Below are 72,089 nucleotides of genomic sequence, written 5' to 3'. Positions count from 1 at the left end.
TTCTTGTCACCCATCCCACTCATCCACTAAATTTCGTTTGAATCCATCCACAACCTTTTTTTGAGATATCATGCTATATATCGTTTTTGGCCCTGTCACTCAATGGTTAAGAATCATTTAAAGAAATTATTGGATCTGGATCCGGATATTCGCTGGAATTAAATCATTTCTTCCTTGTCACACACCCAACCTGTCCAACAAATTTCGTCTGAATCTGTCCACAACTTTTTGAGATATCCTGCACGCAAACAAACAGACAGACTGGGGTGAAAACATAACGTCCGTCCATCACAGATGGCAGAGTAATTACAGTAGTCTGCAGAGAATGACTGCTTAAAACTAGCGTTAAACCCATATTTGGAACTGTAGTAGAAGGGATGCTATTTTGGTCTGGGCTAAGTTCGAACAAGGTCCTGTTCCCATTGTGTGCTGCCTTTTTGGCTGCTGGTTACATCATTGGTTAGGGGAGCAGCTATGCCGCTGATGCAGTGCCCCTATTACCAGTATACTGGTGCTCATTTCGCCGACCTCGGAAGGATGACGGGCTGAGTCAACCCCCGGTGTTAATTCAGTGGCCAATGGGGCTCAAACTCAGGACCCTGGGATTGCAAGCCACCACCCTAACCGCGAAGCCAACACCAGGCTCAAGGTCCTGTTGATTTCATCCATTATGACAATTGTTTTTAAATAATCGATTGAAGCCTGTCATTAAAGGTATCGTATATACATGCAACGTTACAAAGCAATTTCTTTGAATCTATATACTAGTACCATGTATTTTGAGGGAGCTTTGTTGGCATTTTAAGGTACTTTGTTTGTTGTTTGAATAATTTTAAGGAACCTTTTTGTCAGGATCAGAGAGGGAAGAATTGAAGGTAGATTATAGAAAAAAAAGACAGTTTGTAAATGAGTGCAGGCACAATATACAAAGCTGTCTGCCAGAAGTACAATACTAATTATGAATGGATCAGTTTAAAGCAAAAATGGGTCATTAACTTGTGGAAAAAAATTAAATAATGGTCTCATTCAAATATAAATTGCATATTGTGTTGACATACCAAACTTGTACCTCTTTCCTTCTCCAGCTCAGATGTGTCTGCTGATATTACTCAACCAGCCACACGTGTCTGGGGGCCAGAGGGTCGGACTCACTGTCCATCCCCTACTCGGCCCACAGCCACAACCGCACCACCTACACCCCCTGGTGGTTCTGAATCTGGGTCCCATCCACCATCTGTGCTCGGAGCAGTGAGCCATGGGGAGAACAGGGAGAGGGAAAAGGACGAGGAGATACAGGCAGGGAGGAAGAAACTGGCAGCTGCTCTTTTTGCTGGTGTTGGAAACATACAGGTAAAAAAAACAATACAAATAATACTTTTCTCAAGCACAGTATATGAGGGGTTTTTTGTTTGTTTTTATGCAGTGTCTCAGACACGTAAAGGAGCTTCTACAACACAAAATGCAAGGACATTCGAGAACTTTATATCAATGACAAGAACATTGAAAAGTGATAAATAAATAAATAAACAAACAATAAAGTTTAATGGTAGACAATGGCACTGATGGAAACAACTCGAAGTTTAATATTTTTGAATAAAGAATATTGCTTTGCAGTAATTACAACAATGAAATCTTGAAGGAGAGTGATACAAGGATCTAACGATTGTGTATATAATTGGTTTTGAATCCAGGGACATGGATCATTATCAAGGACAAATCGTGAGCTGTCCCTTGCATCAGAATCCATAAAGGATGTCTCCAGCCAAACGTAAGTAGTGAAGGGAAGTGCTGCGAGCAGCTTGGGGAAATAATACAGTACAATGGTAACTATATGACTAGACATCACACAATTACCTTAAAGTGTATAAACCCATTTCTTCGGACAAAAATTATTGATCTGTCACCAGTGATCATTGTCGTAGCTTGCTGTGAACACTCAGACATGCTCTGCTCTTTATCAATGCTATAATCTCAAAGTCGAATTTTGAGATCGGTACATTTCGAGGCATTGGGGAATTTCCGAATTGATTTTCTGGGTTAAGCACAGAATCAGAGGAAGTATGATTTGACACTTTTTACTGCATAATATTTGGGAGAAAATTAAAAAAGTCGATTCTGGTTCAGATTTAAGACAAACTGATATGTTCTGTAGATTACAGATCGTTCGTCTTGATGGATATTCTCCATTACCGGGATCACCCAATCGTATATTTATAATCACAAGCAAGTTGCCCATGTCCGCAAAGGATTCTATACGGGATAGGGAGGGAGAGGGCAAAAATGCAAATGGTGACTTATGTCATCGAGTTGGCAAGCTGGAAGCAACAATTCACATTTATTGCCACATCTGATGCCATTTAAATGCTCTAATAGCAGCGAGGTGCTACACTGGAAACTGTTTGTTTGATGTATGTAGCTTTTTTGATGCTTCGGAGGAGGAGATTGGGACCATACTCTGTACAGAGCATTGGTGCTGCCTCTGCAGTCTCCTCAGCTATTGGGCACAATCCTGTACCGGTCCCCACTCCGACACAGTATACCAGAAAGCTGGCACTCATTTTGCCGACCTCAGAAGGATGATAGGCCGAGTTAACCCCACCTGGTATTAATTCAACTGCTGAGCGGGATTTGAACTCGGGACCCTCGGATCCAAAGCCCGCCACCCTAACCATTAAGCCAACACCAGGCATGATGCCTCGGGTCTGTAATAAAAATTTGTATTGGTGTCAAAGCCAGTGTCCAATTGCAAATGAATACTCGGATTATTGTTATTCTTATTATTCTTACTATCATGAATTTTTTTTAATTTTTTTTTACAATTTCCATTAATTCATGGATATTTTAATGTATGTGTGTATGTAATGTACATAACGATCGAAGACTCCTTTTAGCTGTTCTGGTGATTCAAATCCGTGTCCCATCACTGCCATTGCTGTGTGAATTCCAATGCACATTTGTTGCCTACTGTGCAAAAAAAACAATGCCTCGATTAAAACCACCAGCCAAAGGTTTAATTTGCAGGAGGGAATGGTGTAAGAAATTGGATGTGCACAGTGCATATCTAATTTTTGTAATATGTATTATACACACCCATGGTAGTAATCCACTCTCTGACAGCCACCATTTGAGCAATTTTCATTCTGTGCTTCAAACATGTGACAGAAAGATGAACGCACCTTGAAGATCTTGGTCTGCTAAGTGGAAACATCCTTTTTATATTCGTGTAGTTTAGGAAAGAAAACATTCTCAGGAAATAATAAAATAAATTCCCTATGGAATTTATCTTTGGCTGTTAAACTGCCTCTGGTAGTGCATCTGCGAGGATGCTTTCTTGGGCCTAAATGCACGGCCTTAAGTCTGCTGTCAGCTGGAAGTGGAGCTTTTATACCATTTGATGGAATAACTTGGACCCTGTTTACATCACTTTGCTGACAGTTTCTCACTTTCTGACAAGAAGCTTCGTGAAAGTTTTATCAGATATTTTGGACAAGCTATGGGTGTGTCATCTCTTCCTGTATGCCATTGTTGCATCCAGATTTCTTCTTCGTCGATGTTTTGTAGGTGTTTGCAGGTGGGGCTTGTGAAAAAAAAAATCTCAGATCTACAAACTGAACTAAATAATTCCAGACATTGAAGATCACAAGAATAAAGACTTTTGTGAAGGAGAACGACAGCATCCAAAATGTATTCACTATGGACGGAATGTTCATATTTCATTTTTACTTCCCAAGGTCTGAGCAACACTGTATGTTGTCTTGAGGAACCATTTTGGGAGACGAACAAAATATTGTTCCTGCAAGGCCTTTCCCCCAAACTTCCTTTTTGATTCCCACTCTCTGCCCTATGCCACCCCTCTCCCTTGCTGAGTCCCACTTCTTCCCTGCCAATTCACTCTTTGTCGTTATTTTTACTCTATCATTGTTACCTCGTGCACACAAAGCAAAAAGCGGGTTTAAGCAATTGGTTCATGTCCCTCTGTGTCTGTCTTATCAGTTTATGATCGAGGAACAATTTATTCAAACTGAATGTTATACGTGTATTTTGAACACTAATCAGAACAAGAATTGGAAGACAAACCTACCGTTGAACAGTATTTTGACTCTGAACTCGTCCCGACCGCACATGTGCAAAGAGGAGTGAGATAATATTTTACTCCGTCTGCTTGCCTGGCAGTCAAACAAAATTGAAAATCATTCCAAACAGGAAACTTCCTGTTTTTAATGACGATATAAAGAACACAAGCAATCAGGCATGAAAAACTAATGCAATGTGTTGGATAGGGTGATGTAATCGACACTGGGTAAAACGGCAGTAAACCCAGAATAAATTTATTTATTTGGCCTTAAACCTATTTAAACTTTTATTTGAAATGAATTATATCTTTGAACACTGTGGAACACAAATTACCTTCATAATACTTCCAAGAACCTCTAGTTTAGCATTACTTGCACATGTTAAACAGGGTAGTGAATAAGGGTCATGTATAAGACTGCTTCAATAGCATTAAACTTCCGGATATACATATATATATATTTTTATTTTTAACGATCGTTAAAATCATTACACTCGCCGAAGGAGAGGGTATTGCGTTTGGGTCCATTTGTCTGCCTGTCTGTCTTTGTTTGTTTCTTTGGCCGCACAGAACTTTTTTGTTTTTCTCCACAACCGCTTGTCGGATTGAGAAGAAATTTTCACCATAGGTGCGACTACTCATGTAGAATGTTTTTAATGATAATTATGACGTCATAGGTCATGTGGTGTGGCAGCCATGTTCGAAAAATGGAAAAATTTGGACCTCTGTATCTCCGAAACTTGGCACATGGCAAGTACTCCTCATGAGGAATGTGCGATTTTTATTATTATTATTATTATTATTATTATTATTATATTATTATTATTATTATTATTTTTAATGACGTCATTGCATATCGAGAGCCACATCTGATCAGTAAGAAAATTTTTGAGGGTCATCTAGGTATAAAATGGTCCACAGAAGAAGAAAAAAATGATGACGTCATCGGTCACGTGATTCGGCAGCCATATTGTTTATTTGTTTTTTTAAACCTTCAAAAATCTTCTCTGAAGTGGCTGAATAGATCGAGGCAAAACTTTACACATATGACCACCTATCCATGAGGAACAAAAGGTTCACACATATGACATCATATGTCACATGGTTTGGCAGCCTTATTGGATTTACCCTAAAACCATTAAAAAACATGTTCTTCAGAACGGCTGGACAAATCAAGGGGAAATGTCACATGTTCCCCAAGCCATGGGTGTACAAGTTTGTTCAGTAATAATTGATCGGTCACATGGTTTGGCAGCCATATTGGATTGAAGAAAAATATGAAATAATGTTTTCTCTGAAACCGCTGAATAAATCGACGTGAAACTTCACATTTATGATCTAGTAGTGATAATGAATACATGTTTTAAATTTCAACTTGATCGGACACATGGTCTGGCAGCCAGAATTATTTAATTTTTTGAGATGAGTTTTTTTTTGTTTGTTTGTTTGTTTTTTGAATAAGGCTCACTTGACTGTGTCTGGGTGGGTTTGAGGGTAGAGGAGGAGCAGCTGAAATGCGAATCCAATCCAGTTTCCTCCTGATGACTTCATCTTTGCTTTTTCTTTTTTTCTTTCCTTCTGATTAAGTGATTCCCGTCCTGCTTACAGGGGAATTCACACATTGTGTTCCTCAAAGCCCTTCCCTTGGTGTACGGCAGTTAGAGGAGAGGGTGATGGGTCTGAAGTGAAGGCCCGCTGGTCCTGTTACATTGAGCGGCTGTACCAGGTTGATCCACCAGCTGTTGAGTTGGATGTCAGGGTTGTTACTCTCCTTATTGCTGACCCTCCAATCAACTCTGATCCACCTTCGATTGTGGAAACACAGGCTGCGGTGAACCGGTTGAAATGGGGTAAAGCTGCTGGGATCAGAGGCATCCATACTGAACTTTTCAAGGCTGGTGGAAATGTTGGACTCATGTTGTTGCATGCAGTTCTGTGTTGTGCCTTGAACACAGGCATCATCCAAACAGATTGGAAGAGGGGCCTTGTTGTCCCTCTCTGGAAAGGGAAGGGTGATCACCAGGACTGCAACAACTTCCGAGGGGTGACGCTGCGCTCATTGCCGGGCAAGGTCTTTGCTCGGATAATTCATGATCGGCTTTGCCACCATCTGCTTGAGCACCAGCGTCCAGAGCAGTCAGGCTTTACACCATAAAGGTCAACGATTGATCGTATCCTTACCCTTCTGGTCCTCACCAAATGCAGACAAGAGTTTTGGCAGGGGCTGCTTGCAGCTTATGTTGATTTCTGTAAAGCGTTCGATTCAGTGAATCTGGATTCTCTCTGGAGAATTATTGGTCTTCGTGGGGTGCCACCAAAACTGATCAATCTGATCTCTGAACTCTACTCTGGTACTGAGATCGTGCTGCGAAATGTGGTGGTACCATCTCTGACTTATTTCCAGTTGTTACTGTGGTTCGTCAGGGGTGTATACTGGCCCCCACACTTTTCAGCGCTTGTACGAAGTTTATTCTGGGGAGGATGTCGGAGAGATCAAGCTGCGGTGCATCGTTTGGGAATGTCAAGATCTCTGAACTTGATTTCGCAGATGTTGCAGTCATCTTTGCAGAGACTCCAGATATCCTTTTGGGGGCCCTCGAGGTCCTGAATGAGGTGTCTGAGCCGATGGAATTATGGGTTTCCTGGGTCAAAACTAAGATCCAGGTTTTCAATGACATATTGGATGCTGCTATCCTGGTCTCTACCTATTTGTGGTGAGGATGTTGAGGTCACAGAGATTTAACTTACCTTGGCAGTGATATTCATGTCTCTGCTGGCTGTGAGTCAGAGGTCAATAGACATCTGGGTCACGCCTAGGGAATCATGGATTCACTGGATCTTGGGCTATGGCGCTGCCGGTACCTGTGCAGGAAGAAGAAAGTACAAGTCTTCAGGTCCTTGGTGCTTCCAGTTTTGCTCTATGGATGTGAGATTTGGACTCTGACCAGGGATCTAAGACAGAAACTTAAATTGATTTGGTACCAGGTCTCTTCAGAGAATATTTGGCTTTTGCTGGTCGGACATTGTGTCCAACGAGCGGTTGCTAAGAGAGACTCAAATGAGATTTGTTACCTGCATAGTCTGTGAGCGTCAGCTGTGGCTGTATGGACATGTGGCTCCTTTTCCTGACGCTAATCGTGCTCACCAGATTCTCTCAGCCAAGGAGCCTCATGAGTGGAGAAGGCCGATAGGCCGACCACATGTCTCATGGTTGCAGCAGGTTGATCGGCATCTCAAGGAGATGGGAATGGGCCAGGCATCTTCCTGGGGGATGGCCAGACAGAGGCCCCTGGAGTCCCGGTGGAAAGTGGACGCTGGGACGCGCTGCTCCGATGCATGCTTCCATACTTGACCTGATGACTCCAATTCAGGACTGGACCTATTTGGTCTTCCATTTGATTTGAATTGAAATTATTTTAATCCCATTTTAAATTCAATTGAATGATTAATAATATTTTTTTTAACGTCATGGGTCAGGGTGAGGTATCCGATGATAGTGGGATTTCATCAAAGTGGGACGTCTTGGTACCCAGTCATCACTGCTTGCAGTTATAAAGTGGCAGTTCTAGTTATGTCTGTTATTGATTATGGAACACACCAGTACACAAACACCACACACAAGAAGCCCTGGTGAGGGTCTGCAATCTGATTGCTCTATTTCTTGTAATTCTATTACAATTGAAGTAACACTGTGCAGGGCATCTTGTTCTGTGAACACTCTAGTTATATTATGTTTTAAATATTTAGTTTATTTTCCCTTCTTCTTTTTTCCACTATATTTGTTTTTGTTTAGGATAGTAGCAGATCGGTAAATAAAGGACAGAGAAAGGTTGTGCTTGAAGGAAGCATGAAGGGGTGCATTTTTGCAATTTTTAAGATTCCCCAACACATGGCTAGAACGAATTTAATGTGTTGCTCACGATGTAACTGCATTGCTCCATCTCTTCATTTTGTGTGGCAGGCACTTCCATGTGGTTGTCTTCATCGTGTGTGAATGATGCCATATTGGAAAAAGATACTTTGTGAAATTTCAGATGAATAACTTGTACATTTACGGTTGTGCTTCATGTTTTGCAGGGCTCTCGCTTTGAGCACAGAAGAGTTTGGAAAATTGTGGACCAGTGCTATTCATGAAACACGATTTGCTGTTTCTCCTCCTGACCCACTTGGCTCACTTAATCAGTTCTCTACTGCACCAGGCAAGGCATGGTTGCCAGACTTTGCCATGCAAGCTTTACGTGCGGTCGGGTTTTGTAATGTCGCCACTGTTGGTAAGCACGGGGAGGGGATTTTAAGTAGTAAACTGATAACAAAAGGCAGCCCAGTAGGTTACACTATGCAGTTTGCAATAAGAAAGCCTTCAAGTTAACTGCTGCAGATCAGTGTTAAAATTTTGAATGCACACTTAATTGTATCTTTTATTCTATTTTTCATCTCGGGAGACTTCGCTTCATGTTTTCAAATGCGATTAATCTTCATTCGCGTTTCTGAGGAACCTTAAGATGGGACTTGAACCTTTGGGGGGGGAATTTATCTCTTGCAGGTGAAGAGTTCCTGTTTGCTGCACAGGATATAAAGACTGGTGCGCCGCTTCTGTTGCATTGTATTGTTCCACTCACTGGAGATATTCGACTATGTGCACGTGCGAAGGCACCTCACCTTGTGCAGCATCTGGCATTATCTGTGCAACGAGCCTTGTCTTCCCCTCCATGGCCAGCCATAAATCAAAAATCGTGATCATCTTCAAACTGGGTGGGCTGATAGGATATCTCGGAGGTTGCATAATCTCCTTTGGGCTGCCCAGTCTGAGTTTGCCGCAAACCTCACTATAAACTGTTGGACCGGTGCTTTGCAGGCAGGACATTGCATTAATGAGTACAGCATCCTTTGGAAAGACATTAAGCTATGGACCTGTCTGCTACCTAGCATTAGCTATTGGATGTTAAATATACCAGGGTGTCTTGCGATGAAGAGTCGGCAAGTTATTACCTCCACCCTGGCCAAATTCCTGTTTGAACCTATAAGGAGCACTGAGTTAGCGGCACAGCTGTTCCCCCGTGACATGATACACCCAGATGATGAAACCAGCGGCCGAATGCTGCACATGCTCAGGTTGAATGTTAAAACCCTCCACCTTTTCTGCACTGCATGATGTAACAAGAGCACCGTTTTGATGGAAGGGGTACTTTGACACGTAGGTGGCAGAAAGTTGTCACTTTGTTGGAAAGAGTAAACATTTACATCCTTGAATTGTGTATACAAGGGTGATGTACAGCAAAACTCGTAATCAATAAAAATAATAATTTTGGTGCCTTCAGCATCAACCTTGAATGAACATGTATGTAAAATGGATATTTGTTCCCAATGTTGTGTTATCTTTCATATCATGTCATGGAGTCTTATTTTTTTGATCAAAATGACCTTTACTTATGCTCTTTCTTTAAAAAATTTTTTTTTTATTTTGCTATGATGCTATTAATGTTTTTGATGTGAAGAAAGATGCCTTCAGAAACACCAATTCATATTTTATGATTTTAAGTCTCAATCACTATAATTCTCTTGCAAATGGTTCATCCTTCCATCCTCTTCATTGTGTCATATTGTTTCCACCTATGAAGTGATTAAAAACCTGGAAAAACAGTTCATGTATGGTACAACTTCAGTGGCTTTTCTCTTTCTAGTCAAACTCGATGATTGCTCGTACTGCACAGGCCAAAATTAAAGAAAGGAACGGAAACATTTTTGATGTTGTACCCATTGACCAGTATGTCATTGCAGCACTTCACGATGGACCACGCTTGCTATCTTTCCGTCCTCAGTCTGCAACAGGTTCCAACAGAATACCGGAAGTGGGGGTATGTCATTGTTGCGGTTCTCGGAACCGCATGCATACAACAGATAATTGGCCTGAGTCAGTTATTCCATTAATATACGTGTCATTAGGTCCCTACCTTTTGTCTAGTGGGAAGACGAGGGAGTTTGTTGCGATGGGCTATTAGTTAGGTTATTAAATCATTTTTCCCTTTTATTTTATTCCCTCCTTTTATTTTCTGAGGTAAATATGCCTCGCTTGCTCCCCTCGTCTCACTTTCAACAGCGTGACGATCCAAGGCCAGACAGGCACGACGTGTCACGTACGTTTTGCACCCAGGTGGGCGGGCTATACCGGCGTCTGGCCGAAACCCAGCCCAGGAAGGCGGACCACGTGAAGGGTCGGAGCCAGTCGGAATGCTTGGACGATGACGTCGGTTCGGACATGGCTCCTCCCCGAACCTCGGGCTCTATAAAGCATGGAGAAATCCTCTGTGTAAAAGAAGGAATAGAGGAGGAATTTAGGAGAATTGTGGAATTGAAGGAGGAGTGAAATGTGTGTTCCTGCTACTTGTCTCTGACCACACGACGTCGACCAAGCGTCCTGCCTATTGCTCCACCCTCGCCCTCTGGTCTCCGCCCTTCTTCACTCAAGCTCCTCCTACAGACACGATCTCGACACGTGCGGCTGTGGCCCAAACTACGCAACCATTGTCGGGTACCGCACCACGGAGCATCCCTTCCCCCGAAACGCTCAGGTACCCAAAAACTATAACCTCCACCCCTTCCCTCCCTGGCTGCAAAAGTCCTTTTCTTTTCATTGGGTTTTCTTTGTCTGAGTGTGTTGGTGCCTGTCTGTCAAGTAAGCCTGTAGATGATCTTTTGTTGTTACTTTGAACAATCTCGCATCAAGTCTGCACCGTGTCTGCTTTGTAAGTTGCTTGTATAATTGCCACACCCCACATCTCTCTCGTCTTTCCCTGTGTTACGCACCCAATAAACCTTTGTTGTGCCACATGCTTTTCCTCACGTATTGTAAATAAATAATTGTTGTAGAAATGTTCCCAGCTCGCCTTTGTTTTTTCTCTCATTGGTCCAGCATGGTTCGGATCTAAGTCTAGCCGGGTCTTTATCCCCAACAATCCGTTCCTTCTCGCCGGTACGTCCTTGGCAGTGCTGCTCGGCTGCATCCGATCTGGAAAGGAGATCCGATCCAGTAGAGTGATCCGGTTCGGACAAGGCGTACCGAGGGCATGGTTCCCCGGTGATTAAACCGCGTGGTTAATTAGGTAACCCGATTCACCCATAGGCGGGAGGACCCTCGGTCACGCGGTTGAGTTATTGGCGTCCATGGTCGGTTAAGTGACCCGCCGCGTCACGGAATTATCTGTGAGCGACGGCCTACAATTCCGGGGAGTCTGGTGGGAATCGATGTAGTTTCCCCCACCTAGTGGTCTTCTCACCCTACCCCGCCGGCCCGCAACAATATCGTGATCAAAGAGCAGTCGGCCAGTTCTTCTTTCAACAACAATTTCAACAATTCCCCCATCCAAGAGCTTTCCAATGAGGTATTGACCACCCTTCCATGTTCCGCAGCTTCAGAGCCAACGTCAGGGGCAGAGATTGAAATTACTTTGATAATTTATCCTTAATCCCTTCAACTGTGTGTTATCAATGCTGCACTTTACTTATTGCTGTGTCCCTCCACTTCTTAATCGACACCTCTTAATTTCGCAAATAGATGCACCAACATTTTTAACCCTTTCAACATTGAAAATTTTGCTCTGCAATCTTGTTTGCACTCGTTTGTCAACATCAAACACTTGTATATCATGATATTCTTCATCTGAGTCTGCCTAAGTGCCAGCACTAATTGTAGATGTAAGACTATTTTTTTTGCATCAACACTCCAGGCTGTGGTTATATAAATCAGTGTAATGTGAATGGAGCACGGATGTGATCAACTGAACACCCTTTCATGCCATCTTGATTTCTCTTCTGTGTTGTATTCAGTGTAATTATCATGTACGTATGTACTTTTCTTTTCTTTTTTCGAATCAAATGTGGTTTTGTGAAGCATCTTGGAATTTAAGTGCTCCATTAAATTTGTAATTTGCTTACGTGGCTTTTTTGATGACGACAATTTCAGTTTGTAACGTATCGCTCAACGTTTCACCGGATTCGTTGTATTTGCCGACGCCAGAAAAACAAAAGGCCAATCTAAAGGTTCCATTTCTCTTAAATAAGTTGCAATGCCTTGCAGTAAGTAATGTATAGGTTTGATGAGAGTGAAAGTATTTTTGCCTTGCTCGGTCAAGAAGTGTGATTGTGTGCGTGCGTGTGTATATTATCTTATTAGAAGTTGTGTCCGTCCACCCACATGCGGATCAACGAAATATTGTGTGGGCTGGGGTTTGGTGGTGATAAACGACCACTATGTGGAGCAGTGGAGTCGTCTTCCACCGAGCACCCGGAATTTAGGTCGTGACTCGGATAAGTCCGAGAGTTCACGGGTCCCTAAGCGGACCGTGGTCGCCAATATTTAGACTGCATGGGGTGGGGTTAATTGCCTAATTTCAATATACCTCAATACCCACGTCGTCCAACTCCAGGGGAAAACTACACCCTCGACCGACTTTGTCCGAATCGAGTCGCGATCACCGACTCGATCCGGCGTAACCGAGCAGAAGTTACCAAAGCCGCGCCGGACCAAATGAACAATTTACAGCACGAACAGCCCTACTAATTCTCAATACTCACCATGCTCGGCCAATGGAGGAAAGCACAGAAAACAGGCTGGTACATTTAACAGGGGTTTATTTATAACAATAATCGGGGAGGGGAAGCACAACAAAGAGCAGAGTTATCACGAATAAAGAAATGTAATGTACAAGCAAAGTAAAGCACTTGCACAACTTCTACTTACAGACGGAGCCCACGGACACACACACACACACACACCCAAAAGAAACGACCCATGGGTCTTTAGTCGGTACAGCCGGGCCGGGGTACCTGTCCCGCCTCGTGCAATCACACCGACCACCATGGTGGGAACCACCGACCACCAAACCACCATGGTGGGACTCAAACCCATGACCCGAAGTCCATGGCCCATGACCCTGGCTGCTTGGTCACCAGACTTGCCCTCCAAAGGACCGCAGACCGCTCCAACCACGACCACGACCATCTGCAGAGCCCTCGTCGACAACCACTCAGCCACGATGACAGACCACTCGGCAATCGCCACGATCTCCTCTCTGCCGAACCCTGGTCCTGACAACCACTCTACTCTTCTGAGGAGGGAGGGGTCTCTTCTCGCCACTCGCCTCCTGATTGGACGATGGGTTGTCGGACGACTCGTGGTCACCTCCCGATTGGCTGGGGCGTGCGTGTCATGCTCGCCCTTCGCTCATTCGCTGGAGGAAACGTCCATGCCCTGCCTTGGGGCGGAGCCTCAATCTGAGGCGATGGAGGCTCTGCCCACGCCATCAGCCAAAAATACGTGGCAATTGAAACCGGGTCGAGTGCGGGACGGTGGCGTTGTTGTAGTGGATGTAATAAACCTAACTAAAAAAATAACTCGTAGCGCACACACGAAATTCCCATTAGACAGAAGGAAGGATTCTAACTATAAACACATACTTATCGAAATAACTTAGCTACGGAGACTCTGGCTGTCTGTGTGCACATGGCTTCCAGATTCGTAACAATATAGTTGATAGGGTCGCCAAGACAAATACTACAGCGAGACTGCATTGTTAAATGCTCTGTTGTTGCATTTAAGAAATACAGTGTCTATATCAATATTCACTGCAGTTGACAATGTATGGAATTGTGAAAAATGAAAAACACCATCTTGAGCATGAGCCAAACGTTCTAAACTTGGGATTTTCTTGTATAGAAGCAGATTTTGCAGAGCAGTGAACATTAATAGCCGTTCCTTGCTGTATGAGCAGCCTCTCCAGTGTCATTGGTGTGGCTCTGGCAAATTCTACATCAGTCATCCCACAGGTTTTATTTTGTTTTTAATTTATCTTCATTTATCACTGCTCGTCAGAGTTGCTCAGTACTTGTGGTGCTTCGTGTACGTGGGTTCGATTGTGATGGCCGTTCAGGGTGTGATTTTCATTTGACTGCCAGGCTTAGCCAGCATGTTTCAGAGAAGTCCTGCACCCTGTACTTATTGAAGTCATGCAGAAAAAAATTACAAATTCGACTCTGACTAAATACTGGGAAGGCAATGCCAAACAATCCAGCATAATCCTTGCATGAAACTGCTTCGGTAGCACCAATGCTGTATAAAAGTATGGTACACTACTACTACTACTACTACTACTACTACTACTACTACACATGCCGAGCTAGCTAAGGGGTGTAGCCAGGGCCGGATTTAGGCATGGGCAAGTTGGGAAGTTGCCCAGGGGGCTCCACATATTTCATGAAAAAAAATTTTCAGGAAAAATGTATTTGTGAGTGCCTGAATGGTAGTTGGTAGTTAATGGAACAGATATAAGATATACATCTATAACAGAGATAAGGCATTCATCTTATCTTATTCTATATTTTATATAGAAGTTCAGATTCTTTGTTCTTAAAAAATATACTTTATGGATGACTGTAAATATGTCTCGTCACCTTTTTAGTATTCTAAGGAAGGGTGGGCCTCCACAACTGAAGGCTGCCCTGGGGCCACCACATGTCTAAATCCGGCCCTGGAAGTGTAGACAATCGGGCTCGAGATGCTGATAAGACGTCTACCTGCAATGTTTGAAGAAGGTGTCACTGACTGAGCAAAAACTACACCTGGGTAACTACCTGAGAAATCCGATACCTGTGTGTAGTTGCTTGCATGCGGATGTGACTTTCGAGAATTACTGTGCCCCGCTGAATTTTATATCGTGCGGAGCAGCACTGCCATTCTGGGCAGAGACCTGGTTGTTGCACTTGACATGCAACTTCTGAATAGTCGCATCACTTCCACCACCCAACGCACTGAAAATCAAACCCCAGTCGCAAACCTTACGGGTGACAGCATGGAGGGCACCCTGGGCTGTGCAAAGGGATTTATTCATCTCGTTAAGATGTGACCCAATGTGACTCCAGTCCAGCAAAAGGTTCACCGTTTACCCTTGTCTGTGAGAGACGCTGTTTCACAGGGTCTGAAAAAGCTCGTTAAACTGGATGTAATTGAGCCAATCGATTCATCAGAGTGGGTTTCACCAATTGTCGTGATGATGAAGAAAAACGGAGGGATTCGTCTGTGTTTGGATTTAACAGAACCTAATAAAGCGATGGTGATTCACGGATATCCTCTTCCGCACATGGAGGAAATGTTTGCGGAGCTGCGAGGAGGCACACTCTTCTCCACATTGGATCTGAAAAGTGTGGACCACCAGGTTGTACTGCATGAGAACAGCAGGGACCTTACTGCCTTCATTACACACGAGGGACTGTTTCACTCCAAACGAATCCCTTATGGGCTTGCCTCAGCACCAAGCTGTTTTCAGAGGATGATGTTTTCCAATTTAAAAAATCAACTCGGATCTCGGTGTTCCCTTGCCGATGTAATCGTTTTGGAGGGACTCCCAAAGCACATGACAAACCCCTCTGAGCGGTGCGACAGCGCATCGATGCAGCTGGACTGAAACTGTACCTTTCAAAATGCCACTTCACACAGACAGAGCTGTCATTTTAAGGACATGTAGTGTCACACACAGGACTGAAATCTGACCCTGCCCATGTCGTTGCGGTGTCAGAAGCACCACCACCAAAAGACGTGCAGAGCTTGCGCTCTTTTCTCAGGCTCAGGTCATGGTATGCGAAGTTCATTCCGAACTCTGCATCGGTCGTTGAACCCCAGAGAGAATTACTGCGGAGACCATCCACCTTCTCCTGGTCAGTCACAGCACAGCAAAGTTTCGATTCGGTTAAAGCACTGATTGTCAGTAATCCAGCTCTCGCTCTCTTTGATCCAGAGTTACACACCATAGTGACAACTGGCGCCTCCAATTGTGGCCTTGGAGCGGTCCTGACGCAAATTCATGTTGACAAAACGGAGAAAACTATCACATTTGCATCCCGAACGCTGACTGAATCGGAAAGAAAATACTCCACGGGGGAAAATGAAGCACTTGGATGTGTGTGAGCGACAGAGAAGTGGAGGACTCATCTCTGGGGTAGACATCTCACTGACCCCAGTCCTCTCACTACACTGCTTTCCACGAAAGGATTGCGAAGAGCTGGAATGTACGTGGCCAGATGGTCCGCTCGGCTTCTGTCATTTAATGATGACATTCAGTACAAGCCTGGCTCTGAAAACGTTACAGCTGATTGCTTGTCTCCCCTTCCACTACCTACTTCAGAGCCCAGTCTGGAGGATGATGTTGAGGTTGTCACTCTCACATTGACCCTCACTGCGGTGATAGTTGAACAATTCAAAACTGCCTGCATTTCCTGCCCCAATCAAACAAAATTGCGTGAATTGCTAACAAAGTGCTGGCCGAAAACGTCAAAAGGCCTGGATCCTGATCTCCTTCCTTCCTTCACATTGCAAACTGAACTGTCACAACAAGAGGACTGTGTGATGAGAGGAACTCACCACCTTCTTGTCCTGGAGGCGTTACAGCCGCATTTCATCAAATTAGTACATGATACACACCAGGGCATAGTGAGGGCGAAGCAGCGGTTAAGAGATCTGTTTTGGTGGCCGGGAATGGACGCGCACGTCGAGTCCGCAATCAAGGCTTGCATCACTTGCCAGCAGCACGACAAGACAGCTATGACACACGCATCACCACTACAGCCGGTTCCTTATCCCGATGCCGCTTGGGAGAAATCGGAAATCGACATTGTGGGGCCCTTCGATTCTGTGCCACTGGATTGTCGTTTCGCTGTCACTCTCATTGATTACTTCAGTAAATGGCCAGAAATTTCCTTCACCTCTCAGGTCACTTCCACTACAGTGATCAAGTTCCTGTCAACTGTCTTCAGCAGAGAAGGAAACTCAAAAGAGTTGATATCTGACAATGGTTCACAATTCACATCTCAGGAATTTGAAACCTTTCTGAAAGACAGACATTATCGACAGGAAGTCAGCAGTGTACAATCCACAAACAAATGGGGGAAATGGAGGGATTCAACAGAAGCTTAAAGGAAAGCTTCCTCACTGCTAACATTGAGGGGAAAGACCATAAAACATTTACAACGGACTTTCTTCTAACATACCGGGAACTCGACAACACAGCGATCACCTGCTGAACTGCTTCATGGGAGAGAGATGCACACCAAGCTACATGTATCTGGTTTGCAGATTCCAAAGCCCAACACACCGTCACACAAATACACGGCAATCGGAGTACAAGAGAAGCAGAACAAGCAAAAGGTGAACACCGACAAACGCCGTGGAGCAAAGGATGTGAACTTTGAATGTGGTTCCTTCGTTCCAAGTGAGGAAACCTGGCATCCTCCGAAAAGGACAATCCAAATTTTCAGCACCTCTCCAAGTTATGGAGCAAAGAGGATCTCACGCATACAAACTGTCCGACGGACGGATCTGGAATGCGTCTCATTTAACATCTGCCTGTCAAAGGAATGCAAGAGACGATGCCGAGCTACCACTCCTTCCTGCCATCACCGCACCACCAGCGCAAAACACATCAGAACATGTGCAGGTCGGTCAGGATGCCAGAATCCGCAGACCTCCAGTCTGGACTCAAGATGATGTGATGAAGTAATGTAAAGTCCTTTGTGAATCAGAAAAGGAAGCTAATTTAAACTGTTGCCATGGTTATTATTACTTGTTTTATGGTTAATCCATGCTGTGGCAATTACTACATTTCAACTTCTTGTTAATTGATATTGTTGTTGTTGTCCACTGAGATGCGGTATGGGTGTGGTTAAAGAAAGGGGGTTATTGTGGTGGTGTGCGTGGACTGGACGCGAGTGGGTGCAACGAGGAGGAAGGAGTTCACGGTGAGAGGTCAGGAGGCACGCAGTGAAAAGCTTGTTACATAACGATACTCGGTTGAATCAAACCGTTGGAGAATATTGGAATTCCTCATTCTTGGAGTATTTTACGACGCAACAACAGATTAAATAGGCTAATGCTGTGTCCGTCTGTCCGTGTGTCTGTCCCAGCTTCAAACGGAAACTCTCCTCGGAGAGAAAACAATATTCAACCAAAGTTCATTTAAATTAATCCAAATTCTCAGGAAAATCATGATGTTTTCAATCTGACCGAAAAAAAAAATTGAACCTGGGAGGTGTATAAGTTATCAGACCGCTGCTTTGATCGCTCCCTAATTTTCTTTAATTAGCTGTTAAGAAATACGCTACGATCTATTTGCCGTTAAGAAATATGATTTTGAAATTTCACAATACTCCACACAGTACGGTATATTTAATTGGCTGATGTTGTCAGTCAGTCTGTCCGCCCCACGCTGGAACCCGGAAATGCTTCTCGGAGACGACATTTTAAATTGTGTAAAAGTCGCTTAAATTTAATCCACACCGGTGAGATTTTTTTTTTTATTATTCCTGGTATTTTTACCACGTGATTCCAGATATTGCCGTATACTTCATTCAGCAAATAATTGACTTGCAAAATTCACCCGAAGTGTGGATAAACAGTAAACTGCCGCGTTTAGCCGTTAATCCGTGAATTCCTCGAGAACCCTTCGTTGTGTAGTCGGTGAGTTATACTGTACGGATAATCCAACGAGTTGTGTTATATTCGACCTGACGTCTTAACACGCCGATGATTAATGAGGCGGTGTATAACAGTTAATACAGAGATCAAATTATTTATTTATGTTTTTTTTTTCTTTTTAATATATTTAATTTCTTTTGGTTAAAAGACGTCATTGAAGTTCACGTGAGGCGGTGAATTCGATGAGAACCTTCGTATTTGATCGGATTCCACTCGTCTTTGACCGAGTGTCGGAGCGTCTTTTACCTCAGGTTTTACTTGGTTAAACTCCCCTAACTAGCGGAACCTTCTAACACACACCACACGTCTGCACACATCGGGTAGCTTACCAATTCCGTAATTACTAACACCCGAGTAAACAAGTCATATAACGTCGTCTCCTTTTAAAATGTACGTCTTTAACTCAAATTCCTCCTTTATTGAGTGTCCTGACATTTCTGGTTTGATTTATTAAAAAAAAAAAAGATCGTTAAAACGTTTTTATTAATGAATTATCTTCATTCACCATAACCTTCAGTTTGAGGCGAAATGTACAAATTATAGTAACTGCTGAATCTGCGAGATCGTCACCGAGTAGTTGTCTCGTCGAGCGCTCGCCAAGCGGCTTAAGCCTAAAAGCAGTCCGATAACTTGATGCTCACCGGCTCCGACGTTTCGACCACCGAGCGTTCTTCCTCTGGGATTGCACAGGTGAGGTTTGCCTGGTGTTGCGTGCACTCCCGGGGGGGGGGGGAGGGGGAGGTATGGCGAAAACTCGTCTGTTTTATTTACAGTCACGTGATCTGCCGCCACCCTCTTTGGAAGAAACAAACGGCAGGCACAAGATAACAGGGTGTGTTCCGTTAGCAAGCAGCTTACGGCTCGCTTCGATTCAAATCGATCGAGGAAGCAGTCTGACGGAACGGAGTGCTCGGCACCGCTGAACGACATGGCGGTCTCCATGGAAATGTTGCGATTGTGGTACTCGGGCAAATGGTCGCCGGGGCAGTGCCCACTATTTTCGTTGTGTCTGTGTGTCTGTCTGTTGGCTGCTCTTAGAGCACCCTTATTATGGACATTTCCATCTGTCTGTCTGTCCGCGAAACTTTGGCCAAGCCTCGGGGCTAAACCACTCAATCGATTCCAATGAAATTTGGTAGGTCGGACCAATATTTCTGGGAATCGTGTGCTTTCGAATATGGGACCCTGGGCCCTAGCAACGGCATAGCAACGGCCCTTTAAAGTGGTCAAAAAATCTAAAAATTAAAAAAAAAACAATCGAAGCTTAGAGTTCTGTGCGCAATCTCTCTCGCTCCCTTCATGCCAATTTGCAGCCCTAACAAAAAATATTTGTCGGAGGAGATAGGATTTGGGCGAGTACATGTCGAACATTTCAGAAACGGTTAATTGTGAATATCTCTAAGAGAAAGAGTCTGATTTTGATGAAACTTGGGTGAAGTGTGTACAATGTGGCGAGCATGTACACATAAATAAATGGTTGCTATGCACACCTCCGTTGCTTAGCAACAGCTAAAATACTTTATCGTACATCGTACACTTATTGTGGACTGTACAAAAAAAATCAATACCTCCGAAACTGGACCTCTGAGGGACCTGTTTTTTTTGTGCCCAAGGAGAATGCCTTACAGCATCATATAAAAAAATAAAATCTTTAGCGAATAGATAAATGGAATTACCAGGACTGACATTTGTTAGAGTCTCTTTGGAAACATGCCTGAAATTTCACAAGGTGGGTTTCTGGGCGCAAACTAAGAGGGCTGTGATAATCATATTTATTGTGCTAAATTGATTGATAGCACGTACATGAATATCGGCTCGTCGCGTCGGCCAGCTTTCCATCTAGAGCGAGCAGCCATGTCGCCTTCCGGCTTGTCTGTCTGTTTGTGACTCTCTCCAGAGCATAGCTCCGTGACGTTTGATGCGATCTTGATGAAACTTGGACACAAGCTAGATATCATGGTGTAGTTGTGTCTTTTTGTATGAGGGGCGTCCCACGCCCCTTGTAGGCGGAGCCCCGCTCACTTGAACTTTTTATTTATTTATATTTTTTCTCGCAATTTCATTTCCTAGAAGCTGTGCGTAATGTCCATAAGTACAAGACATAAAAAAATCCGATTTGATTTGGTCAATTTTGACGGAAGACAGAGGTTTTTATAGGAGGGCTTCCTCAAAAGTTTCCACTAACTCAATTGTACCTATCGTGGCATTGTTCAATAATGTACCGCGAACCATCATCGCCTCCCGGATAGTTTTCAGTTTTACTCGCTCCTCTCTTGTGACAACAACTTCTCAAACGAATTTATTCTGTTCACAGCGGCAGCAGAGTACGAGGAAGAGTAATCGAGAGATAAATAAACGCGGAGCCCCATGCCGAGAGCTCATCAATGGACCTTCCACTCCACATTTTTGGGAGAGGGAACGAGGGGCTTTTCGTTTCGAAGATCGAATCGAAGAATTGGGATGACAAGGCGAAGCGAAACAATAAAAATTTGAAAAGTACATTTCAAAATCATCCTCTGTGACAGGAGAATTGAAGAAATGGCCGCCAATCGTTTTGAATCTGACGACTGCAGCCATTTTGCGAGCATGTGGGTGCATTCCATTAGCATACGGCTTCCTTACCACTTGCCAAGCACCTCCCTTGATCGCTTGCTCCTCTCGCAAAGTGGTTACTGCGGAACGGCTGACTTGGCAAGCATTAACAAGCCACTTGCTAATGGATCATACCCCCTGTTGTACACTGTAGTGATGGGCGATTTGAAGAATTTTAGAATGGATTCGATTCCGAATACTATTTTCTCATAAGATGGAATCGAGTACGAGTCCGAGTACTCCTTTTCCTTTTTATTTGGTTTTAGGTGTTGGGGGAACTATTACATTTCATATGCAACGTGCCACAAACAGCAGCATGCAGATTCCAATCGCTGTCAAGCAAGTGTCTCGTGAGAGTGATGTGCACCTGGGGTTTGGCAACATGCCCAGATGTGTTGTTGTGAGGGCAATGGAAGTAGCAGCACGAATCTTCCGAGCAAGCTCTCACCCGGTTTCTCGATACACTTCAGGAAGCATAGCTTATTTCGCATGATCGAGTAACAAGTTGGGAGGTCTTTGAAAGCAGAGTCTTCAGCAATAGATACAGGCTGTGCATGTCCCTCACGATCATGTTTATCAGCATCTGGTTCATCATGCGATCTTATCGATCAGGGAATCGGCGCCATACTTGGATAATTTAGAGATTTTGCAGAACATGCTTTGAAAGGTTGATTGTGAACTTATTCCCATTCCAGATTTTTGGTTTCTTCGATTTCGCATTTCAACCGTCTGTCGTTACCTCCATCGCCGGAGCTAGATGGAAGTTATGTTTTCACCCCTGTCTTTCTGTCTATCTGTCTGTCTGTGAGCAGGATATCTCAAAAAGTTGCAGACGGATTTGGACGAAATTTGGTGAGCAGGTTGGGTATGTGACAAGGACGAACTGATTAGGTTTTGGTGAAGATCTGGGTCTGGATCCGGCTACGAGAATGTTTTAAGTGATTCTTCACCATTGAGAGATAGCGCCATAAACGATATACAGCATGATAACTCAGAAAGTTGTGGACGGATTCTGACGAAACTAGGTGGATGAATTGGTTAGGTGACAAGAAAAGCTGGTTAGATTTTGGTTAAAGTCTGGATCCATATCCGGCCTTTCAGTGGGATACAAAATGTAAACCGTTCAGCCTGGCAGATTAATTTTATTTATTTGTATGCAGCCTGTGGCTGCTTGGTTGCATCATTTTCTGGGGGCACAGGTATGCTGCTGATGTAATGCCCCTGTTACCAGTACACTCGCACTCATTTTACTGACCTCATAATGACCTCGGAAGAATGACAGACTGAGTCAGCCGTACCTGGTGTTAATTTTGCAGCCTGACAGGGGCGTGAACTCAAGACTAGGATTTCAAGCCAACCACCTAACCATTAAGCCAACACCAGGCCCAGCCTGGCACATGTATGCTTTCTGCTGAGTGCTATTCTATCTCTCCTCTGTTTTCATTCTCTTCCATGGGCCTCGACCTTGTATACAAAAATATCACAAAAGGATAATAAATTGGTGCTGCACAATGAGCTCAAATGATAAATGATAGCAGGGAACGTTAAATACTATGATGAAGCAAACAATAAAACAAAGAAGCGAAATGGAACAAATCTTCCATAAAGATGATTCCCCCCCCCCCCGGGGGCGGAGGCCCCCATCTCCACAAACTAGAAAGGTTCTGGAAAGGAATTTCTGAAGATCAAAAAAAAGATAACAAGGAAGTTGATTGGATTAAAATAAAATATAAAACAAGATATCGAGGAAATGCCTTGAGTTATAGTTAATGAATGATAATCTTAAAACAACGAACAAAAATGCCAGATTTTGTTCTGGTCCAGATAGGGTATTAGCAGATTTCTAGCGACAGCAACTATATGATCGCCACAAGAATTACGTTCAGGTCAGGTATTTCATTAACCTATTCGAGGAGAAAAGGCAATGGACAATGGATAAACCTTCCTAATCTCAAAATCTGAAGAAAGGCAAATGTCTCAGAAATATAAACCCCTAACATGGCAACCGGCAACATACAAGCGTTTAACAGGAATCATCGCAGAAGAGACCATTTAACCATTTAACGGAACAAAAATGCCTGCTGGCAGATCAAAAATGATGGAGGAGAAACTGCTGTGGAACAATCGAAGACCTTGGTAAACCTCTTGGTAAACTCAGCAATCATCAAAAACTATAAAAAGAGACATCAAACTTTCTATGTCTACACCTTGGATTGATTACAAGAAGGCATTCAATAGCATCCCACACTTGTGGATCATACAAGGCATGAAACTGTACGATATGAAGAATTGCCCTCATGATAGAAGCAGGACAATGATGGAGCACAACATTGAAACTAAATCACTTGGAAGGAACAAATCAAATTCGAGATCTTAAAATACATCGATGTATCTTCCAAGGAGATAGTCTAGCTCCACCTGCCCCTTCTCTTCTGTTTAGCTTCAGTCCTTAAACAAGATGATCAATGACCATGAAGCACATTGATACCCTCTAACTTACAACAGAAGAAAAAAAAACAATTTCAAGAGGTACACCACACCCCATTTACTCAGATGACAGAAAACGTTTGAGAACTAAGAGAAGCACTAAATGTGATAACACAGTACTCCAAAGACATTGGAATTGAATTTGGACTCGACGAATGTGCCAAATGTACTTTCAAAGTCGGCAAAGCAGCAAAAATAAACAAGATAAAAATTGATTTAAAAACAAATGAGCTAGAAAATGAAGCCCCATATAAATACCGAGGGGGGAGCTTTGACTCCAACAAATGCACAAGACAATTGCCATGGAACACCTTTGTAGAACGCACATCAGAACACAGATAATCCTGAAACCATATATCTCTCCAACACACAAATTCAAAATTATGAACCAGTGAGAAGTGCCAGTGTTCCAATATAGTTGTCGTACAGTACAATGGCCACAATTGGAAATGAATGAGCTGGATACCAAAACAAGAAAACGGGTTAATATGCATAAAGTGTTATAGAAAACCATTTCACCCTGAGAATCTGCCCACTGAGATGAGAAAGAGGTTGTGGATTCATGGATCTCAATCAGGTGCACAGAACAACGACTCTCGGATTGGCCGCGTAAAAGCTCAACGGATCATTGAACCCAATTTGTGCATGAACACGAAGAATACAAACCAGAAAATCTGTCCATAACTCATATTGCAAAACATTTCCAAGAACGAGTGTAAGAAGATATTCCAACAATGTAAGTTGAAATGAGAACACAGCTCTAACTGGAAGGGCACTCGGTAGAGCACCTACCTCCCCAATGCAATGCCTGATCCAGTAGATAATATCGGGCCCACAAAATGCTGGAAATCTCATGCTATGTACAGTATTGTGTTTGGCCCCATCTCTCAATGGTGAAGAATCGCTTTAAAAATTAAAAAAAATTCTCACATCCGGATCTCGATTCGGATCTTCACCAAAATAGAATAAATTCGTCCTTGTCACACACCCAACCTGTGCACCAAGTTTCAGCTGAATCCTTTCACAACCTTTTTGAGATATCGTACTATATATCGTTTTAACCCAATCTCTCAATGCTGAAGAATGACTTAAAATATTCTAATAGCTGGATCCGGATCTTCACCAAAATTGAATCAGTTCGTCCATGTGTCACACCCAACCTGCCCAACAAATTCCATCCTAATCTGACAATAACTTTTTTGAGATATCCTGCACACAAACAAAGAAACAAATGAAAAATCACTCGTAGAGCGACATTTGGAAAAACAGAACAAAGTAGAACAGCACTTCTTCTTCTTCTTCTTCTTGCATATGGCAGCTTAGCTGCCAGGGTAGCTCTCATTTCTTGGAAGCGCTTTTTTTGTTGTTGACCTTTTGACCTTAAAAAATAATTGGTGGTTGAATGTATTGATGTGATATCCAAATACTTTTCAAATTTGAAGTCAATTGGATGAAAATTGAGGATTTTAGAAATTGTTCCTAAGTTGTTGACCTTTGGGCCTATGTTGACCTTTTGGCATGTGCTGACCTCAAAAATAAATGGTGGTTGTATTCAGTGAACTTTTATGAAAATTCTGTTCAAACTTCAAGTCAATTGGATGAAAATTGACAATTTTAGAAATCTCAGCCAATGCTGACCTCAAATATAGTTGGTGGTTGAGTTCAGTGACCTGATATGCAAATACTCTTCCAATTTAAAGTCAATCGGATGAAAATTGAGGATTATAGAAACTCGAAAAAGTTGTTGACCTTTGGCCTTTGATGTGCTTTTGCCCTTTGACCTCAAAAATAAATATGATTCTGTCGGACTACCAATTGCACCATTTGGTGAAGTTTCGTGAATATCGGTTTAAAATTGTGATCTTTAGGTGATTAAAGGTGAGCAGACAGACAAACAAATGGAAGTGATCAACATACTTGTCAAGAAATTTTTTTAATTTTTTTTGACAAGTAACAGACAGACAGACAAACAGACAGACAGACAAACAGACAGACAGACAGACAGACATAGGTGAAAACATAATCTCCTCTCATCTTTGGTGGCTGAGGTAACAATTGCAAATAAGATAAAGGTAAATTATAAAAGGAAATGTCAACTGTTATAGATCAATATATAATTGGGAGAATGACAGAAGAGCAGGAAAACAACAAAGAGGAAAACAACAAAGAGAAAGCAACAAAGAAAACAACAACAAAGAGAGAGAATAGATTGCGAATAAATCTGAGAGGCAAAACAGATAATCTCAACTACAGACCAGTCAGCTTTCTTCCAATTCACAAGCAAAGTGATCATATCCATAATCGCTGTCAATATCATCTTTCCTCATGTCAAACAGCCTGATCTCTTGATCATCGTTTCAATTCCTTCAATGTCACTCGAGAATTGGCATGTTTGCTTCTTCTCTTTCAGCAATGGTCACAGATCCAAAGTCTCAAACGAGATTTCAGAACTATCTCCCTGGACATATCTCAAAGCCTGACATTCTGCTTTGCTTACCAAGCTCTGCACAGATATGGCATGTAAAGCCACTTTCATTCATGAATTCATGACTACGACTAACTGTGCAGCCATCGTGTTGCTATCAATAGAACACTCTCCTTTCCTCTTACAGTGAATGTTAATGTCCCAAAATGCAGCGTCTTGGGGTGTGTGTGTATGTGTGTGTGTGTGTGTGTGTGTGTGTGTGTGTGTGTGTGTGTGTGTGTGTGTGTGTGTGTGTGTGTGTGTGTGTGTGTGTGTGTGTGTGTGTGTGTGTGTGTGTGTGTATCATCGAAACTTTATTTTAATTATGACTTGTGGGTGAAGTGGGGTGGGGAGGAGGCTACATGGAAAGTTTACATTTCTAAAATAAGAGTTCTGATTGCTACCTGCTCCTTGGATAAGGGAATTGCCTAAAATTAAATCTCAAATCTTTGAACTCGTCACAAATGTTCAGATGATTGTAATATTGTAATCACGTGATTCCAGAATCGCGAGCAGTTATCAAATGTACTCTATGTTTCCACTGATGACAATTTTCTGATTGCACAGAACCATGGCTGCATGCGATGAAGACCTTCTGCTGTGTAACATTGGCCGGTGTCGTGCACGACTCGGTGGCTGTGCCTGGGTCACGTCCTGTTCCCACATCTTCTGTGATGAGGATGGTTCTCGAGAGTTCCACAAGGCAATGAAGTGTCCCGCCTGTGGCACAATACTTGCTGGAAAGTTCGATATAATCCGCATAGACATAAGTCCCACCGAAGAATACAAAGCCATGGTACTGGCTGGTCTGCGGCCAGACGTTATCATGGAGATCTGCTCCCGGGCACTAGCCTTTTGGACTTACCAGGTGTCTCTGACAATTTTCATGTTGATGAATAATTATACGTACATTCACACTCGTGGCCTGCTTGAAGTTCCCATGAAAGCCTCTTGCTCCTGATGCTTTGTTCCCATGTCCTCATTAACATGTATTGTATTGCTTTATGATTTGTCCATTAATGCCGTGGTAATGTAAGTAAAAGTATGCTAATATTTCTGTCCTACACATGGTTTATATACAAGCTCCACCACAAACCTTGAACAATTAATGGTAAAACAAGGGTTAACATTTTGGTTTGGTTACATTATGGAGCATGTTTTGGAACCTTGTGACCTTCCGATGTAGTTTTGGCTCCACTGTACTACTTGCTGCAATGATTTAATATCAAAAAATCTACAAGCACCCTCATGAGCCCATCTGCCACACAGCGGGAGATGGGGTTTTGCAAGTGTGTGTGTGTGTGTGTGTGTGTGTGTGTGTGTGTGTGTGTGTGTGTGTGTGTGTGTGTGTGTGTGTGTTTGTTAGTGTGTGTGTGTGTGTGTGTGTGTGTGTGTCAGTGTGTCAGTGTATCAGTGTGTCAGTGTATCAGTGTGTCAGTGTTATCTGTCCAGGTCTTAACTGTTTTTACCATTTGAACTTTTGTCATAAAATTTTCAAGAAACCTTTATTATGAGAATATGGAGAAAAATATAATAACAAAATTTCCTTTTTTGGTGGGGGCATTGTTTTTGTCAAGCTTAGTTGGAGAACAAAGCAGACACGGACGGGCTTTGCACTTTGTGATGCTATCTAGTTTCATGTTGCTTAGCTTTCAATGTTGTTTTAAATCAAAATGCCACAAAACTCTCATGCTGTTAAAAAATAGTCCAATTGGTTTCAAAGTCTGACAGAATGGCACAGAGGTAACTTGCCTTTGTGCTGACGAGGTTGAGTTAGAGTCTCGACCCAACTGTAGGCTGTTGGATTGTTCATTTCATCCTTACTGTACATTGGTATTTGTGGTGTGGCTTTATCTTTGCTGCACCAGTATATGGATGTATTCTGCCTACTTTCTGCTCAGTTTTCCTCTCTCTATTTAGGCTGACACCTCTCTCTGTGTCCCCAGTCCTTTTCAGGTTTCCATCTTCCTCCTCTGCCCCCTTTCTGGTTTCCACATTTTATGTCTCCCCACCCTCCTCCCTCCAGACCTACACATCCCCCTCCCCACTACCAGGCTGTCACTTCTCTACCCCTCTCCCTTGTCTGCCATTGCATTCATACATTTTGAACTTCTTCCCACCCTGCTTCATTAGCTGATGTTCATATACTTCGAGGGTGCTGCTTACATTCAACAACCATTCATTTAAGCCTTGCTTTGAGGTGTGAGCACATGTGTTTGTGGCTTGGTACCATCTCATGCCTCCCACCGCTAACCATTCCTTCCTGTTATGCATCCGACTCCCCTTCCCCTCTCCCCTCACACTTTCCCCCCTCCCTTTTCCCTCCCCCTTCCCTCCTGCTTCCTTGTCAAACACTACTATCTCATTATACTTTGACATTGTCTACCTTGGACTCATCATCCCTCTCTCAGATCCACTGTAACCTTTCCTCCCAGGTCCCATCATCTTCACCTGACATTGTGTGCCTTTCTGAAACATTCAAGCAATTTACTGGACTCCATCAATTCTCTTCATGAATGCTCTTCCAATCGCCTTGACCGGCCTGTTGTGCACACTCGAGGAGATGTCACTTTTATATTCGCAATGCCAGTCCCTCCAGTCTTTGTACCTCTTTTTGTTCCGAATACCATGCAGTATATCTGGATGTATCTTCCCCTCTGCAACAACCTCTTGTTTTTGTGTGTGTGCTATATCACTCCTCCCTTCAAGTGACAATGACACCATCAATGAAGCACTCTTTGCTGGCATGGACCTTCTCCGATTTGCTCATCCTTTGTGATGAGTATTCATGGCAGGCATTGCAGCAAAATCCTTCGATGAGGCAGCAGGTCTCACCTCGTCAGTCAGCACCTTACAAACTAAACCGAGATCTCAAACAGATTTCACTTTTTGAGCTTGACCGAGTAATGTCAAACTTTCCTGGTAACATAGCTTGTATCTCATCTGCTTCTCCGAGCTTATGAGATGATATAATGCTGCTGAAAGTATCAATTTCATCAGCTCTGTATTCCATGAGTCATCAAAGCATCGGCATCTGGCAGTTAAGCAATGTGGACAGGCACAGATGAGGATACACACACACGCGCGCACACGCACACACACACACACACACACACACACACACACACACACACACACACACACACACACACACACACACACACGGCTCTTCCTTCTTTGCTTCAGATATTGACAGTGCTTGAAGTTCCCCGTGCAAGGTCCTACTTCGCCTCTCTCAGGTATCAATATATTCCCTCGCACCTCAATTTTGCCATCATACATTTGGCTCATGGTATATAGAAGCTTGTGGTGAGACAATAGCTTCTTGCCTTCATGGTCTGGAAGGCTAATTCTATCATTGAGAACTTTCAGATGTTTCACAAAGCCCACAACAGGTGTGTATCAGTCCCGAAAGAAGCACGAGCACAACAACTGGTTCATCTGAGACCATACCTTTCAATCAATTCTCCACCTTCCATATCCTGGTGGCAAATGGTTAAAATTGCCTCAGTAACATGCTCTTCATCAGTACCTTCATGCAACAGGGATGGAGTCATGATGGTCACAGATTGTGATGAGGTGGAATGCTTGAATAATGTATTTGCTAAAAAAAAAAAGAAGCTTTGGTTCGAAGTCCATCTATTGCTGTTCTATACATTTTCCTCCTTTAACAGGCAACTCCCTAGAACAAGGAGTTTTTCACCTGCAAAGGTGGAGAAGTGTCTGCATAAGCTTGACTCCTCATAAGCAACAGTTGCTGATTTTATCAGCACCACCTTTCCTCGAAACATACGATTGAACTGGCGATTCCTTTCCACAACTCGTTTGCAGACCCTTCTCAGAGGTTTCACCCCCCCCTCCTCCCCCTCTCACTATGATAGACATCTTATGTCATTCATATCCATACGAAAAGTGTGAAGACAGATCAGCATGCCTTCCCATACTCAGCACGATCATGGTCAACAATCTCAGCAGATCATAAGGCCGACTTCTTCTCCAACTCATTAATAACACATAAATTGGGTTCTGTCATGGTCACTTAGATAGCTCCTGCTAACTCAGTAATAGATTTACACTCTGACCCTCAAGCAAAAGTTCAGAACCGTCTTACTTGATATGCTCCGAGCACTCACCGCTGTCTGGTGCACAGTCCTGATTGTGAAACTTTCTTCCAAGGGCATCCATGATCCTTTCCTCGACTGGCTCATTAATTTTCTCCACACTCATAAGCAATGCATAGCCCTAAATGGTATTCTGTATCATGCCCTCTCCATAGAGGTTGGTGTCTTTCACGGCAGCATCTTCATTAGCCTCTTTGGACAAGTTCACTTTGCAGGTAACTTGACCTTTTGCCAGAAAGTGTCTCACACCAATGATAGTCAGGATGCAGTTGTATCCTTGTCCACCGATTTTGGAGAAAATACTAAGCTGGTTAACCCTGAGGGCATGGAGATGCCTTGGAAGTAACTAGTTATTATTTGACTGCTTCCAACTGCGAAAATTTAATCTATTTTAAATTCAGGCTGTAACACAATAAAATGTGAAAAAGTCAAGGGTGTGAATACTTTCTGAAGGCACTGTAACTATTCACCTCCACTGCTTTGTCTCCACTTCTCTCCACTGTGGAATCACTTCCTTGAATCTGTCCAATAATGTTCCACTATTTTACAACCTATAGCCATGTCATGTTATACCCTCTTCCCATTCCTGGTCTTTTCTGTGCTCATTGACTCTCCTCTCAGGTCAACCCCTACCCTTCCGTTGTTTTACCCCATTTGTCAGCTTTTCCTCTCTCTCTTTACATCTTTCTTATGTATACTTTGTCCACCTCTTGGTTATTTTGTTACAGTATGTCTATGCCCAAACTTGTTAGCTTGCCTGTGTGTTTATTATTTCCCTATTTATCCATCTTACCTTTAATGCCAACTCCCTCTGCTCCATTTCTGTGTCAACGGCACTCTAATCATTCAGCCCCCATTTAAATATATATAGGATCCCAAGGTGTTTTTCGATGAAGAGTTGGTGAGTTACCTCCGATACTGACAAAACTCTGGCCCTCACTTTAGGGAGCACTGCAGCAGCGATACAGCCATGGTCCCAGCTCATTGATGCAATCAGCAGCCAATCACTGCATTCAAATGGATAGATCTAATCTTAATATATCGAATGAATAACATATTTTGTGTTGCTTTTTGGGAATTTGCACATATTTTCCTTCCACAATGTGTCAAGCTAATCAAATGGAAGACCAAGAAGGAACCTGAAGAAGTAAAGAGCAAAGATGGAGGCATCAGGAGGAACCTGGACAGGATTCGGATTTCAGCCGCGACTCATACTCGTAGCTCATAGTACATATATGCCGATTTGTAATACTTCTTCAAACATTCTCTTGTGATATGCAGATTCACCAGGAACGACTGTACCAGGATTATATGTTGGGCAAGGCACAGAACCGTATTTCCCATATCGAGAAGCACTTTGAGCAACAGTTGGAGACACGAACAACAGAGGTACTGAAATCTAGAATCATTAAAGTGACTGGCCGAATTAATCTATCTTTGACTTTTGGTCTGCCATATTATATACAGGTCTAAACTTCTGACAATTTCAATAACAATGCCATCCATCCATTGTACAATCCTATAAAGGAGATTCGATGTGGCTAATGTATTCTCATGGCAAGGAATGCACCAGATAGTTTGTCATTTATTTTGCAGAGGTCGGTATTAGAACCTGTATTATTACCAGAGATTTGCCAAAATGTAGAACCTTATTTTAAGTGGTTATTGGTTTTGATATGAACAGGTAGAGTTAATTTAATATCAAGTAACCAAACAGAAATGGAATATCTGTACAAGAGTAAGAAAAAAAATAGGGGCAATATCCCTGGGCGCTCACCTGGTAGAATAATGATACTGAGGAGGAAGTCAACGTGGGACTGAATCGACAAAATGTACCAATGAACCAATGTTATAGCAAATACCTGTTTTGGGAGGCAATCCCTCCATCATGTAAATCCTCTTCGACCCTGATTTTTTTTCAATAGCATGAAAAAACGTTGTTACATCACGGATGATAAAGGTTGTGGTAAAGTTTCATCAAAATTGTGTGTGTGGTTTCGGAGAAGAAAGCAAATAAATATTTTGGGGGTAACCCCTCCCCCCCGCCCCCGTAGAACCCATTAGACCCCAATTTTTTTCATTGTTGTGAACAAACTTTCGTACATCATGGGTGATAAATGTGGTGGTCAAGTTTTATCGGAATTGTTTGGATAGTTTCCGAGAAGAAAGCAAATACCTCTTTTGGGGGGCAACTCTGTGTTTGCTTCTAAATCTTGGTCCCAAACCCATCACTCTCTGTACCCACCTTAAGGGCCCTGTCACACTTTGACGTTTCAGCCAGCGTATGGCAACGTATCAAAATGTATGTAAAACGCTGGCGTACGCTGAACTATTGATGTTTTTTTTTAAAGTTTTTGGCGTATTCATAACGAGTTGGACATATGCATAACGTATTAGTAACGTACACAGAACGTTTCGATAACTTATAGATAACTTATACCAATGAATGCTTAGCATGTTGTCGCGTTCACAACGTATGCCCAACGATAGTCTTAACGTATGCATAGCGTGCAGCAGCGTATCGCCGACGATCACGTGGCGTAGGCTATTAAAAGGCGGCCGCTCGACAATTCAAAACATAACCGCACTAGACATCGAAGTGTCAAGGCCCTGTCACACCTTGACGTTTTAGCCAGCGTATGCCGACGTATGAAAAATTTGCCGAATAGGCTGGCATACGTCGAATACGTTATGGGTAAGTTTTGTATACGTTAAGAGCACGCTGAAGCACGCTGGCATACGTCGTAGTATGCCAAGCACGTCGACAAATTTTAAGCATGCTCAAAAGTTTTCGACATATGCCAGCGTATGACTCACACCTTCCGCATACGCTGGCCATAAGTTGTATGCACGTTATGCAATCGTTGGCACACGTCGACACACGTTACTTGAAAGTTACTCATAAGTCGAAACACGTTGAGGTAATGTTTAGCTTACCAGAAACTTATTTCTAACCTATGAGCAACGTGCTTTGAACCTATGTGTAACGTATCTCCAATGCACATTGACGTATGTAGAAGTATTTGATTGACGTCTTCCGGATGACCACAGAACTTACTGAACGTGTTTCTAACTTACAGCTACCGTATAATGGCATATTGGCAGTGTTTAGGGGAATTGGTATATAAAAATGGGCTTCACAGGAGGAACCCGTAAGTGTTTCAGACTCCATGGTGAGTACATGTCCATGTCAGTAGTATCAGTAGTTGTAGTAGGTAAGCGTGTCAGTCATAGTAGTAGTAATAGTAGTAGTAGTAGCAGGTCCATGTCAGTAGTAGTAGGTGAGTGTGATGGGGAGGGTGTGGATGATGATGGATCCTCCTTGCGTCCGCGTCCACGGCCACGGCCAGGACACTTCTTTGCAGCATTCTTCGAAGTTTTCTTCGGCTTTTATTTATTTATTTTCTTAATGTTTTTCTACGCTGAACTAGTAATGTTTTTTAAAGGTTTTTGGCGTATTCATAACGAGTTGGACAAATGCATAACGTATTAGTAACGTACACAGAACGTTTCGATAACTTATACCAACGACTGCTTAGCGTGTTGTCGGCGTTCACAACGTATGCCCAACGATAGTCGAACGTATGCATAGCGTGCGGCAGCGTATCGTCGACAATCACGTGGCGTAGGCTATTCATAGGCTGCCGCTCAACAATTGAAATTATAACCGCACGAGAAATCGAAGTGTCAACACCACCGTCATGCCGAAAAGAAAAAAAAAAGAAAAAAAAAACATGGAGCCTGGAACACTGACTGATTCCTCCTGTGAACCCCATTTTTATATACCAATTCCCCTAAACGCTGCCAATACGCCATTATATGGTAGCTGTAAGTTAGAAACACGTTCAGTAAGTTATGTGGTCGTCCGGAAGACGTCAAGTATGTCTACATACCTCAATATGCGTTGGAGATACGTTACACAAAGGTTCAAAGCATGTTACTCGTAGGTTAGAAATAAGTTTCGGGTACGCTAAACATTACCTCGACGTGTTTCGACTTATGAGTAACGTAAAGTAACGTGTGTCTATTTGTGTCAACGATCGCATCACGTGCCTACAACACGTTACTCATAGGTTAGAAATCAGTTTCAGGTACGCTAAACATTACCTCGACGTGTTTCGACTTATGAGTAACTTACAAATAACGTGTGTCGACGTGTGTCAACGATCGCGTAAAGTGCCTACAACTTATGTCCAGCGTATGCGGAACGTGTGAGTCATACGCTGACATAAGTCTAAAAATGTTGAGCATGTTAAATTTGTCGACGGGCTCGGCGTTCTAGGCCCTATGCCAGTGTGCTTCAACGTGCTTCAGCGTGCTCTTAACGTATACAAAACTTACCCATAACGTATTCGACGTGTGCCAGCGTTTAAGACAAATTTTTCTTACGTCGGCATACGCTGGCTAAATCTTCAAGGTGTGACAGCCCCTTTACCCAGCCGAACCCAGCTGTTCCTGGACTCTCATTTTCTCCCGACAAGGTGGAGAGTTTTCTGTCAAACCTTGACTAATTCTGCAACCGGTCCAGACGGCATCAGCCTACGTATCCTAAAAACCTGCTCTCCTGCTCTTGCTCACCCTCTCTCTCTCTGTTCTATTCACCCTCTTATTTGCTCAAGGTCATCTGCCATCTGCTTGGAAATCAGCAAACATTACCGCCCTGCATAAAAAGGTGCAAAAACAGATCCCTGCAACTAAAGACCAATCACCTTTGTCCCAATCATCAGCAAGGTTATGGAATCCATCATTGCTTCAGACATTAAATCTTTGCTCTTCTCCAATGGCTTGATTGTTGATCATCAATTTGGATTTAGACCAGGTCACTCTACCCTGGACATGCTGCTTCTGCTTTCACAACAATGGATGGAGGTCCTCAATGCCAGACATGAGATCAGAGCCATCTCCCAAGACATATCGTAAGCTTTCGATATGGTCTGGCACCCCACCCTGCTCACCAAACTCTCTTCCCATGGTATCCAAGTACATCTCCACTCATGGCTCGCAGACTTCCTCTCCTGTCGCAGCCAATACGTGGCCCTTAATTGAATTCTCTCATCCCCTCTTCCTCTCTGCAGTTCCTCAAGGCAGTGTTCTGGGCCCTGTACTTTTTCTGGTTTTCATCAATGATCTCTGACTCTCTGGAAAATCCTCTTTATCTCTTCCCTGATGACTCCACCCTCTGCCATACCATTTGTCATCCCTAAGATGGGATCTCATCTGCAGATCTGGGTAAAATCACAAGCTGGTCAAACACTTGGAACATGTCTTTCACTCCTGACAAATCTCACACTTTCACTATGTTTCTTCGAAAAGACCATCTGGAAACCAAACCCCCCCACTTCCCATCCACTTTCTCAACAATTCTCTTGAAGAAGTCTTTTCATTCAAGCTTTTGGGTCTCACTATCTGCCATGATCTTTACTGGGAAAGCCACGTTTCCAAGCTGGCCTCCAAATCCAGTCACTGACTGGGAATCTTCCGTTGTGCAAAGTCCTTCCTTGGCAAATCTGAGCTCCTGACCACATACAAAGCTTTCATCAGCACCCTCATGGAGTACTGCTCTCCCCTTTTGGCTGGTGCTCCCACCTCACACCTTTCACGGCTTCACGCTGTGGATCCCAAGCCTTTGAGGACCATTGGTATTTCCCGCAGGTCAGTCATCTTTCTGTGTTCCACCCTCTTCTTTCTGGCCTCACCCCCTCCCCCGCGCTCTGTCTGCCATATGTCCCCACCATATTTCTGCAGGGTGCTCAAGGTCCGCCAACAACCGCCTTCTAATAAAATGATCAAAATCAGGATTTTACTGCTCACCTTCACTCTTTCATTCCTCTTTTTTCCTGCCTCTGGAACAAACTCCCACATTCTCTTCAATCCCACTCTTCAAGGTTTTCAAAACAGCTGTTCACCACCACCTCTTATCGTCCCCCATCCAAATCCTCGATCTTTTCTACCCCCGTTAATCCACCCCAAACCCAACTCCTTCAAATTCCGTTTTTCTTCCTTAAAGTCCCCGTAGTGTCCATCTTGTTTACCCCGTGTACCCCGGCCCATCCCTCTCCCTTTCACAGACATCTTAATTTCCCCTGCTACCTACTATTTTGTGCTTCACTCTCCCACACCTCTTGTCTCCTGCTCCCTTTGTTATATGTTCTGTGTGATAGCTCTAATACGAAACTTGACAATGTGTACAACCCCCCCCCCCACCCTTACACTGTCTTGGACCCCAATTTTTCTAATGTCATGATCAAACTCTGGTGCAGAGGGGCACCAATTTTTTTAACCAATTAATCACACACATGCACATTATCTTAAGTATTTTTGTTTTCAAGGAACACAAAAAACTTTACGTACTGACGGGTTTTAACCTATACATGTCGGGCACCCCTTTACATGAACTTTTCTAGAGCATTACTTGGTTCCTCCGAAGAACACAAGTGTGGTACAGCATGCACACAATATTTTTTGAAGGTGCCCTATTTTCTATCTTCTGGCATTTTGCACAAGCCATGGAATGTCACTTCTTTTCTATTATTTGGCATTTTCTACAAGCTATGCAATGCCCATTCTTTTCAATACTTTTCCACATGGCACATCTATATCTATATATTATGAAAACTCTCATCTTGTATGTATGTATGTATGTATGAATGTATGTATGTATGTTCCCAAAATTCAGCTAAAACGGTAGACGATAGCGCAAAAAATTTAGGGCCACTTTACTCACCATTCTCCTGCGGTCTGCAGTATCAAGTTTCGTTCAAATCAGGCAACGAAAAAAATTATAAAAAAATCAATTCCCGATTCAGTCAAGTGCTCTTCGGGAGAATTTCATCAATGCAAACAACCTCAGCAGTATAGTTCGCTGGAGCTATCTTTTTTTTTTTTAATGATTTTTTTTATCAACCGCTGTCACAACGGGAACCCAACGGGTTCACGGGTCATCTAGTACCATATAAAGTGGCCTTTTCTCTGCCCCTGGAATTTTCCCCAAGAATGGAACAGTTTCTCTATATGACATACAGTATTCCATGTTTCAGCCAGTTTTCTTCTCGAATTAGAGCACCTGAAAAACTGATATTTTTTCCAAAGTCCACTTTTACGGTGTCCCTAATTTTTGCTATGCCCTAATTATGCGGCTGCAGTTAACTTTGAAGTCTCAACAAGTGTCCCTCTATTCATCTTCAAAATTTCACGAACTTTCATCCAACAGTTCATAAGTTGGGGCGCGTGGTACTACCGCCCCATCCTAGAAGGGGTTGTTCCATTGACATGGGTCCTACATCCCTCCCTCAGAATTTCTACACAGTACTTACGACACACTGTGCACAGTATGGCCCTCTCAGGGGAGTCTTTTGGGGTCAGGGACAGGCATTCTGCCAGCAACCTCAGACTTCTGACCTGGGTTGGCCAAGCCATGCGTGGTTAACTGCTGAATCATTGCGAGCTTTGCACCGCTGGTTCAGCAATATCAGTGAGTACCACGTCCCACACTGCTACGGGCAGATGGTCTTTCTCCCCACACCAGGGGCGCAGATCCGATGGACTGGATCTGGATGCTGTCAGCATGCGTTGTCGGGGACCGCATGTGAACCACTGGATGTTGTTATGGTTCCAAACTGCTATAGATGTCCACTCCAGTGGACTGGAGCTTCAGTCTGCTGCTAGTAGGCCATGGTGGTCAATGCCTGAAACACACTAGGGTGTGGTAGAGGGGGAGACGACAACGGACCAGGGCCCAACAACCCTGGGGAGTTGCCGTCGAGCCAGCGCCGTCCACCGCTCATCATAACGTCTCATGTTTCTGAACACTCAGGCATGTTGGTAGCCTCTGGTGTTTTTTGGAGCTTACTTGGAACGTAGTTCCGGGGAGCTTAAGGGATGGTGCGTCGTCCATCCGTCCATCCATCCATCTGTCCACAAATACTTGCAACTTCTTCTCTGAAACTACACATGCAATTTTGATGAAATGTTACCACAACCTTCATTATCCTATATGTACCAACGTTTTTGTCATGGCATAAAAAAAATCGTGCCCAAAGGGGGTCTGTGGGGGTTTCCCCCCAAAAGAGGTATTTGCTTTCTTCTCAGAAGCTACACACACGATTCCAATGAAACTTGATTACAACCTTCATCACCCATGATGTACTCAAGCTTGCTCATGACATAAAAATAAAAAAATCGAGGTCAAAGGGGTCGTACAGGGGGTTGACCTCCAAAATATGCATTTGCTTTCTTCTCAGAAACTACACACGATTCTGATGAAACTTGACCACCACCTTCATCACCCATGATGTACAAAAGTTTGTTCATGACATTAACAAAAAATCGAGGTCAAAGGTGTTGTACAGGGGGTTGCCACTCAAAAGAGGTATTTGCTTTCTTCTCAGAAACTGCCCACACAATTCTGATGAAACTTGACCACAACCTGCATTACCTGTGATCTGTGATGTAACAAAGTTTGTTCACACTATTTTAAAAATTGGGGTATATGGTGGTTTCCGGCGGGGGGGGGGTGCGGGGGTTGCCCACCAATAGGTATTTACTATAACACTGGTTCATTTTTGCTGATTTTGTCCCATGTTAACTTCCCCCTCTATCATTATTCTACCAGGTGAGTGCTCAGTGTTATTGCCCCTATTTTTTATGCCTCCGTTGACGGTCGCCCGAGACATGACGTTTTCGGGTTGTCCACCCGTACGTACGTATGTCCGTGTTAACTTTCTCTGTTTTCTCTGCAACCGCTTGTCCAAATGACACAAAACTTCGCAAGTGTGACAATTCCTGTAGAACGTTTTAATGATAATTATGTGATCATGGGTCGCTTGATGTGGCAGCCATTTTGGAAAATGGAAAAACTTTGGACCTCTGTATATCCGAAACTGCTCCATGGAAAAAATTGAAACTTGGCACATTTGAAGTACTCCCCATTGGAAATAAGTGTGATGTTTTTTTTCATGATGTCAAATGTAGCTTTGTTTTGACGTCATAATTGCACACATGGACTGCTTTATCTGATTAGTATGAAAATTTTTGAAGGTCATCTAGGGCTAAATGGTGTGGGGGTAAAAAAATTGATGATGACATCGGTCACCTGGCTCGGCAGCCATATTTTTTTGACATGAAAACTTTCAAAAATCTCCGAAACGGCTGAACAGATCGAGGCAAAACTTCACAGGTCTGATTGCTTATCCATTAGGAAGAAAAACCTGTCCATCTATGATGTCATAGGTCACATGGTTTGACAGCTATGATATTTGGAAGAATAAACCTTAGAAAATTCTCTTCTGCAGAACAGCGAGACAGACTGAGGGGAAACTTCACCCACATGTTCCCCAAGTCTTGGGGATACCAAGGTGTTCACAGATAATTAATCGGTCACATAGTCTGTCAGCCGTATTGGATTGAATGAAAATCTTTAAAATATTCTCTTGAACCGCTTCAATAATCGACATGAAATTTCACATTTATGATCTAGTAGTCATGTTGTATTTATGTTTTAAATTTTAACCTGATCAGACACATGGTCTGGCTGCCAAAATTATTTAATGTTTTGTTTCTGGGTTCAGGGATTTAAATCAATTTGGTACAAGTATGTATAATGATGTAATAATGTTGGCGGAGGCATGTCTGTGGAGGTTGCAATATCGAAGAGTGACATTCATAATTTCTGCTTTACCTTAGTTCTAGCACCCTCCCTTCTTTCAGCCCTCTAACCCTCTCTGGCAACTTCAAGATGTATCCTTTCTTCCAGTAAACCCCCTCCTGATTAAACTTCCAATATCCAGGCTGACTACACACCTCAACTCTTGAATTCCTTGCTTCCCACAACGATGGAACAACCATTTTGAAGATGTAATAGCCCACCCTTCCCTCCAGGATTATGAGCAGGCAGTGCAGCACCATCTTGTCATTCCCCATCCTTACCCACATTCATTTTACCCCCATTGAACCTGCCTCTCCCATCCCTCTTTCTTGCAGGTGGCTGTGCTTCCTCCTCATCGCTCATTCATCTTTTGGTTTATTTCAATTACCTTCCTTGTTTTGAGCAACTGTTGCCTCATTGCCACACTGTCAGTTCCATACCATCCAACACAAAGTTATTCTTTCATGGGCCTTGTTCTTGTAAAGGAAAAACTACCTTACCCAATCACATGATGCTGCCTAGTTATAAACAATTCTTACTCAAAGCAAATAATCAATGAGTAGTCTTTCAGCAACAAATCCGTAATCTTTAATAAAGCCACTTGAAGGATCGATGCAAATCACTGGCTGGTGGTTTCAATATCCAATGTTAAATTTTAGAGTTGGACTGTATATTTTCACTCCACCTGTCCCCATTTATTAATTGTGCTAAGGTGTCAGCACTGAAACGTGAAGTAGGAAACCTTCGTCGAGAGCTGGAACAGTCACGTCGGCGCTGCGGTGAGGTGACAGAACGCCTCATGGATCGTAACCGCCAGCAGCAGAAGCTACAGGCCCAGTTTGATTCACTTCGACGCCGGACGTCCACTCTGAATCCCAGGAGAGATCGAGGACAAGGTTCCCCACGTGCACACTGTTATCTTGGCAACTTCGACCATCCTTTTGGTAAGAATCTGCATTTCCACTTCAGTAATGAATGCTAATTAATTTTTCGATTGCTATCATCCAATATTGTCATATTATCATGAGGACTATCTGATGGATGTATATATATATATATATATATATATATATATATATATATATATATATATATATATATATATATATATATATATGAATTTATGTATTTCATTCGTTTATATGTATTGTTGCGAATTCGCGCCCGCCGGCGTGCGAGCGGCCACGTAACTCGAATCACGGCACGTCGCCCACCGGACGGACAATTCTGTCGTGACCCTCTCGGACTAACGCCGGGAACTAGTCACGGGTGGGCCTTTCGGCCTCACCACGATCGTGCCAATCGGCTCCCCGCGTGGGATAGGGTTGTTCGCCAAATTCGACCTACCTAAGTACCCACACGGAGGGTAGACCGGGCGATCGCACCTCGCCGCAGGTCGACTCCGGACACGGGCCACTTAAGCGACCCGTTCCGTACTATCGGGATAACCGAGCGGTGTTATCGTCGACCTCGACGGTTCCGATTAATTATCGGGCGTATTAAGCCCACTACCAACCCTTTACGTGAAGCAAGATGAAGATTCAATTAAAGAAAAGACGAAGCGAAACGGGAAAACAGTTCAACATAAGGCACATTTATTCCGCGGCACACGGAAAGCACACATATACAATTACAACAATTATGCACCAAAAGCAGATGTTACAAAAGAAACACAACAATGCAGATCTACTACCGACTACGCGAGCACACGGCAACACTTACACAGTTTTACTTTACAGATGGCGCCGACAACACATTTACTCAAAAGCAAAAGAAAAGGGCCACCCTCAAAGACAAGGGGGCAGACGGGGCCTGTGGGCCGTGAGACCGGGTGGATCCTACCCGTGTCTTGTGATGAGCCGCAAATGTGGTGGCGGTGCCCCGACTCCACGCTCCTTCGCGGGTTTCGTTGGCACTGCTTGGAGTGGGGTGGGAACGGGGCCCCCTTTTTGCACTATCTCAGCGCGGGGGGAAAAAAAGGGGGGAATTGTTGATGCTCTGGGGAAAGAGGATAGCTGGCTTGCTTGGGTCCCGTGCCGAGCGACTCCACTGCGACCTCGTCGCCGACCGCCGTCTTCCTTGCCTCGGACCCGAGGTATCCGGTCCCCTCCGCAATTCTCCTCAGCCGACTGCAGCAAATCACCTCGACCGCGCTCCAGGCTCCAGGCTTCCTCTCTCTGCAGCTCCCCGACAGACTCCGAACCCCGACAGACTGCCACTCTCCAGACCCGATTCTCCTCAGCCGACGGCCTCCAACCCTTCTCCAACTCAAACTGCCTCGACCTTCCTGACTCCAACTCACTGCCTCCAACCTTCTCTCCAACCCAAAAACTGTCTCGACCTTTCTGACTCCAACTCACTGCCTCCAACCTTCTCTCCAACACAAAAACTGACTAAATTCGCCCCGCGCTCGGTGCTTTATAGTACGGCAGGAGAACCCATATGCAAATTTCTGGATCAGAACGAGCTCGGGGGTGGAGCCACGCTCGCCCATTGGACGGAGAAAAAGGGGCGTGAGCCTCCCCTGATCCTCGAATTTGCATATATCGATTCCACTCCGACACGCCTGGAGGCGGGGCCAAACCGCCCTGCGCTTGCTGATTGGACGGATCAGAAGTGGGCGTGTATCATTCCTGATCCGACTTCTCCTCGGAAAGGCCGCTATTTGCACCCGCGGCTCGGCGCGCATCCCGCACGAGGCCAGGACAGCCTGACGCTCGGTGCCCACAAGCGGTGCGGGAATGGCCGCAGAAGGGGAGGCGAAGGTGGTGGAGGGTTTAAAGTGCTGGTCCATGGCCATGGCGACGTTTGGAATGGCGGTGATGCGATGTTTGCGGGAGCGAGTTGTGAAGGTAAAGGTCGTGGCTGTTGGCGTTGTTGTTGTGAAGCGGCATTGCGGTTGGTGGTTGTTGTGTGATGGCGGTTGAGACGTGGTTGGTTCAAAATAAAGATAGAACAGAAAAACGGCTATCTTAAAGGGTCGCAGCCCGAATGAATCACATTTATTCCCTCTAAACAACGGGTTTGGGGCTAACTACACATGTACTTACAGAGATATCTCACCTACGGGACCTGAATGGTGGTTTGCGAATTTCCTCAACCGCAACAGTATATATGCTTGCTTGTCCAACATCTCATTCCAAAATCATGGGAATTAATATTGAGTTGGTCCCACCTTTTCTGCTATAACAGCCTCCACTCTTCTAGGAAGGCTTTCCACAAGATGTTGGAACATTGCTGGGGGGATTTGCTTCCATTCAGCCACAAGAGCATTCGTGAGGTCAGGCACCGATGTTGGGCAATTAGGTCTGGATCGCAGTTAGCATTCCACTTCATCCCAAAGGTGTTTGATGGGGTTGAGGTCAGGGCTCTTTGTAGGCCAGTCAAGTTCTTCCACACCGATCTCGACAAACCGTTTCTGTATGGACCTCACTTTGTGCATTGAGGCATTGTCATGCTGAAACAGAAAAGGGCCTTCCGCAAACTGTTGCCACAAAGTTGGAAGCACCGAATTATCGAGAATGTCATTGTATGCTTCATCATTAAGATTTCCCTTCACTGGAACGAAGGGGCCTAGCCTGAACAATGAAAACCAACCACAGACCATGATTCCTCCAACACCAAACCTCACAGTTGGCACTTCACATTTGGGCAGGTAGCGTTCTCCTGACATCCACCAAACCCAGATTCATCTGTTGGACTGCCAGATGGTAAAGCGTGATTCATCACTCCAGAGAACGTCTGTATATAATATATATATATATATATATATATATATATATATATATATATATATATATATATATATATATGTATATATATATATATGTATATGTATATATATGTATATATATATGTATATGTATATATATATATATGTATATATATATATGTATATATATGTATATATATATATATATATATATATATATATGTATATATATATATATATATATATATATATATGTATATATATATATATATATATATATATATATATATATATATATATATATATATGTATATATATATATATATATATATATATATATATATATATATATATATATATATATATATATATATATATATATATATATATATATATATATGTATATATATATATATATATATATATATATATATATATATGTATATATATATATATATATATGTATATATATATGTATATATATATATATATATATATATATATATATATATGTATATATATATATATATATATATATATATATATATGTATATATATATATATATATATATATATATATATATATATATATATATATATATGTATATATATATATATATATATATATATATATATATATATATATATATATATATATATATATATATATATATATATATATATATATATATATATATATATATATATATATATATATATATATATATATATATATATATATATATATATATATATATATATATATATATATATATATATATATATACTGCATGGCCAAAAGTATGTGACACCCCTTCTGATTTGTGGATTTGGCTATTTCAGCCACACCCATTGCTGACAGGTGTATGAAATCAAGCACACAGCCATGTAATTTCCATAGACAAACATTAGCAGTAGAATGGGCCGAACTGAAGAGCTCGGTAACTTTCAACGTGGCACCGTCATATGAGGCCACCTTTCCAACAAGTCAGTTCGTCAAATTTCTGCCCTGCTAGAGGTGTCCCGGTCAACTGTAAGTGCTGTTATTGTGAAGTGGAAACGTCTAGGAGCAACAACAGCTCATCCACGAAGTAGTACGCCACACAAGCTCACGGAACGTGATCACCAAGTGCTGAAATGCGTAGCGTGGTAAAATCGTCTGTCGTTGGTTGCAACACTCACTACCGAGTTCCAAACTCACTCTAGAAGCAATGTCAGCACAAGTACTGTTCATTGAGAACTTCATGAAATGGGTTTCCATGGCCGAGCAGCGTATAAAAGCCGAAGATCACCATGTGCAGAGCCAAGCGTCGGCGGGAGTGGTGTAAAGCTCACCGTCATTGGACTCTGGAGCAGTGGAAACGCATTATCTGGAGTGATGAATCATGCTTCACTATCCGGTAGTCCGACGGATGAATTTGTTTGGTCGATGCCAGGAGAACGCTACCTGTCCCAATGCATAGTGCCAACTGTAAATTATGGTGGAGGAGGAATAATGGTCTGGGGCTGTTTTTCATGGTTCGAGCTAGGTCTCTTAGTTCCAGTGAAGGGAAGTCTTAATGCTACAGCATACAATGACATTCTAGATGATTCTGTGCTTCCAATTTTGTGGCAACAGTTTGGGGAAGGCCCTTTTCTGTTTCAGCATGACAATGCCCCCATGCACAAAGCGAGGTCCATACAGAAATGGTTTGTCGTGATTGGTGTGGAAGAACTTGACTAGCCTGCACAGAGCCCTGACCTCAACCCCATCAAACACCTTTGGGATGAATTGGAATGCTGACTGCGAGCCAGACCTAATCGCCCAACATCAGTACCCAAACTCACTAATGCTCTTGTGGCTGAATGGAAGTAAATCCCTGCAGCAATGTTCCAACATATCGTTGGAAGCCTTCCCAGAAGAGTGGAGGCTGTTCCAGCAGCAAATGCGGGGACCAACTCCTCATTAATGCCCATGGTTTTGTAATGAGATGTTGGACGAGCAGGTGTCCACATACTTTTCGTCGAGTGTGTGAGTGTGTGTGTGAGTGTGTGTGTCTCCTCCATAACTCCAAAACCATAAAACTTATCAGCCTGAAACTTTCCATGCATACTAAGCAAACTCCAAGGAAGTGCAAGAGTGAAAATTGGGTGTTTCAATTAATCAAAACACATATTTTGAAGACAATTAAAGGCCTTATTTAATTATAGCCTTAATCAGGCGCATCCTCGGACTCCTCGCTCTCGATGGGGTCTGAAAGCTTATCCTGGGTTACCTTGCTGAGGTCTGAAGCTGCCATGTTTTTTGGCCTGCTCAACCATGGCTTGACTTGGAACAGACCGCAACGATTTCTTAACGATAAAGTTTCTTATTCACTTTCCTCACTTATATCATCGAATGCCTGATCATCATACCTTCAAATTGCTGGATACATTACAATGCTTATAAATGCCTGGAGACGCCAACGTTCATGGCTTTATTTCATTTCCACATCTGCCATAACCTCGACAATCTCTTAAACTTAGGCGAATTACAAAATTTAAGCTCCAGAATTGAACTTCGCAACAGTTCCAACTGCTAAAAAACAGTGTTCATTTGTCTAATTTGGACATAGTTTAATATATTGGGCGTCCCCGGGAGGTGTTCAATATGATGGCTCGGATGCTGTCCATCTGCAAGACCAACATGCCTGTGTCGTGCCCTGCAGTGTCATGCGGTGCCAAGCCTCTAGTTCCTTATTAATGGTTGGATGGAAGGAAAGAATGGATGGAGGGAAGGGATGGATGGTTTCAGGGAAATGATGTATGGGATGGATGTATGGAGGGAAAGGATGGATGTAGAGAAGTGGATGGATGGAAGGGATGCATGGGATGGATAGAAGGAATGGATGAATGGATGGATGGATGGATGGATGGACCAAACCGATTCTACTCACCCTCCCCTCCCCCCGCTGCTTCATCACTCTCTCCCCCTTCCTCACTCTTCCCTCCTTTACCCCTCTCTTCTCTCTCTCCCCTTCCTCCTCCCCTCTCCCCTCCCTCCTCTTCTCTCTCTCCTCTCTCTCCCCCTTCCCTCCTCTCTCCCTCTTTCTCTTCCTCACTCTTCCCTCCTTTACCCCTCTCTTCTCTCTCTCCCCTCCCTCCTCTTCTCTCCCTCCTCTCTCTCCCCCTTCCCTCCTCTCTCCCTCTTCCCTCCTCTCTCTCTCCCCCTTTCTCGGTCTCCCTCTTCTTCACTTCTCCACCCCTCTTTGCTCCTTCTCCCTCCTCTCTCTCCTCCCTCTTTATCTCTCCACCTCTTCACTCTCCTCTCTCCCCCCACCCCCTAACTTTCCCATCAGCGAAGCGACGGTTGGTATTATCTTTCCTTAATTTTTAGATCACCTGGAGAGTAGTTCCGGTGAGTTTATGAGATGGTTTTGTCATCCGTCCATAAGTCTGTCCGTCTGTCAGTCCATCTGTCCACAAACTAGTTGAGCGCCCAAGGGTATTGCCCCTATTTTTTCTGATGTTACTCTTGATTACGACAATTATTGAGCCCATGAGTTCTGATCGTTAAATATGGAATCGCATTTTGAATAACAGCTTTTGATAAGACTATACGATACATTATTCAATCTTGCCAGGAGCCAATCAAATTTCACCTTGCCTCACACAGTCAATAAGCGTTTTAGACTTGATTTAAACCTATTTATGAGCACAGATTTTGATGCGGTCAATATACCTTTGTTTGGCATCAGATATGAAGCTTGTTGCCAAGTTTCATCAAAATAGTGTTCTTGGTTCAAGCGGTAATGACTGAAGTGTTTACAGACTCATTGAATGACTTGCTGACTGACTGACGGACACCGCTTGTTCGCATAAGTTCACCGGACTAAAGTCCAGGTGAGCTAGAAGTGAAAAACACGGTCTGTCAGTAAAGTCTTGGTCTACCCTCTATACCTTTAGATGCCTTGAGACCCTATAGACCCCTAAGATCCATAAAGACCCTTTAAATCCCATTAGACCCTTTAGAACCCTCAGACATTATAGACCGCATTAGACCCTTTAAAACCCGAAAACCCCGTGAGACCATTTTTAACCAAAAGACTCTATCGAACCCATTAGACCCTTAACAACCATAAGACCATATAGACCTAGTTATTCCCTTAAGAACCCCAATACCACATTAGATCCTATCGACCCTGTTAGATTCTTGAGAACCCTTAGAACCTAAGACCCATTTATACACGAAAGACCCCATTACACCCTTTAGAACACTTCGATCCTGAAGACACTTTAGACCCCATAGACCCCTTTGACCTTTAAGCCCCTTCCAACACCTCAGACATTTTTAGACTCCTTCACCATTCAGACATTTTGTACCCTTTTGACTCCTTTTTAGACCCTTATAACTTTTGCACCCCACAGACCCTTTAAACATTTACACCCCTTAAGTAACTTAATTCCCTTTAGAGCCCGAAGACCTTCACACTCTTGAGACTTATTACACCCTTCACACATGTAAGACAACCTTAGACCCCTTTAGACTGCTTGGACCCTTGACCATTTTGAGCTTCAGACATTTTGACCTTTTTAGACTATTTTAGACACTTTAGATCCCTTTAGATGCCTTTAGACCCCTTAGACATTTACATGTCTATCTGTCAGGTCAGGTCAGATTAGATCTGTGACTTGCTACAGGTATCATGTAAACCTGTACTAACCTGTTCCATGGCCGGGTTGGCGGCGACTAAACCGTCTCCCCCACCAAGTTTCTTGGTGAGGAGGGTGTATGATATGGACACCCAGCAGGATGAAGAACAAAACCTGTGAAAGGGGGGAGGAGCCAACGACCATCCATATCTATTGCCCAATTGTGTCTGTGGACGTCCTCCTGCAGTTGGTTTACTTTTTATTAGGAGATTAGTGACAGGATTTGCACTCCGGCCACCGTAAAACCCTTCATTCTGCAAAACATTCCAAAAGCATTTTTAAAAATCTGAAAACCCACTCCGTGGGAGAATGTCCGATGCAGCTTCCCTTTGCAGAGCAGCTCACCGGATGACAAGATTGGGGCAAAGCTTTTGTGACCCCCAATATTTGATGATAGGAGGGAAACAACGGGGTAACATTCCCAGATCAGATTGCGGTAGAGTGTGTCATGGTGGTGCTGAGGTTCCGTCCACCAGACAGCGGTCTCCTTGGGTTAATCTGAGGCGGTCCCTTCGGGTGGGTGCCTGGAATGTCTTTTCCCGAAGAGAGGATGATCACCTGTCTCTGTTATCATCTAAGCTCAAGTGTTTGGACATCGGTATTGTATCACTCTCTGAGGTTCGGAGACTGGATTGCGGAGATATCATGGTGGGTGGTTACACCTACTATTGGTCTGGTTGCTCTGATAGTTGCCATGCCCAAGGAGTTGCTGTACCTGTGTCCAATAAACTGACTCCAATGATAATTGAGATAACACCAGTCAGCGAGTGTATTATGAGATAAATGATTCATCACTCCTTGGGTGTCATTTCCCTGGTCTCTGTCGATGCTTCGACTGAGGCAAGTGATCTCACCATGAATGACACATGCTATGCCATGCTCAAGTCTGTGGTTGATCAGTGAATCAGGCGAGATACGCTTCTAGTCTTTGGGGATTTCAATGCATCAACTTGAACTGATCGGGATGGTTATGAGACGTGTGATGGTCCCCATGGGTTTGGAACTGTGAACCAGAATAGCACTAATTTCTTTGACTTTGCAAGAAGTCATGGACATATGGTGGCTGGTTCATGGTTTCAGTATCCACACTCATCGCTGGACTTGGTATTCCAACACTGGCGGTGTGTCAAAGGAAATTGACCATGTGCTTATTGATGGTCATTGGAGGATGATCCAGAACTGCAGGGTCTACCAGAGTGCTCATTTCCTCAATACTGACCACCGGCTTGCATTAGCAACTCTGAAGTTGCAGCTTAAATGCATGAGAATGGTACCAACCCATCCTATGCTGGATATTGGCAAGCTCAAGGATGAGAGGGTAGCTGAGGAGTTTGCGAACAGGCTGAGTGGAGATTTGTGGGGTCTGGGTGCTTTGGGAGATCCTGAAGAGTGTGGAGTGCCTTCAAGCCCACTGCCCTTGATGTTGCCAGTCAATGTCTTGGAACTCACCGTAGGGTGAAGAATAATTTTGTCTCTCAAGGGACACTGGATACCATTGACCATAATCGCAGGGCCAGGTTAAATGGCAAAGCTGAGTTGTTCAGGGAGCTGTGATGTAAAACTGTATGTGCACTGAGTGGACAAGGAAGCCTATGTGTGAGGAATCTATGAGGGGGTAGAGCATCACATGTGTTCAAGTGATTCTAGTCCTGCTTACACGGGTATTCACGCATTGCGTTCCTCTAAGCCAATCCCTCGGTATACTGCAGTTTGAGCAGAAGGTGTTGGGCTCTTGACAGAGGAGTCCAAAGTGAAGGCCCGCTGGGCCAGTTACTTTGCGCGGCTGTATCAGGCTGATCCACCAGCTGTCGAGTTGGATGTCAGGGGTGTAACAATCCCTATTACTGACCCTCCAATCAACTGTGGTCCACCTTCGTTTGTGGAAACACAGACTGCGGTGAACCGGTTGAAATGGGGTAAAGCTCCTGGAATCTGTGGCATCCATGCTCAACTTTTCATGGCTGGTGGAAATGCTGTACTCATGTCATTGCATGCAGATCTGTGCTCCACCTGAAACACAAGCATCATCCCAACTGACTGGAAGAGGGGCCTTGTTGTCCCTCTCTGGAAAGTGAAGGGTGATCGCCAAGACTGCAACAACTACCGAGGGGTGACGCTGCTCTCAGTTCCCGGCAAGGTCTTTGCTTGGATAATTCTCGAGAGGGTTCGCCACCTTCTGCTTGAGCACCAGCATCCAGAGCAGTCAGGCTTTACACCTAAGAGGTCAACGATTGACCGTATACTTGCTCTTGGGGTCCTCACCGAATGCAGATGAGAGTTTCGGCAGGAGCTGCTTGCAGCCTATGTTGATCTCTGTAAAGTGTTTGATTCAGTGAATCGGGATGCCCTCTGGAGGATTCTTGGTCTTCGTGGGGTGCCACCAAAACTGAACAATCTGATGTCTGAGCTATACTCTTATACTGAGAGTGCTGTGAGATGTGGTGATTCCATCTCTGACTTATTTCCATTTGTTACTGGAGTTTGCCAGGGCTGTGTGCTGGCTCCCACACTTTTCAGCACTTGTCTGGACTGGATTCTGGGGAGGATGTCGGAGAGATCAAGCTTCTGTGCATCGTTTGGGAATGTCAAGAACTCTGACCTTGATTTTGCAGATGATATAGTCATCTTTGCAGAGACTCTATATGTCCTTTTGAGGGCCCTCGAGGTGCTGAATGATGAGTCGGAGCTGCTGGGATTACGGGTTTCCTGGGTCAAAACTAAGATCCAGGCTTTCAATGACATCTTGGATGCTGCTCTGCTGTCTGTACCTGTTTGTCGTGAGGATGTTGAGGTCACAGAGAGATTAACTTACCTTGACAGTGATATTCATGTCTCTGCTGGCTGTGAGCCAGAGGTCAACAGACGTCTGGGTCGGGCCTGGGGAGTCATGGATTCACTGGATCATGGGGTGTGGCACTGCCTGTACCTGTGCGGGAGGCCGAAAATCCGGGTCTTCAGGTCCTTGGTGCTTCCACTCTTGCTCTATAGATGTTAGACTTGGACGCTAACCAGGGATATGAGATGCAAACTTCATTCCTTCGGTACCAGGTCTCTTCGGAGAATCCTTGGCTATCGCTGGTTGGACCTGCTCAGTGATGCGCTGCTGGACGCAGCAATGCGCTGCTCCGGCGCATGCTCCCATACCTGACCTGACCTGGCATTTACATCCTTTAGAGCTTAGACCCCTTTGACCATTTAGATCCCGGCTGCTATTGGAACATACCCTTTCGATCCTTTAGACCAGTGATCTTCACTATTTTTAGAGGGGGGCACTTTTGCGAATGAGACATCAGTGCGAGAGCCGCTACACCACCTGCAGGACTCTATAATCACTGCTATTGGTTTCTGCCCTATGCACTCTTCTTCGTTGTAGTTAACCGGGCTGCAATCATATTTGTTTGTGTATTGCCATCTCCTGATGTCTTTATGTTACTTTTATGCTTTGCATTGGGACACTCATTTGAAACCATTGGGTCAATTTGATAGCATTAATGGCAGATGATGGGGTGTTTTCACATTTGTGTATTATCGGCTGCACGTCAAGGGCCACACTTTAGGCCACCAGGAGCCACCAGGGACAAGCAGTGGCTTGTGGGCCGTGCAATGAATAACAGAACTTTAGACAATCTAGAACCTTTTCGGTGCACACCACATAAACCTCTATAGTCTTCTTGCAAACACAGACGAGGCTTTTTTTCAGCAAGTAATGCACAAGCTCAACCCACCCAGAGGGTGGGTATTCTGTTGGTATTACATAAAATGACAGATTTGTTTTTCTCCCCTCACTCCATACTTCGCCACATACCCTTTTGCTTCCCTTTCCTTCAGCTTCCCTTAATTTTCATGATTTTCATTTTGTAAGACCCACTCCTTCCCTCTATTTTGCATATAACTTGTATTATAATGCACTGAGGGCTCAACTTTGTGTGCCTATCTCCTTCAGTGCGCTGCTCTCTGCGCTCACTGCTGTGATCTTGTAGGCTTCAGGAAAACTTTCTCTTTTGCAATGAATAGTTTTGAATTCTACCTGACTCATAAATGCCCCCAGGACACCTTGAGATGGCCTAGAGAATAATTCCTTACAAGTGTTTTTATTCAAATCTCCCTCCCCTCATATCACCCTCGACTGAAGACATTGTAAGCTCTTAATAAAAAGTTGATTTTTTTTTTACAGTTTTCATGAACAGTGTAAGAGACAAATGAAACGGCTTGTTTTTTACTTCCAATCTCAAAACTACTTCAAATAACCCATGCTGGCAGGATCGACAGAAAGGCTATTGAGGCCGTTCTCTCCAATTCCTTATTCTTCGCATCAAGTGCCTGCTGACAACCAGGATTTTGTTCTGAATCCCGTGGTCCCTGGCTGCCCATCAAATCATGCCCAAAACATCAACCACTTCTTCCCAAAATTCTAAGAAAACCATCATGGTTTCTCGGTCTAATTATTCCATCTTGAGTTATACTTGTTTTCTGCAACGGACACCTTTGTTTTTGCCATACTGATGCCATTTTAAAACAATAATTTGATTCTTTTTTTTTTTACGTGCAATGCATACATCTTGGCAATTCATGCATACAGCCTGCATTATTGATTTTGATTTCTGTTACAACTGTCTTGTGGTTATGCTTTTCATTTACAAATGCTCTAGCCTCTACCCTGTTGTTGGTTGTTGGTCTATGATGCTGACGGGTTCACCACATTTAATGTTTAATATATTTTGAATGAGCTGTATGTTCAGTAACTTTGCAACTTTATATCATATAATTTTGCAGTGTAATTCTCAAAAGGATCCTTTGTTTTTGTGAATACTAAATTATATATAGTCAGACATAATATATTTGCAGCGATATTATTGCTGAAACAGCCATCAGTCCTGAAGGTCAAATGTTCAAATGATACTAATGTTGTTTTTCCAAAAAAAAATAAACTTTTGAAACAATACTTTGTTTATATGCTTGACTTGAGGGGTTTTTTTTGAGTTTGAGCATCACTAAGTAATATAATTTCAAGAAAGAAACAATTATTATTGAGGACACTGGACAGTAGTACTCCACATGGAGGGACGGCATGGAAATAACAAAATAAGCTTCTGATATTGAGGGCCAAATGGACCAAGCTGTATATAACTCTATACAAGGATTGACAAGGAAATCTAACACAGGTGGAGGCCATTCAGCCCATCACACCTGCACGACCACCATACTAATTTATCAACACAAGATCCAAGGTGTTTTTCTTCTTCCCCTCAGGGGTGGGGGCATGGGCTTGGTTAAAAACATACAACATCAACCACACAACACCCCTTGACAAGACCCCCACCAACAGCACTCCCCACGCATGCACACAATCACCCATCAATGCTCAATCTTTCTAAAAGTCCTGTCAACATCCCTATACCCCTCTATCTCCATAACTTCCAGGGACCTATCTAATTCTAATTTAAAACTTATCTACTTTTTCTGCTGCCACTACCTTTCCAGGGAGACCATTCCATGCATTAACTACATGGAAGTAAAAGTCCCCTACCTTGCTACCGTCTTAACTCTCAAACCATGGCCCCTGGTCCTATCACTGTCTACTCTGTTGAATAATTCATTTGCACTTATTTTATTGATACCTTTCATTATCTTAAACATCTCTATCATATCTCCTCGTAATCACCTCCTTTCTCGTGTGTAGAGCCCTGTCTCCTTCAGCCGCTCCTCATAACTGAGTCTTGCTAGGCCCGGAATCAATCTAGTAGCCCTGTGCTGAACCCTCTCTTTGGCATCTCTGTCCTTCCAGAATTGTGGTGACCAAAACTGCACACAATATTCTAGATGTGGCCTCACTAAATTCCTGTACAACGTTAACACCACTATTACATACAGCAACCATCACTCCCATCCACTGTGTCCTATGTTCCTCACTAACCCCTTTCAGGCCCTGAAGAATACCTTTGGTTGTGTATACCTCTCCACAACTACCTAATGTTTGATTTCTGTGGTTAGACTATCCACCCAATGACAACTTTCAATACACCATTCTTTCTTCTAACATGGATCAACTCATAATCACCCATCCCAATTCTATGTTTCTCATCACGGCCATTTTGACTGATTCCATGCTCGCTGGCTGGGTGTTGGCTCGGCAACAACCAGCTGTGGCATTGAAGGAAAGGCCTCCTTTGACCCTGGGGGTTTGATCCAATCTCTATATTTCCCAACCCAGATTTCTACCACTGCTACATTCTCCATCCGGTAACGACTAGTCATGTCTAACTTTCCATCAAATCTCTCTTCTTCCTCTTCTGCTTAGGGTGACTTTCATTCATTCCATAAGGATCATAAAAGGTGTGTCCATCCTGAGGAAAATCAGAAAACCTCATCTTACAAGTCGCCGGGCCAAACTCTCCAATAAGTCTCCTTCTTCTAAGTCATGGAGTCTTATCAAGTCTTTATCTAGTGTATGCTCCCCAACCAACCTGTCCCTCACCTCAAACAGCATTACTGTAGACTTTGTCTAAGATCAGACAGAATGGATAAACTCTGTCTTTGCCTCCAAAACCCATGCACCCAACCCTTCTCATTATATCCCCATCTTACTCCAACATACCCACTGTATACTGGACTCTGTGTCCTCACCAAAGAAGGTTGAGAAAGTTCTGTCTAGCCTTGACCCTGCTTCAACAATGGGCCAAGATGACTTAGGGCCCAAGTTATCAAATCCTGCTATCCCATTCAAGCTTCCCCTCTATCTGCCCCTATTCAGTCTGTCTGACTTTGGCCATCTCATCTCCCTTCTGCATAAACATCAGCAACCATCACTCCCATCCACAAGAAGGGTGCAAAAGCAGACCATACCAAATATAAGCCAGTGAGCTTGCTTCCAAAATACAAGCAAAGTCATGGAATCCATCATTGCTTCAGACATCAAGTCTTTCCTGTTTCCAAACAACCTGATCACTGACCATAAGTTTGGATTCTGTCCTGATCATTCAACTCTGGACATGCTCCTGCTCCTTTCTCAGTTATGGTTGGATGCCCTAAATCTCACAAGAGGTTGGAACCATCTCTCTCGGCCAAGATGTATCTCGGGCATTTGACACAATCTGGGATCCCGATTTACTTGCCAAGTTCTCTTCCTGTGACATAGAAATCTGCCTTCATTACTGGATTTCTGAGTGCTTCTACTTGCACAGTCAACATATTGCCATCAATGGAACCCTCTCCTCTCCTCAACCAGTGAAGATTGGGTTTTCACAAGGCAGTGTGTTAGGCCCAGTCTTGCTCCTCATCGATGGAAATGACACCTCCAATGTTCTGGATAACCCTCCCCTAACTTTTGTTGTGTACTACAGTTCTCTATATCTCTGCTTGGCAGACAGCAGCTGCATTTCTCTCTGCTGACCTGGAAATGTCTTTCAATCCTGGAAAATCTTACAGTTTTGCCCTATCGCTCGGGAAGGATTGTCAAACGAACCTACCTATCTATTTTGTTGGTCATCCACTGGAATAGGTACAGGCACTTAAGCTTCTAGGCCTCATCAGCAGCGATGATCTTTCCTGGGCTGACCACAGAGCAAAGCAAGCCTCAAAATCTAGCTGCAGATTGAGCATCCTCCATCGGTCGAAGTCTTTCCTTGGAAAATCAGAGCTACTCATAGTCTATAACTATACTATTATACGATATAATATATAACTATATAACTATTATACTAAGCCTTTTATCCTTTTCTCATTGGAGTACTGCTCTCTGCTATTGGCTGGCACTCTGGCATCATGTCTGTCCCATCTGGATTCTGTCGAATCTTAAGCTCTCAAAATTATTGGAATCTCCCGTGATGTAGCCAAAGTACAGGGAATGTTGCTCTCACACTGTAGATAGGTCAGTGGTCTCTCTGTTTTCCACTGCCTGTTCTCTGATATTGCTCATTTTGCTGTCTCAGTGCTCCGACCATCCCTATCCAATGTAGAATGCACGGGGACTTCCAGAAGCCCCCTCCTAGTTACGCTTCTAAAATGCAGGCTTGTCTGCACACCTCAACTCTTTTATTTCTCTCTTTTTCCATCTATGGAACCACCTTCCAGAGACTGTTCTGTCTCACTCTTTCCTCCAGGGCTTCAAGTAAGCAGTGCTCTTCCATTACTTGTCATTCCCAAATTTGACCCATGATCTTTATTACCCCCATTAACCTTTCCCAACCCAACCATCTTACTTGTTAGTTTCAGTATTTCCTCCCCCTCCTCCATTTCTAATTCCTTTCCTGTTTGTTAATTCCCTTAATGTTTGTCCCACTATCAGTTCTACCTTGATCTTCCATGAATCTTGATCCTTCAAGGAAAAACAAACAAATTCTGGATCATATGCCATCTCCAGTCCACAAACACACAATACAACTTATGGTTCCCTCCCAAAACATTGCTCTGTTTTTACTTTAGAATGAAGGGAGTATTTTTTGTTTCCAGCCCTTGTATAAACCAAAACTACATCCTCTCAATCCCTGTCAACTGCCTTTGCCAATCAGTCAACAACCTTTCCAAGACTTTGAATGCCTTGCTCCATTAGTGTGACACCCCTGTAATTTCTAGACTTAATCACATCCCCCTTCTTTCTTGTAGATAGCCACTACGTATCTCCAGTGCCAACAACTACCAAAGCCAATCCATTCATCTGTCCCCAAATCCCTTGATGACCCACACTGGCCTTCTCTAAGTTAGTTTTCTCTCAAACTGCTACAAACTCCTCCCACCCTATGCCTCTTACACCTAACAGATCTCTTATAATAATTGTCTGTTGTCTCCCATTCTCCACATTTAATAGTTCCTTGAAATGTTCCTTCCATTAACAAAAAAAATGTCCCCATTACTGCTCTATATCACCTTAATGTCCCCAATATCTCTTATTGACCATTCCTTGCCATCTTGTAAACATTCTTTTCGGAGACTAACCTTATAATAATCTGCCCTCTCCATGCCTCCTTTCTAGCATTTTTCACTGCATTCATTGACTTTTTTTCACCTCACTATACCTTATCTAATCCTCTTGCCTGTACCTTACCATTCATTAAAGACTTTGGCCCGGTTGCATAAAGCATTCTTAAGGAACGATTTTAGGATTTACTTTAATATTTCCTCAAGTTTCCCCTTAAGGACGTCCTTAATTTGAGGATCGTTGCAATTCGAATATTCCTTAAGTTTTTCCTTAAAACCTTCCTTAAACTCAAGGGAGCACCCCCTCCCCCCAACCCCGTCCTTAAGCACCAACCTTTGAGTTTCTAAATGGCGCTCGTCATAAAAATTGGTCACGAAGAGGACGATTATCGCCTTGCAAGATGTCACAAATGTATTTTCAGAGACTGTCTCAACCCGCTTGTCGTCTATGATATTACCCTGATCGAAAACATATACTAAGGAATAACTCGAATTATACTAAGGATATTTGATCCCCCAGGTGTCATTTCCACAAAAATATATTTAAAATAATCTTATTTATAAACTCCGTCATACTGACAACTCCACAGTATTTAACACGTGATATCTGGACCGATGTAAAGGTGTGTTCTGGTGCAGGTACTGCAGGTGCAGGTGAATGAGTTGTTCGTTCATGCTGCTAGTGCAGTCGTACTTTCATGGTGTGAACATTTGTTACTTCGTGTTCAGGTTATTTAGATACCACATATTTCGAGACATCCAAGCAAATCACTTCAAATGTATTTTAATTTTCATTGTGCTCATTGGACATGGTTTGGAGGAACTGGTCAGGAGGTATTGAGGGGAGGAAGAAATAACATTGTGAAAAATAAATAATTTCATCATGGGTTGAGCAACAGCATGAAAGCAACATTTGTAACAAAAACGTCCAATATAATGTTTGAAGTGATTTGTAAACAATCTAAAACATATTTCAAACATTTCTATTCTGTCGCTCTCATGTCGATCTATTTACTTTTGTGGTCATTTTTCCAGTATATCTTTGGCTGAAGAGTATGGAAAGGAAGGATCGAGGAGATTCCGAAAACCTTTTTTGGTGCCAACATCATTATTTTTTTAAAAGGGGGGATTTCCACAGATAATCTGATGAATTATGTGAAGAAGTACAACAATGAATAATGGCAATGGATAAAAGTCTTGTAGTTATTATCTTCTGTCATACAAAAAAATGTTTTGTAGTTTAACCTCTATCGTACTTTACCTCTACAATTCAGTGAGACAAAATCATGGTATTCTTGGAAATACCCGACTGGACTTTGTCTCGAAGTTCTACCAAGATAATCACCTTTTAAATATACTTTCAAATCAAAATCCGGTTTGTACTTCGGTCTAGACCGAGCAATACACCATTCAATTCACATAACACACACCTTGAAACATTTTACAGGCACACCACCAAGGCACAGCACCATCGTGCCATGTTATAGTGGTTGGTGCCATACGATAACAAAAACGTATCTTCATAATGCATATTTGATTTGTAATTCTTTTTTCTTTTTGATTTAATTTCCAGTTCTTTAAAAATCTGGGGTCATTGAATAGAGGTAAGAAGGTGTGGTTAAAAGAAGGTTCCAAAAGGGTGGCCAGCCCATGGTAGGTGTGGAAATTAGTGTAACAAATAGGTCACAACACCTCGTAATCAGACTTTAGTGAAAAGACAAGGTTGTGAAAAGTTGCTACAAAACACCTTGGTGTCAGGAGGCAAATAAATTAAATGTATTTAATTTGACTGAATGGAGGAAAACTAGAGGCGGGTGTTTGGTACACCAGGCCGAAGTCCTGGTCCTAGCCATAGTTCATTTCCCTGTGTGTTTCTTTCTGGAGGAATAGGTGATGGAAGACGAGGTGGAGGGGGAGGAGATAGGGATTGGGACCGAGAAGTTTCTCCCTCTTGATATGGTGAAGTAGGTGGAGCACTGGGAGGGAAAACATCTGGGTGAGGAGCACTTGGGGGTGGATGCAGTGGGGCAGACGTGGGAGGATGCGGTGGGGGAGGAGTTGGTGCAGGAGGAGGTGGGAGGGCTGACTCATCGCTGCTGAAGCAAGCACTGAGAAGTGTAACATCCTGCGAGGACAAGAAAAGTAGGAAGGAGCGTTTTTGGTTAATGCAAAAAGAGAGAGTTTTTTTTTAATCTAAGATTATCAATTGAAATGCTTGTAAATTGTGAAAAACATAGAGTGCAGTTTTAAAGTATGATAGAGAATGGTGAGTATGTAATGAAGATTTTATGCTTGGGGACATGAAAGGAGTGATCATTGAGAAGTGAGGCAGTTAACGAGTCCTGATGGATGGAGGTCGTGAAATTTTAAAGCAAAGCAAAAGGTGTGGAATACAAAAGAACGCATGCTCAGACCCACACATTTACTGCAGAGATTGGTTTGAAGAGTATTGAGGATTCGTTGCAACTAACGACAGGTGTCAGACCAGCAATAGTTAACTCCCATTTAGTGAAGCAAGAACCCCACAAATGAAACGGTGCACAGTTGGTCACACATCAGATTTTGTTTTACAAGAGCGATCTCTTGTGAGTTAATTAAACGGAGACAACATGTTTAGATAAAAAGGCTCTGAATGGGCCATTTATACTGCAATGGGTAAACTGGGCTGCCCTGCAATGATGGACCATGATTAATGCATTTCAATTGTGATGTTGAATTTTGAGGGAAATAAAAAGACAACTAGAACGGCACTCGGTAGTGCGCATACCTCCGCCAGGCTGAACAGATGATGTTTTGTATCCCACTGATAGGCCGGATCAGCATCTGGACTTCCAAAATCGAATCGGCTTGTTCTTGTCAACTAACCAAACCAGCGACCAAGTTTTGTCATAATCCGTTAACAGCATTTTGAGATATCATGCTATGTATCGTTTTTGGCCCTATCTCACAATGGTGAAGAATCATTTAAATAATTTAAAAATTCTCATATCTGGATTCAGATCTAGATCTTCACCAAAATCGAATCAATTCATCCTTGTCACACACCCCACCTGTCCACCGAGTTTTGTCCGAATCCATCCTGCTCACAGACAGACAGACAGACAGACAGACAGACAAACGGGTGAAAAAATAACTTCCATCCACCTTCAGGGGGAGGTAAATATACCGTGCACTACAAAATATACACTGTGCCAGATCTGCAATCAAGTGTCCTGAAATTGGGCTTACATTTTGAACAGAGGAAGAGAAGGACAGTGGGCTCCATATAAAAGATTGGGAACAAAGTGAAACAGTTAGTCCAGGGAGGGTGAAAGACAGTCAAGTGAGGAAAGCTTGTTTTGTGTAAAGCAAAGTATTTAGTCATTCTGAGATGGTTACCGCATATGGCTATGGAGAAGACTGCAAATTTACAGTGCTGTCACTGTGGAGGCATCATCCAGCCTTCCGGATTCTTCTGCACTTGGTGCTTCCAAATGAGGTTGTGGTGACGAGTTGATCAATGAAAACTGGGCCGGATTTGGTGATTCGGGTGCTGTATCATCATCATCACCATCTTTATTCTTCAAACAACTTTCCTCATTGCTGGGCCCAGGTGTTTCATCATATTCACTCCTTCCACTACTCAAATTGGTCGATGATGAATTGCCATGATGGACATTACTCCTGCACATTGACTCTTCTACACAAGGATTGGTTTGCCCGATTTCAAGCTCCTTTTTAATTCTGTTTCTCCCACTTTCACCGAGTTCCCCTATCCTTAAGCCTCCGATGCTTCCTGGATAGCTCTCTGTCTCCGCTGTCATTCTCGAATCGTTTTCACTGCTTGAACTCCTTGTGCCGTTAGAATCTCTATTCTGATGCTTTTTCGTGCTTTGCGTGCTATCACCTTCACGCTTACTCTCTGCACTCATTCCTTTCATGTTGCTGGAAATGTTCTCTTCATCACTCGTGCTCTCTACACTCAGGCCCTTAATTATGCTTTTTATACTCCCTCCTTCACTTGTGCTATCTGCACTCATCTCCCTCATCCTACTATAAATGCTCCCTCCTTCACCTGTGCTCTCTACACTCATCCCTCTCATCCGACTGTAAGTGCTCCCTGCACTTGTACTGTCTACATTCATCCCTCTCCTACTGTAAATGCTCCCTCCTTCACCTGTGCTATCTGCACTCATCCCCCTCATCCTACTATAAATGCTCCCTTCTTCAGTTGTGCTGTCTACATTCATCCCTCTCCTACTGTAAATGCTCCCTCCTTCACTTGTGCTCTCTTTACTCATTTCCTCCCTCTCGCTGTAAACGTTTCCTCCACAAATGCTCCCAGCACTCATTTCTTTCATCCCACTCTGGATGCTTTCTCCTTCGCTGTTGCTGTGAGCACTAATCTCTTTAGTCCTGATACCTGTAGATCTCACTCCCTTAGTGCTGGTCCAACGTTCTTCCTCACTCCTTTCCTCTTTTTCACCTTGTTGTATTATTCTGCCATTTACAGTCTGCTCGGTGTCCAAAACTTCCTCGCTGCTTGCACTTTTACTTTTCCAACTCCCTTCTTTGCTGCTTTCTATATTGTCTGTTTCACTTCTTTGATGTTTCCCTCGAACACTTCCTACATCACTACTATTTTCTTTACTTTCGCCTGTTGTTTCACTTGCTATTTTCTCACGTTTCTCACTCAATTCTTCACCAAAAACATCATCAGTGCAAGTTGAGAATCCTCGACTAAATGAACGTTCAAGAAAAACCATCTTCCTGAACGCTTTCCTTCTCGTTGTCTCATCAATATCTTCAGAGCTCATTGTAGCTGTTGGATCTACAACCTTACATTCATTTTCACTGAATTCGGTACTGTGAGAAGAACTTTCTTCTTCTTCCTCACTGTCAGTTTCTTCCTCACCATAATCATCAGTATGCTTCCATGAATATGCTGATAATTCTGATGGTGTCTCCACTTCATGTTGAGTTGTCTCTTCTTCGTGTTCACTTTTTTCCTCTGTTTCTTGCTCAGTTTCTTCCTCTTCTTCTTGTTCAGTCTCATCATCTTGTCCAGTTTCCTCTTCCTCTTCTTGTGCAGTCTCTTCCTCCTCCTCTTCATCACTCATTGCTTGTACTTCTTCTCCTGTTTCTTCTGCATCAACATCACCATCTTCCTCTTCCTTCACCTCCTCTATATCTCCAGTAGTAGAAGACACTGAAGATGTTACTGCTAACCGTCTGCGGAAGTAGCTACCTGCGATCTCTTCTGATGCCGTCCCACTTGAACGTCTACCTGACCAGTCACGCACGCGCCGCACAATCATTGGAAGCAAGCGAACACCTCCCCAACCTCTCAAGGCATCCCATCGAGCACCCCAACCTCTTGTTCCATTATCTCGGTTTACCAAACCCTCTGCCTCACTCCCGTTTGTTGTCAATCTATCCATGTCCCCTTCAGTCTCACTTCCCTGACTACGCATCTTGTGTTCATGCATTGCCTTGCCCTCTGTGTCCTCAGGGGCTGGAGAGATCTGCCGACGTCTGTGCTGGCGCCGTGCATGCTTAGTAGATTTTTCCTGGTGAGAAGGGTTGGGAATGTCACATCTCAACAAACTATACATCTCTGCACACAATGTCACACCTTCAAAGATGCAACACAGTGAGAATTTCCACATTCAGACGTTACACAGACAAGTGCAATAAACACTGCAAATGAGCATGCAGCCAATGATCGGAAAATGCAATGGAATGTGATGGGGAAAACATTTTTCCACATTAATCTTTATTCATGATGTACCTCCATTTTTTGTATTTGTTTCCAAAAATTGTTTTCACAAACCTTCAGCATTTCTATAAGTAGCTACGAATACTACTCAGAGGCACTGTGGTAAGGTGTTGACCTCAAGGTGAATATTTAAAATCTTGAACATTTTAGTAAATTAACCGCTTTGCTCTAATTATGAGTTAAAATGAAACATAAGTCAAAACATTTAGAAATACTCGATCTCATATTATTATTGTCAATATATATTATATATATATTTTTTTCACTTCATTCTAGCGAATTTCTGAGAAATCTCTCAACATGCTGATATGTCCAAACCAACAATGGCTGTGAAAAATTACACTTGCATGTAATATTATTTGGCAGTTCATTGTTTTTTTTCAAATTATTATTCTCTTTAATCACGTTTAAAATTTGCCTGAAAGTGTCACATCTTACAATATATTGTACAAGTAGAGAATTAGCAGGATGTACGACAGACTGGTGCAGAGGTAGTGTACTTATCTTTGAGCTGTCCAGTCTGCCTTTGATTCCTGAGCAAACTACAGAATTGGAATTGTGCTTCATGTGCAGTGTGTTGTATCACAAAGTGTGTCATCCCTTGGAGGACATTAAACCCGTCTGCTAGCATTAGACGTTGGATGTAAAAATCCCATGGTGTCTTTGTCTTGACAGGATGGCCTCGAGGTATGCATACTCACATTGAAGCTGTCTATCCTCTGTTTGAATCCTGACTCAGCTATAAACTGTCATCCTGTCATCCCCTTCATCTTACTGTAAATGCTCCCTCCTTCATTTCTGCTCTCTGCACTCATCCCCTTCATCCTACTGCATTACATTCTGATATCCAGCTCATGATGTCATTTATTCAAATCAAAGTAAATTTGAACAGGTGTTTCACAGGCAGGGTGATTCATCAATGTGTGTGCCGTCCCTCGGATGGCTGTTAAACGGGCGTCTCATCTGCCAGCATTTGTTGGTGGACATTAAATATCCTATGGTGTCTGTTTAGAGTAGGTGAGCTATCGCAAGCATTCTGGCCAAATTCCAAATTCCTGCCCTAATCAGCAGAGGACACTGCATTAGTGGGACAGCCATGCCCTCAGCGAATGTTGCTACCCCGCAGCCTTGTGCTGCATATGAACAAAGAAGAAGATGGTGTCTTCGTGAAAAGTCGGTAAGTTATCACCCTGACTACATTATAAATTACTGCACTGACCAGCTCCAGTCGAACATCAATTCCTGGCCAGCCAGTACTCCACAAGAATGTTGCGGCCATTATCTGGTGCTCCAACATGAATTGTGTGGCCTTGAAATCTAAGCAATATAAAGCTCTTGATATTATTGATATCTCTTGTGATGAGGTGGAAGCACAAGACGTCTTGCTCTCACATCACGTACAGGTTGATGGCCTCAGATTTTTACCGACTCTCTTCTGCCTCCGTTCTGTCAGCCATCGAACCATCGCCAGCTCCTCTAGGATACATGTGTTATTCCAGATCCCCCCTCCTGGTTAAACTCCCAAAATACAAGCTTTCTGCCCACCTCCACTCTTTTGTTCTTCTTTTCCCCCATATGTGGAACCTTCCTGAGGTTGTTCAATCCCTCTTTTGCCGACGGCGTATTCACCAGGTGGTGCATTAACATTTCATTTCATTCCACATTCTTCTATCCACGTTTTTTTTCTTTTCCTGTCATTGACCATACCTAATCCAACCAAGTTACTTGCAGGTTGCTGTGTTTCCTCCTTTCCTCTTTTTTTTGTTTCTTCCCTTGCTTGTTGTATCCAAATGTGCTCCCGTAGCCACGCTATAAATTAATTTGACTTTTCACCATGTCACCTCACTTTTCCATGAGACTCTCATATATATATATATATATATATATATATATATATATATATATATATATATATATATATATATATATATATATATATATATATAAATATATATATATATATATATATATATATATATATATATATATATTTACGGATTTTAGAATCTGGTCTGATGAATGCATCCACACATCCAGGTCCTCAGACAGTTATTTCCTTAAATACATGTTCAGATTAGCCCCATCCCCATGTCTAATGGGAACTTAAATGTGATGCGTTGAGAAGGGTAAAGGATAGATCCCCTCTCTTATGGGAAGCTTTTTTCTTTACGACAGACACGTTCACACACATTTCTTTCACGAGCTCTGAAGCCCGCCCCCATTCTTCCTCAGCGGCAATCTTTCGTGAGCTCCGACGCCCGCCTTTTCTGAGACGACCCGTGCGCCATTGGAGCCGGGTGAGCTTGGGGCGGACGGCACCCGGTGGAGACGGCCCGGAGATATAAAAATGAGCGAGAGGTACGTTCAGGAGAGAAAAAGCGTGAGGAGAGAAAAGTGTGAGGAGAGAAAAGCGTGAGGAGAGAAAAGCGTATGGAGAAAAAGTGAAAGAGGAAAAAGAAAAAGTGAAAGGAGAGAGGAAAAAGCAAAGGGCGAGAGAAGCAAGCAAGAAGCGGGTGTCTGACCAGCGCCGACGAGACAATTCGTCCTTCCCAGTGCTTCTGCAAGCGAGCGTGTAGTGCGTGTGTGGGTGTGAGCAGTGCCACCAACAAGTGATGCACGGGTCAGTCACCAACAACACTAGGGTCTAAACCCGCAATGGATGATCTCGGTGCCCTCCAGACTTCGACTGGCATTCAAGGCCGCCCCACGAGAGGGTGCACTGGCGGGTGCACCCGCCTGGGTGGTGGGTGCTGGCGATGGACGTGACATGCACGCACGCATTTCAGGATGTTTTCGCTTCATGGACGACATTCTGGTGAGCAAGACGATTCTTCCCCCCCCTCCCCCTGAATGATCCGTTGGGTACCCTTGTCTGTGTTTAGCTGTACGTAAGTCAAGCCCTGATAAGCATCTGCTCTTTGTCTCTTTCCTGTCATTTTGATTGATTTTGCTTTGAAATTCATTCTTTATTTACCTCAGCAAATAAAAAGTTCTTTTTATTTATTTTATTATATTATTAATAAATTATTTGTCGATTTCCAACCTGTCCATGTTTGTCCTTTCCTTCCATTGGTCTAGCATTGTCTGAACCCAGATTGACTGGGAGGTAATTATCACAGATTTGACCAAAAATCGTCGGCACAAACCAGCAGTTAAAACACTCGGCCGCCCTAATTAAAATCTAATCGAGATAACATCGGTGCTTTGCCGAGGGTGCGCTCCCCGCTCCACTCAGGTAACCATGTGACCTCTAGTTAAACGGAATAATTAGACGGTGGACACTGAAACTCGTGGTTGACAGGGTGGCATTCGTGGTTCCAAAACAACCCACCGTACCGCAACGTTAATTGTGAGCGGTGGCCCCAGGTCCGGCTCTATTGAGGATAACCGGGGATTTATCCCCCTGAGTGACAAGCTGGTGTCTCGGTACCCATGGCCGCAACAATATATATATATATATATATATATATATATATATATATATATATATATATATATATATATATATATATATATATATGTATATAGTAGTTGACAATTAGCAGCGGTCGCAGTGCATTTAAGCCTTTCATTTTATTCGGCCGAGGCTGAGTGAGATTGAGACCCGTTTATACCTGATGTGTGAAACGCCCTGCAACCCATGCCGAAAAAAAACAGATTTTTTTGGAACGTCAGCCACATTGTTCCATCCAATCATCATGTAACTTTGTGAAAAACAAATTCTCCATGGGGAGATGCTCCAATGTTGAAAGTTTCATGTCAATCGCTCTTGCGGTTCCGGAGAAAACGAATTTAAAAGCGAACAAGTCTGGAGACGGCAAAATGGTACACGAGCGGTATTTGACGATGCAGATTGTTTCAGAAGTCAAGGATGAGACAATGTGATAATGTTTGACCAAGTTATAAAAATGATCAACATGATGTGGTACGAGTGACAGGTTATTAGCTGCAAAATGTCGAAAACCCGGTTTCGTTCAACAACTTTCAAAATTTGACCTTTGCATAACCTTTAAAGGTCACAAAACAATGTGGACATTAAAATAAGGAGAGAGGATACGTGCTATAGCTTATTGGAGTTAGTTCGTCGAAGAAGGTCGAAAACCCAGTTCGATTCCCACAACTTTGAAAATTTGACCTTTGTGAACTTTAAAGGTCGAAGGTCAAGGATTATGACCTTTGGTGCAAAACTTCCTCTGGAACATTCCAGGAACAATATAACGTCATATAGGCTATATGGGATTTTGCACTCCTCGGATTATCCATACTTTGATGAAATCAGCGGAAAAACAAACTTGAAGGGCAAGCTGTTTGAGATAGAGCAAAATGGTTTCAAAACTTTAGGTGGGGAATGACCTCAAGATTATGCATAAAAAATATTGTCATCCGAGCTCTCAAAGTTTGGGCGGTTGTATGATTTTTGTCAAAATTCACAATTTTCTAAGTTCGTGACCTTGTGACCTTGACCTTGGGACGAAAATGAAAAATCGAGCTCCGTGGGGCTATGCAGGTGCCGTTGGGCTAACCAAATACCGAAAACCCTGCCAGATTCGACAAACCCCATCGGAGAAGATGCAAATTGAAATCTGCTACCCCTAAAAATACATGTTTTTTTGGGCGTGGCTCCACCCATAATGGGCGCACCATGCCCATTCTCAGGAAAACACAACTAGATCATGATATAAACCTCCCACCAAAATTTTATCAGGATCGGATCAAAACCCACGGAGCTATGCTCGGGACAGACAGACAGACAGACAGACACACACCAATAACGAATATAGTGGTCACTTACTGACTCGTGAACCAAAAAAGGTGAAAAACTGAGGGCTTCGGCCTACGTTCCACAACATGGTCAAGGGTGGTTGTGGATGCCTTTAGCTAGTCATAAATAAAACAACTTTGTTTTGTATGGTAAAGATTTTCACCTTCTCTTCCAAGGAATGTGTTATTGCGAATTTTGTGTTGTTTCTTGAAGGTTGGTACGACTGAAATTTTCCGTTGAGTCGAGCAAAACGATTTTAGACTTTGATGTGAATTCACGACAATTGGTTTTATTGAAGTCGCGAATTTGCTTTTGTTTTTGTATGCAATAGATTGTGCATGATGTTGATTTACACCGTTAATGGAGTAAACTGGCCGTTTCACTTCAAGTAAGATAATTACTTTGAAAGTCCAAAAAATGTGACAAAGAGAACAAACATGCACATCCTTTAAATGGAAGGTCCTAAAAAATAAATAACAGGAGAAAACAAAGTTTAGTTTTCTTATGAAAGGCTGAAATGCTCACCGATGGCCATTAATTTTCTCATTAAGTGATATTGTTTTCATCTCATTACATGATATTGTTTTCGTCTCATTACATGATATTGTACAGCTGTAATAATTTAAAGCAAATTTGAAACCTACATTTTGGGAGGGAAAATTGAATGAACAATAGCCAATGAGTGTTATATGCATGTGTGTGACATTTCACAGGCAATCGTGGGCCTTACATGGCTGCGCCCTTGGAAATTATGAGGAAATTGACTGAAGTTGCGGTAACAATTAACTGTGTCTTCATAAAAGTTCAACAACATTTGAAAATTCCAATAATGATCAGAACTAGAAACCCATAACTTTTGAAAATTGACTTTTGTTTCACTTTAAAGATAACACTTATATCTGGACCATTAAGGAAACCAATAGATAACTAAGCTGTGATCTCTTCTCAGCATATCTTTTCCTTAATGGAAGGTATGTTCCAATTATGGCAGGAGTGTACATATTATTGTGTTCAGTTTCCACTTTTCGTGATAGTTTAAAGGAGAACCATCCTTGATGCATTCTGGATATCTTTTCAAAACCCTTGATCTGAGTGCACTGAGTGTGACCTCTGACCTGACCACGGCCTCCATCCCGGCTGTAGTAGTATCCACCATCCACTTCTGGACCAAAGTCTCCATAAAGCCCAGCAAGACGCCGACGGCTGGGAAAACTGCAACACAAATTGAATCATAATGATCAGAATCAGCAGAAGCAACACAATACAACAAAGACTCCAATCATTTCAATTATTGTCATTGTCACAACTTTCTCATGATCAACAACAAACTTTTTATCTGCAAGGTTTTTTTTCTCAGCTTCAGATATCTAAAACTACAAAGGAAAAGCAGAAACTACAATGTGTCAATGGTTATGGAGATGCTGATAATAGTCATATAGCACTAAAAAATTTCGCTCACCGATACCGTATAAGTGGGGCATTGCCCTGGGACAGCCAAATGGTGATTGGCCGGATTTGAAAACACACGAGGGAAAATAGAAACCCCATGTTTTCTCAACAGGCTTCTGTTATCTAAACTGCCCGATGGTGGAAAGAGAACATCCCCATGCTATTAATTTAATAAGCAGTTGTAATAACACAGGAGGGTGATAATAAAGACAAGCACGGCAAGAATCAATAAATTTCTGTGAAAACAATATATTTGACGATGAGAACATGAACCATGACAGAGCTCAGCCAAGCCAACACAGAACAAATAATCCTAAAATTTAAATCTATGATCACAAGCGAGGCAATGCCACAAAGGATGGGGTCAGAAAAGATAGGGTTGCAATTTAACAAATCATCCTTAAGCCAGGGCAGTAGAAAATAATTGGGCGAATGGCATGTATGCTCAAGGTAGCAGGACGGCACAGGTACAGGAAATTGGCACAGAACAAGACAAAGGCATGCATGGCAGTGAACTCATGCAGGAATGTAATTGGTTTGTGCTCTTTGGTAAAGGCCCGGTCACACCTTGACGTTTTAGCCAACGTATGCCGATTTTTGAATTTTTTTTTCTAAAACGCTGGCACACGTTGAATACGTTATGGGTAAGTTTTGATAACATTGAGAGCACGCTGAAAAACACTGCCATACGTCGTTGTACGCTGGCTTTAAACGTTGTACTTTTTGGTTGTCCTCAAATTTTTTCATGCTTGAAATTTCACGACGTATGCCGGCGTATGACTCACACGTTCCGCTACGCTGGCCACAAGTTGTATGCACGGTCTGCGATCGTTGACAGACGTCAACACAAGCTACTTGTAAGTTAATCATAAGTTGAGACACGCCGAGGTAATGTTTAGCGTACCCGAAACTTATTTCTAACCTATGATTAACGTGTTGTTGGCACGTTACGCGATCGTTGCCACACATCGACAGACGTTACTTTTAAGTTACTCATAGGCTGAAAGACGTCGGTATAATGGATCGTCCTTGCGTCAGCGTCCACGGCCACGGCCAGGACACTTATTTGCAGCATTCTTCAAACTTTTCTTCGGCATGACGAGGATGTTCACACTTCGATGTCTAGCTTGGCTATGATTCCAATTGTCCATCGGCAGCGTCTATTTAAAATAGTCGAGTTTGAACGTTTTAACACGTTCAGAAGAAACGCTTCAAATTTCAAAACCCCAGCGTCAAAAAACAAAGGCGAGTGACAGCAATTTAAATCGTTCATTGTAAACAATGAAAATAGCTGAGTGGTACCGTTTAAAAGTCGTTGAGTGTAAAAAAAATCCAATTGTTGAGCGCAAGCGTCTACTTTCAATAGTGGAGATGCAGCCATTGAAATCGTTGAGTGGCAGCCGATGAATAGCAAACCCCACGTCACCGGCAAAGATAAACTGCCGCACGATATGGATAAGTTAGGCTATCATTGGGCATAGTTTGTGAACGCCGGCTACACGATAATTATTCATTGGTATATCGTATCTATAAGTAATCAAAGCACTCTATGCGCATTATTAGTTCATTGTGCATTTGTCCAACCCGTTATGAATAGACCTAAATCGTAAAAACAAGCTATAGCTCATTGTTGAAAAAGCCCCATAAAAAATTAGCCGCGAAGAACTTCGAACAATGGTGAAAAGATGTCTCCGACCCGTGGACACGCGGACGCAAGGACGATCCATCATAACCCACACCCTCCCCCTCACACTCACCTACTACTGCCAACATGAACAAACTACTCCTAATACTAATACTAATACTGATACTGATACTGTTACTGCTGACATGGACATCGACTCAAAAAGGACTCGAAAACACTGTTGGGTTCCCCTTTTATGAGCAGCATTTTTATATACCAATTCCCAAAACCGCTGGGAACACGTCTTTATATGGCAGTTGTAAGCTAGAAACACGTTAATTTTTTTTTTGTCGACCGGAAGACGTCATTGGAATACGTCTACATACGTCGATGTGTGTTGGGACTACGTAAAGAATTGGTTCAAAGCACGTCAAACATAAGTTAGAAATTAGTTTCGCGTAAAAAAGACATTACCGCGATGTGTTTCGACTTATGAGTAGCTTATAAGTAGCGTTTGTGGACGTGTGTAAGCGTCCACATATCGTGTGTAAAACTTATCCCCATCGCATGCGGAACGTGTGTCATACGCCGAGTACGTCGTAAAATTTTGAACATGTTTAAAATTTCTTGACGTACTCTACTTACTACGACGTATGATAGCGTGCTTTAGCGTTGTACTCACGTATACCAAACTTACTCATACCATATTTGACGTGCCCCAACGTTTTAGACACATTTTTCTTAGGTCGGCATACGCTGGCAAGATCGCCAAGGTGTGACCGCGATGTTGACACTTCCATTTCTACGGCAGTTATGATTCGAATTGTTGTGCGTCAGCCTTTTAATAGGCTACGTCACGACATCGTCGGCGATGCGTGCAACGCGCTATGCCTAAGTTAGACTATCGTTGGGCATCGGTTGTGTAGGCCGACAACAGGTTCAGCATTCGTTGGTATAAGTTATCTATAACACAATGAAACGTTCTGTGTCCGTTACCAATGCGTTATACATAAGACCAAGTCGCTATGAATACGTCCGAATCTTTAAAAAAAAAACATCAAAAGTTCAACGTAAGCCAGCGTTTTACATACATTTTAATACGTTGCCATCGCTGGCTAAAACGTCAAGGTGTGACCGGGCCTTAAGGCTGCTCCTGTTATCGGTCTCTTGGATTATCCAAACTACATTGCATTTCATTCTGATCTCCATCTCATTCTGTGTTGAACTCTCTTTGGTAATGTGTCCTGTTCAAACTGCCAATGTTCTTCAATTGCTCTTGTGTCTCTGCACTGTGGCACTTCCC

The 72,089-nt window shown here is 43.0% G+C and overlaps 3 protein-coding genes across 8 annotated transcripts in view; 2 read left to right on the top strand and 1 right to left on the bottom strand.

Moving 5' to 3' along the window:
- AP4E1 (adaptor related protein complex 4 subunit epsilon 1) overlaps positions 1-9,712 on the top strand; it is a 137,634-nt gene extending 127,922 nt beyond the window's left edge. For 2 of the 3 annotated variants that reach the window (XM_085871032.1, XM_085871034.1), the window contains 4 exons: positions 1,086-1,350; positions 1,692-1,768; positions 8,150-8,343; positions 8,616-9,712. In XM_085871032.1, coding sequence (XP_085727158.1) covers positions 1,086-1,350; positions 1,692-1,768; positions 8,150-8,343; positions 8,616-8,809 — 730 coding nt within the window. In that variant the 3' untranslated portion in view covers positions 8,810-9,712. The remainder of the gene's footprint in view (positions 1-1,085; positions 1,351-1,691; positions 1,769-8,149; positions 8,344-8,615) is intronic. The other variant, XM_085871033.1, reaches the window with a different exon arrangement.
- Positions 9,713-18,320: 8,608 nt separating this feature from the next.
- On the top strand, positions 18,321-53,211 carry CCNB1IP1 (cyclin B1 interacting protein 1). Of its 4 annotated transcripts, none has more exons than XM_085871029.1 (5): positions 18,321-18,394; positions 26,701-27,001; positions 31,536-31,643; positions 40,610-40,841; positions 52,541-53,211. In XM_085871029.1, exons 2-5 carry the CDS (start codon positions 26,705-26,707, stop codon positions 52,693-52,695), a joined length of 792 nt encoding a protein of 263 aa, XP_085727155.1. In that variant the 5' UTR covers positions 18,321-18,394; positions 26,701-26,704; the 3' UTR covers positions 52,696-53,211. The 4 variants fall into 4 exon arrangements, with proteins under 4 accessions (XP_085727155.1, XP_085727156.1, XP_085727153.1 ...); XM_085871030.1 differs by lacking the exon at positions 18,321-18,394 and adding an exon at positions 18,457-18,572; XM_085871027.1 differs by lacking the exon at positions 18,321-18,394 and adding an exon at positions 18,715-18,841.
- Positions 53,212-59,038: 5,827 nt separating this feature from the next.
- PCDH15 (protocadherin related 15) overlaps positions 59,039-72,089 on the bottom strand; it is a 338,778-nt gene continuing 325,727 nt past the window's right edge. Inside the window, exons 37-39 of the mRNA XM_085871026.1 lie at positions 68,829-68,925; positions 60,572-62,742; positions 59,039-59,318 (exon numbers count right to left, since the gene is read on the bottom strand). Of these exons, the coding sequence (XP_085727152.1) occupies positions 60,601-62,742; positions 68,829-68,925 (2,239 nt within the window). The 3' untranslated portion in view covers positions 59,039-59,318; positions 60,572-60,600. The remainder of the gene's footprint in view (positions 59,319-60,571; positions 62,743-68,828; positions 68,926-72,089) is intronic.

This window comes from Eptatretus burgeri, chromosome 2 (assembly GCF_056783735.1).
Source record: "Eptatretus burgeri isolate ZD-2024b chromosome 2, Ebu_testis_v1, whole genome shotgun sequence".
Lineage (NCBI taxonomy): Eukaryota > Metazoa > Chordata > Myxini > Myxiniformes > Myxinidae > Eptatretus > Eptatretus burgeri.
This window is presented reverse-complemented; position numbering and strand designations above follow the sequence as displayed.

What these genes read in the sequence shown, in the direction of transcription:
- CCNB1IP1 (XM_085871029.1), top strand. Translation starts at nt 26,705, where the DNA reads ATGGCTGCATGCGATGAAGACCTTCTGCTGTGTAACATTGGCCGGTGT. An exon ending in TAGCCTTTTGGACTTACCAG is followed by an intron (nt 27,002 to 31,535) that starts GTGTCTCTGACA and finishes TGTGATATGCAG; the next exon opens with ATTCACCAGGAACGACTGTA. An exon ending in CAACTTCGACCATCCTTTTG is followed by an intron (nt 40,842 to 52,540) that starts GTAAGAATCTGC and finishes CCATGCTGGCAG; the next exon opens with GATCGACAGAAAGGCTATTG.